Source organism: Euleptes europaea, chromosome 1, assembly GCF_029931775.1.
Source record: "Euleptes europaea isolate rEulEur1 chromosome 1, rEulEur1.hap1, whole genome shotgun sequence".
In the NCBI taxonomy this organism is placed as follows: Eukaryota; Metazoa; Chordata; class Lepidosauria; order Squamata; family Sphaerodactylidae; genus Euleptes; species Euleptes europaea.
Genome location: NC_079312.1, coordinates 27422951 through 27490213, shown reverse-complemented (window position 1 = coordinate 27490213; position 67263 = coordinate 27422951). Strand labels below are relative to the sequence as shown.

The following is a 67263-nucleotide window of genomic DNA, read 5'->3' as shown; positions in this document are numbered from 1 at the left end:
GGAAATTGCTCTGCGCTTTAGGCAATTTTCACCAGCATATTATACATTGGCCAATAAAACAATCTGCTTTGAATCTTCAGCTTCCAACTGTTTTATTGTGATTGAATATTAATACAATAAGACAGAGACATAACATTGGGATCCGTGATTTCTGTAGCCTGCGTTGTTGCACTGAAAAGCTCAGCGTGGGCGTGAACATGCCTCCTCGAACTGTAATGATGCAATCCTAAAGTGAGTCCAAGCCTTCTAAAGGCAAGGAACTAAACAGGCATATAACGGGCATAACTTGAGCTCCAAACGAGCCGAAGATAAATTTCCTTGCCCTTCAAATATGGGTTTAGTATGTAGTTGGAGCTTTTTATGGCATGGAGGTAAATAACTTCATCCTATTAAGTGTCTGTTTAAAATAACAGGACCCCTTTTCTCCATACCTGTTTGCAATCCTAGGTATATTCCTATTTTGGCTTACTCTATGACTGTGCCTGATAATCTCTATCCCTCTTATTTTACCTGCAGTTTCCTTCCTCCTCTGTTCAGAACTAGGGAAGAAGGGTGTTACATATAGGATTGCCAACCTCCAGGTCGAACCATAATCCTGACTCGTGCAGCTGATCTGGAATGCAGGAGTATACCTGGCAGCAATTCAGTCCACACCAGTACAGCTATGTACAATTTATTTACAGTATTTACACAGTCCAGGATGCAGTTTTCTCCAACAAAATGCTCCGCCATACATCAATACTTCCTCCACCACATATATGCAGGTATTTCATGGACATATATATTTACAGCCATACAGTTGACCAATCACATACATTTGCTGTCACTGTGAGTCATCCTGGAAATTCCCTTTTCAGGCCACTCAAGCCGGTTCAGGCTGGCTCAGTCACATGACACTAGCTGTCAACTAGATCAGTCTAATCTATGTCCAAACTGCTAACTAGCCACACATTTTACATGTTGTCACTCCCAGCATTACAACTGATCTCCAGACTACAGAGATAAATTCCCCTTAGGCTGGAAATATGCCGATATCGTTTCTCAAAATTCCAAGCTTGCCTGCAGGTTTAATAAGAACGAGGACCCCAATCGTAAGATGACAGACACTTAAAAACATAACACTTTTTTTTTCCTTAGAAGAAGCTGTGGAAAGATCTAGAAAATCTGAAGGAAGAAAGAAACCAGATTCAGTCAGCTAAATCAAATGGAGTAAAGCCAAGCCAGGAGTTATTGGTAAGCAAAGGCTTCCAAGATACCTTTTAGAGAAACCCATTCATCAAATAACCTAGGCCAGTGACAGTAAGAGCTGTATTGGAATTGGAGCAACCATGTGCTCAGGGGAAAGGGGTGGGGAAAAGGAAGTTTGTACCTGGTGCTAGACACAGTTAGTGCCAGGCAGATGGCGATGGGGTGGGGCTTCCAAATTCCCACTGCAATGGCAGAAATGCTTGCCTCTAGGGCAGGGGTGTCGAACCCATTTGTTCAGAGGGCCGGATATGACATAAATTTCACTTGGTTGGGCTGGGCCATGTATATCCAATAAAATAAACATATAAATAGGCATATAAATAAATAAATGCGACATTCATTTCAACACTGCGGGGGCACCTCTCATCATTCTGCTCCCAAGGTAGTGAACATTTGGGAAAGTTATGAAAGTTCCATAACTCTCTGCCATGCCCCTAAACAGCTCCCATCCAGCCAATCTATGCTGCTATTCTCCCCCCCCCCCCAACCCATTCAAGTCTCATTTGAAGGAAAGAAAGAAAGAGGGAAGGAAAGAAAGAGAGAAAGAAGAAAGGAAAGAAAGAAAGAAGAAAAGAAGGAAGATAGGAAGGAAGGAAAGAAAGAAGGAAGATAGGAAGAAGGAAGGAAAGAAAGAAAGGCAGGCGGGCGAACGCTGGGGTGGAAATCAGGCAGCCCCGTCCAATAGGTGCCGGGGCCGAGCTGGCCACTCACCCGCCGCCCTGGATGCCCCCAGCCAACCGCTCCCCTCCAGTACCCCTGTTGGGTCTTAGGTAGCAAGTTTCATTGTATTTCAGACAGTCAAGGGTTAAATTGTTTGTAACCAAGCTGACCAGATCACAAGGTGATGTGACCTACAGTATGTGTCAACTAGCTATTGGTTAAACAGGACAGTTGTAAAAGTATTTGCATATTAGGAGCTTCTTTGTTTAGCAAGAAGAAGCCAGGCCATTGTATTTTAGATCTTACTATGTGAAGATGTGGCTACATATAATAACATAGCTTCTGCCGCTCATACCATTAATATTCAACGATCCATTTCCTCTGACAAGGGTATTAATTCCCATCAACCCCACATCTCCCGGGTCCGCCTTGCAGCGCTTGTACATAGCAGTGGCGGCGCTCCTTCAATGAGAGGCGAGGCGAGGGCCACTTATGCATGGGAGGCTTTGCCTTGGGTTTGCTGCTCTCCAGATGCACATTTTCCCCATCCAGATTCTCCAAACTCCCAAAATCCGCCCCCGTGCAGAGTTTTGAGAATTCAGATGGGGGAAAATGTGCATCCGGAGAGCAGCAAGCCCAAGGCAAAGCCTCCCTTGAATAAGTGGGCGAGGCTGGGGGCGTGCTCTGGGCGGCCGCTGCTGGTGCGGCCAAGGCGGGTCTGCGCCAGGGCTGGAGGAGCGCGCGGGGCCAGTTGAGGCTGCTGTCGGGCTCCCTTCCCTCAGGGGCGGCTGCGCAAGACCTGGGGTTTGACACTCCTGCTCTAGGGTCTACCCTCCTCTTTTCTGATTGCAGCTAGGGTGGCCAACTCCAAGATGGGGGTATGACCAGGAAGATGATGAAATGTGAAGAGATCCTAATGGAACATATGAATAGCGCAAAAGGAATAATTTCCACAGTGTATTCTCATTTAATTGAAATAGATGCAAATATGTCAAATGGATTGAAAACAACATGGGAAGATGATATTGGAATACAAATAGAACAAAATATGTGGAATAAATGATGGATGACTCAAACAAGGAAAACTGTACCAACAGGGATAATTCTTTGAAACTACTACACCAATGGTGTATTGCTCCAGTGTGTCTTGCAAGAATAAGTAAAACAAATAATACCAAATGTTGGAGCAATTGCAACCAGCAAGGTGAATATATCCACATGTGGTGGTCATGCCCTGAGGTGTCACAGTTTTGGGAAAAATATTTATAGAAATTATAAATATTATGCATCAAATCATCCATGCGACAACAGCATTGGCTCTGTCTGGGGGGAACAAAATAGAAAAGCGGCATCCAAGGAATTAATAGTGTTTATGTTGATGGCAATAGCAAAATGTTGGAAAACTGCAGAACTTTTTAACATTACATTCTTGGTATTCCAAACAGTGGCAAATAGCTGTGGCAGAAAAATTGACACATCAACTTAGAGTAGTCAAACGGAAAAGCCAAAATATCAGATTTCTATGAAACATGGCATGATTTTATTTCATACATGAATCAGAAAGTTATTCAACATCTATTTAAACCCTTCCTCTGATTATGAAATTAAGTACAAAATATATAAAGATTAAAAAAAACACCAATGCCATTAATGAATTCCTCTCTTATCTGTAATTGTAAAATAAACTGAAAAACATGTTTAATACTAAGCCCTCTGTCAATAATCTGATTCAATTTTATGTGGGTTGTTTTTTTTTGGAGGGGGTTATATTGTTTCTAGGTTTGTATTTTTAAAGTTTTATGTTGTTGTTTGTTTGGGTGGTGGTTTTCTGTTTGAAAAATTAATAATATATATAGTTTTAAAACCTCCAGGTTGGGTAATTCCTGGAAATTTGGGGGTGGAACCTGGGGAAGGTGGGGTTTAGTAGGGGATGGACCTCAGGAGGCTACAACGCCATAGAGGCCCCCCTCTATAGCAGCCACAGCGCAAGTCCCAGGCGTTGGCGCATTCTCACCGGCAGCGTTTTCCAGACAGAGACTTGAGCCGGCGTCAAAGGGGGTGTTCTTGTGGGGGGGGGGGGAGGCGTAGCTGACTTTAGTCAGCTCCCTAACCCCTTTCAGGCCAGGTACGCCCCTTTTTTTGCAGGGGCTGGGTTACGCCTGCAAAAAGGCAGGCATAGCCCCGTGAAACTATGGACAGTTTCATGGGGTTTTCTCAAACAGTGCATTTTCGTCTCGCTGCGCCTGGCAGCAAGCTGCTCTGGAGGCGGTGTGGCTAAGCAATCCCCAGCAGGACTACCCCACCCCTCACCCTCCACCCCATTGGGATGGGGCTGTTAGAGTGTTAAAGGTGATAATTAGCTCTTCAAATTGTTCTGGGAAGCAGCTTGGCTGCCAGTGTAACTCTTTCAGAACTGGTGAGATGTGTTCATGCCTACCAGCATTCTTATTGCTACATTTTGGAAAAAGTGGCTTCCACGTATCCACTTGGACCGGATCATTGTTCTGTTGTTTGTCCTTATAGTACCAGAGAACAACGACCCGTGTGGTTGAACAAGGAACAGATGGGGGAAGGGCTATTCGAATCCTTTAATATAGTCTTCTTTGGGTTTTTGATGATGTGCTGATCTTCCAAATTCTTCACCATGTCCAAAAGATTCTTCTTCTTTTCCATTCTTTGCTTTCTCATCTTAACATTTATAGCAATCAGTTTACCCCTCATGAAGGCTTTTCACTTGATCGTAGCACTTGATACATCTGAGGTATTATTAATGTCAAAAAATTCTTTCAAGTCTTTTTTGCATTGTTGAAGTACGTCTTTATGAAGTAGAACACTTTTCCTCTTTTGATGTTTTGTTATTATTGCAGCCAGAAGGGAAAGGGAAGGCTGGTCTCATTTTTTTGGCATTATCAAGGAGGGGAGTGGAAGGTGGGGAATGAGACAAATTGTTTGGGCTTTGCAACATGCCACAAGAGACGCAAATTGTGATTTTGGGTTCTGTAGCTGCACATATTTTATCAAATTCTGGGCAGCACCCTTGAAGAATACTTTTTAAAAATTCCAGGTTTCAACAAGGATCAAATCTGAATGTATTGCTTTCTTTTCTTTATTCCTTGTCCTCATAGAATCATAGAGTTGGAAGGGACCATCAGGGTCATCTAGTCCAACCCCCTGCACAATGCAGGAAATTCACAACTACCTCCCCCCCACACCCCCAGTGACCCCTACTCCATGCCCAGAAGATTGTCCTGCCCTGTAGACTTTTTAAATTGCAATCATCAAGAGGGTTCAAAGTCTTTTTAGAGAAGGGTGTGGATGGCTTGAGGAAATCATTTGAGGGAAAACACAAATTAAAAGACAATTCCTTTCTACCCATCAACACTGTCTTTTCAACTTTCCCCTTTGTTCCATTTAACAACTCTCTGATAAATGTTCACTGTGATCAAGTTCTGATGACTCTTCAAATCCATGTTTTGGATCACATACACACACGTGAAAGGCATCCATTCTTTAAAGGTCATCTTTAGTAGTACTGTTGCAGCAGAAAATGTTGCTGCTGCCACATCTCCAACCCTGTTGTTTTCCAAGTCACTTAAAAAAAAGATCTTAAGGAAAGATACCTGCCTCAAAATTATTCTATTTATTTATGCATTTGTATGCTACTTTTCTTGCCAATGGGGACCCAAAGTGGCTTACAATACCAAAATACAGTATAAACAAATTGGTTAAGGGGGTGGAGGGGCAATGCTTTCAAGTGTAGGGCAGATCTTCCTCAAAGCTCCAGTACACAAGTCTCAGGTTCTTGCCCTTTGGGCCAGCTGGCTGGTGTTCCAAATCCCTCCCCTCCTTCTTGGAGAGCCACTGTACTATCTCACAGTAGACAGTATTCTACTAGATGGACAAATGGTCTCAGCTAAACCAGTTGATAACATTGGCATCTCACCCCCTTCAGCTGCAATGTCTATGGCTGTGACCCAGGTGACTGATTTTGTTATGACTCGTGCATGCATCTAATTTTTTTTCGACATTTTTCTCAAGTGACCTGGATATAAGCTAAATCAGTTCAAGTTGATTTTATTCCAGGTATTTGACAGAACAGGGCTGCAGTATGTTGGCTGTGCATGCCCCTAAACCAACTGTCTCTATTAATGTCTACCCCTTTCAGAAGGAGATACAAGCCAAGAGCCAAGAGATTGTGTCTGAATTCCAACAGAAGCAGAAGGTTTTGAAAGAAGAAGAGGAACTCCAGCTGTCCAAGCTGAGAGACCTGCAAAAGGAGATTGAGAGGAAAAGAGATGATTATGCCAGCAAGTTTGTGGATGAAATATCTTACATCACTGATCTGATTGGTGATGTGGAAAAGAAGGAAAAGCAACCTGCAAATGAATTCCTGCAGGTAAGAACCCAGTCTATAATGTGTGGGCAGATGCTGTACCTTCAGTTATGCTTGTCAGAAAGGCTCTCTTTTGCAGCCTGATTGCTTTAACACTGCTCTGTATTCAGGAAGTAAGTATTTGGCCATATGAAACTGCCTCAAAACCAGTCCATCATTCAAGATTGCTTCCTCTGACTGGCCGCAGCTGTCCAGGAGATAATGGTCCTTTGAACACATGAAGCTGCCTTCTACTGAATCAGACCCTTCAGTAGAAGGGTCCATCAAAGTCAGTCCATCAAAGTCAGTCCATCAAAGTCAGTATTGTCTACTCAGACTGGCAGTGGTTTTCCAGGGTCTTAGGTAGAGGTCTTTCACATCACCTACTCGCCTAGTCCCTTTAACTGGAGATTCCGGGGATTGAACCTGGGACCTTCTGCATGCCAAGCAGATGCTCTTCCACTGAGCCACAGCACTTCTGTTACCTTAATACCTTTAAATGGATATGCTGAAGATGGAATTGAGGACCTTCTACGTAGAAAAGGAGGAACAAGCAGGAGACAATCTCTAAACTCATGCACACTGTAACTCTGACAATACCTGTTGCAAAAATTATGGTTCTTACTTCAATATAAACAAGAATGCTGTATGCATAAAATTTAAGGTCAGAATCACTTTGAATAGTCCATGTGAAACCTGTCTAAATCTTTTTTCTTTCTCCATTCTAGAATATTAAAAGCACGATGGTCAGGTATGTGGGATTTTTTTTTTTTTTTTTTTTGTAATTGCTTCAAATCACTCAGACTGCTTCCCTGGTGTCATTTTCCCTGCTCACAATTGCTCCTTGCAGTGGCTTTCCTCCCTGAGTAATTCCAGATGAATGTCTATAAAGGATGTGATTATATATAAATAAAGAATACAGGGATACAGAAGGAAAAGAATAGGGACTGGGGAATTCAAAATAAGTACAAAAATAAAATGCAACGTTTCTGTGCCCATGCAAGCCGACTTTAGTTTCCCCTGTATCATAACGTCCAATAGTCCAACAACAATCCTTTTGTTTAATATAATTCAACAAAGACACTAAGTATAGTAAAAGGTACATAAACTGTTCAAATTCAGTACTAAATTCTATAGCTTCGAACACTATGTGATTTTTTTTTAATGTGGAGGATTTGGGTGTGTGTGTTTAGTTTGCACCGCTCCTGTGACTTCTGTGTTCTACCATGCCCCCTCCTCAAGCTGCTTTGCTCTTTTAAAAGCAGCACCGGGGTGTTTTCCACATGGGAACTGGCTTGCATGGTTTCCCCATTGCTGGTGTGGCTGCCAATATAGCACGGGGCAATGACACATGGCTGGTTTCCTTGTGGTTTCCCTGCCCCAGTCCCCCAGCAGTAGCCATCCCGGGTCCCTTGGACCACTGGAGCTTTTCCCATTTTTAAAAAAATAATGTTTGATTTTTAAAATGGAGCAAAGGGATAGGGAAAATATAGGAAGGGGGGACATTTGAAAAATAGAAAAACCCAGTTCACCAGATTAGAGTGTGCCGCTCCTAACCACTACACCATGCTGGCTCTCCAAAGATTATCAGGGTCTAATGTCAGAGTCCAAAGCAGCCATTTCTTCCTGGGAAACTGCTCTTTGTCATCCGAAGATCAGTTGTAATTTCAGGAGATCTCCAGGCCCCACATGGAGGTTTGCAACTAGGCCACTGTGGTGGCAGGATCAGGGGAAATGGCTGCTAGGTGGGTAAGAGAATCCAAACTTTCCAACCCACTAAGCAGGCATTCTGGCTTTACTGTGGTCTTTCCCAAAACTTTGGAGGAAAGCAGGTTTGAGAACGATCGGAGAATAGCCAGGGAAGCACTAGGAAGTGCACAAATGAACCACAGTACTTTGTGGATAAAGGGAAAAAACCCACTTCCCAATGTCATTGAACATGGGGCAGATAACCTGTGTGGAAATGGCCCAAGACAACATTAGTACATAATAGAAAAGAACAAGAGTCCGGTAGCTCCTTAAAGACTAACAAAATTTCTGGCAGGGTATAAGCTTTTGTGAGCTACAGCTCACTTCTTCAGATACAGATAGAATTTGATTCCATCTATCCTTAAGTAGAGAAGGGTGAATTAGACGCACAATGGCAATGTAAATGTCAAAAGCAAGTAAATGACATTAGCAGGCGTGATTGGATTAGGTGTGATATGCAGAGGGGTAGTAGGCATGGAAAAATTAGCATTGGTAATGAGACAGGAATCCCAGATCTCTATTAAGTCCAAGAGAATGCATTGTCTTGAGCTTCATTATTAGTTGTAATTCAGCAGTTGTAATTCAGTTGTAATTCAGCATTATGGACATTAGTACAAAATGTATATTTAAGCTGTTCATCAAATGAAAGCCTAACTTGTCCCTCAAGGTGGGGTGATCATGTTTGAAGAGTCCTGGTTTTCATCTAGTAAGGTAGGGTCGTGTCTTGATCTGTTCACTTTCTTTTCCAAACCGTTCTGCATCACACAAGTCAAGCCCCAGCTGAAAGCTCCCCTTCCTCCAGCTTCCAGTTGCCATCAACGGGGCCTTTAGAGGGAAGAACAGAAGGAGTCAGGTTCCCTTTCACAATTCATGAAATCAGCTCAGCTGAGAATCTCCTGAAGGAACATTTATATTGAATGCTGATGTTGTTAGTGTTGGTTTTTAAAATTTCTCTAAGCATCTTTGAGAGCCAGTTTGGCTGAAAAGCCTAAGTTAGGTCCTCATAGGAACAGACTCGGTTATGTGACAGCTTTCTCTCTTTGGTGTTCTCCCTGCAGATGCAACAAGAGCAAATTTCAGTGTCCAGCTGATCCTGATACTTCAGATATGAAGAAAAGGCTCAATCTATTCTGTCAAGAGAGGACCTCTCAGCATAGTTCTTCCAGGGAATGCAGAGGTAAAACACTATAGCTGATTGCTGGGACCAACGGTGAGAGCCAGCGTGGCATAGTGTTGGACTAGGATATGGAAGACTCAGATCTGAATTCCCATTCTACCATGGAAGTTTGTTGGGCGACTTTGGTGCCGTCACACACGTTCCGCTGGACCATGGTCCCATTTCTATTCTGCCTCTATAGATCGGCTTTAATTATAGTTAAACTGTTCTCTGTCCAGTGAAAGCGCGGCCTCCGTGTATGTGAAAGTGTTCCAAGTTTTCTTCAGCCAGCTGCTGGGAAAATGTTGTTTCTTTGTGTATCTCTTTTGACTCCTAAGATCCAACTGGCGCTCTTGGAAGGCTTTAAAAGGAGAGCGGACATGTTCATGGAGGAGAGGGCTATCCATGGCTACTAGTCAAAATGAATACTAGTCAGGATGCCTACCTATTCTCTCCGGAGCATGCCTATTATATTAGGTGCTTTGAAACATAGGCAGGAGAGTGCTGCTGCAGACGTCTTGTTTGGGGGCATCCTAGAGGCACCTGGTTGGCCACTGTGTGAACAGACTGTTGGACTTGATGGGCCTTGGGCTGATCCAGCAGGGCTTTTCTTACGTTGTGGAACAGTTGTTTAAATATTTACATTTTATAGTTGTGTGGGAGAGAAGGGGCTATTTATTTAATACATATTGTAGAGCTCTGATTCCCCCATGCAACAAAAAGGCTGTACAGGAACTAAAAAAATTAAGAGAAAATCTAGGTAATGTTCCCAGGTCTGACCTGAAAATGTTTTTTAGGGCTAGAGGCAGACACGAGCTTTCTGGGGCCTGTTCTGGCACTACGTGTGGTTTTTTTTTGGGCGGGGGAGGAACTTTTGTGGGTTTGGCGATGGAGAGCGAGGAGACGGGCAATGGTGCCAGCGGGCTTCGGCGTTGGATTCCCGTCTTGGTTGGAATGCACCGGAGGGGTACCACCGTTGCCATAAATTCTGCACTGGTCCTGTTTTATCTTATTCCTGACTCATTCTTGCATGCCGCTTTTTGTCTCCACTGCCCCCCTCCAGGTGATGTTGCAAAATTTGGCTGTGGTGATTCTGCCTCGCCAGTACCCGCTACTACCCTGGCCCCTGCCCAGCAGAAAAAGACGCAGACTCACCCCACGGCTCAGCAGCCCTTCCTCAACCCCACACTGTCCCCTGGGTACAGCAACACGGTGCAGCCCTATGATGCCAGCGTGCCGGGGGTCCCCAGCCCATTCCAGTACTTGTTCAACATGTTTGTAAGTTGTGGGAACCCAACAGCCATGCATGATCTTTCCTCGGATCCCTCTGAAACTCTTTTTAAAAACCTGTAACTTGCAGGGATTCCTCTGGGGAGGTTCTCCCAATGGGCAGGCATTCTGTTCTAAAAGCAGAGAGGAATTTCTGCTTGGTATTGAGGGGGGGATTTGGAAGCTTTATAATAGTGTAATGGAGAGGCAGCGCACTGGGGTGGGTTTACAATCATAGAATCGTAGAGTTGGAAGGGACCACCAGGGTCATCCAGACCAACTCCCTGCACAATGCAGGAAATTCACAACTACCTCCCCCCCCCCCACATACCCCTAGTGCCCAGAAGATGGCAAAGATGCCCTCCCTCTCATGAAATGCCTAATATCATAGAATCAGCATTGCTGACAGATGGTCATCTAGCCTCTGCTTAAAAACCTCCAGGGAAGGAACGCTTACCACCTCCTGAGGAAGCCTGTTCCACTGAGGAACCGCTCTGTTAGAAAATTCTTCCTAATGTCTAGATGGAAACTCTTTTGATTTAATTTTAACCCGTCTAGTTGCACTCCAGAAGGTTTGGGGGTGGCTGGTATCTGTTCAGGATTTAATTACCGTGTTTGGGGTGTAGAAGGATTCTCCCCCCACCCCAACTGCTGGGTCAGATGTGTTCTCAGGGGTTCCTTGGTGTCCTTGTGTGGTTATGTGCCTGGGCTACTTCTTGAGTCTGTGGGGGAGGTGTTATCTGTAATTATTTTTTAGATTGCGTAGCCTTATTGGAGGTGGGTGGCTGGGGGCTTCGTCCTGCGAGAGGCTGAGTCGTGAGAGCCGCAGCATGGTGTAGTGCTTAAGAGTGGTGGTTTGGAGCGGTGGACTCTGATCTGGAGAACCGGGTTTGATTCCCCCACTCCTCCACATGAGCGCCTGAAGCTAATCTGGAACTGGATTTGTTCCCCCACTCCTCCACATGAACCCAGCTGGGTGACCTTGGGCTAGTCACACTTTAACTCTTTTGAATCTTGGGTTTTTGCAACTTTCCCCCAATTTCTGAGGGTTCACTTTAGCCTGGGTTTTCATAAAGAAGCCCTTTTGCTGTGGAACTGAAGCGCCTTTCACCTTCCCGGCTTCCTCCGTATGACTAGGCGATAAGGACCAAGGGTCTGAGGTTTAAACAGTATTTTCTGTGGCATCCCAACAACCCTTGGCCAGAGCGAGAGTGGCCAGAAATAAATTCTGGGGGGTCTTTAGCCCGGAGGTGGGTAGACGTCCATAGAAGAACAACGCTGAATTTATTTCCTATGAATATTCAGTTGAAGTAATCCAGGTGGCGGAAAAAAAGATCAGAAGGTGAATTCCACCAGAGACCAGAAAGGGAAGATAGAGTAAACCCTGAAAAATGGGAGCTTTGACTTTCTCTGGATTGGTAGGGGGGTCTGTCCGGCATTCTCTGGATTGGTGGGGGTCAGCTGCCAGATTTGCCTGGGACCACGAAGCCAGCCCCGTCCTGGTTCACATCATACTTTCCTCCAGGTTTTTTCCTCTGCATACCTATAAGAGATATAACGGACAAAGCAGGTGGTACCCACAGATCTCAGCTGCGCTCAGATCCAAGTATTTCCGCACAGATTTTGGTGGACGTATCTCTGAATGAGGGCGATACTTCTTCTGATGTATTTTGTATTTTCGCGTAATCGAATTCCAGAACCTGAATAGCATTGAGATGTGAACTGGTCTGGAGCTTCCTGCATCCTCGGCCCGGAAGGGGTGTGGGCGCATTCAGACGTATGGCTGTGCTTCTGCCCCGCCAATTTGTGTCCTCCCCAGAGGCAAAGAAGGCCTCCTTGGAGGTCTCTTCTAGGGGGCAATAGAAGCTTCTGGTTTCAGCGGTTGACGGGGCCTGATCTTCTCTTTGTCCTCTTTCTCTCTCTCTCTCCCTCTCTGTGCAGAGACCTCCTGCGTCGGCCAGACAGCACGGTAGGGTTCCCAATTGCCCGGTTATGGCGGGCAATCTACTGCTCTTTGTTGTCTTTGCCTGCCCACACTCACCTGGTTGGTGGGAGGAAGTTAGTGGGAAAGAGAGGGGCATGTCCTCATCATCTACGTGATGACATCACTTACGTATAAGGGAAGTGCCGGGGTGAGGCTTTTCCTGCCCCCTCCTTCAGTCTGCAGCCAGTTTCGCATACACACCTCACCACCGCTCAGCTGTTTGGAGGAAGTGCAGGCTTTCCTTTTTGTTCTGCCGCATCTTTGCTTCTTCCCTGGCCACCCCAACTGTGTCAGCCTTCTCTGCCTTTTCTCCCGGGCAAAGCTGCTTGGGAAGCAGGGATGTCGGGCAGAACTGCAGAGAACGCTGGTACTGCTAAGGTGGCCAGGGAAGCTGCAGAGATGAGGCAGAGCTAAAGAGAAAGCCCCCGCCTGCCACCAAACAGCTGAATGGTGGGGAGGGGGAGCATCTCTGCAGCTCTGCTCAAAGTCCTTGGTTTCCCAAGCAATATTCTATCTGTAATTGGGCATTTCTAGAGTTCCAATACTGATGGTAGATGTCACATATGTGAATTTTTAAAGCTCTGCATTCCTTATCAAACCAGGTATTAGTGAAAATTTTTCTTAATACAGTCTGCCCCTTGTATTGCTGTTTTGCTGAATCAACTATACATGTAATTAAATTTTCGTAAGATTTAACAACTTCCCTGGGATCCTTTGAGCGAATTATGGTATTTTTGTACTCAAATAATTTTCCAGTTTTAAATAATTGAAGCATCTTATTAATTATCTCTGGGGACCAATGAATTCTTGGAGAATTATCTGTTTCTTTCTCCATCCCCAGAGTTAAAATGGAAGGAATCAATGGAAGTTTTACATTAAAAGTATTCATGAACATATTAAAATGGGACAAGTTGTATGCAGATGGAAATCAGTTCCGTTATTGTGCAATGGAAGCTTTACCTTTTTCTCTCTTCCTCTTTTTCTAGAGAACATGTTGAGACCAAAATGGATCAAAGGTAAGCCTTTGTCCCTGATGCCTATATCCCCAAGAGTCTTTCCTGTTCGTACATATCAAGTTGGTATTCATTTGAGTTTCTGAGAGCCAAATTCGCAGGGATACCCTATGTTATGTAAGAGACAGTGCACAATAATTGTTCTAGACTAGGATCTGAGCATCCAGATTCAGATCCCAGTTCTACCAACAAGCTAGCTGGGTGACCTTTGAGTCAGTCACTCTCTCATCTTAGCCCACCTCACAAGCTTGTGAAGACAACAAGGGGACCCCACTCTGATCTCCTTGGAGGAAGGGCAGGATGGAAATGAAGGTTTTGTGAAACATCTTCTGTAGTGAGGAGGCTGAGGAAAGCTAGGATGAACTCTGCTTTAGGGAAAGAGCTGCAGTTTGGTTTCTGTTTCTAAAGGGAGGATATGCTCCCAGTGTGCTTAAATGGAGATGTTTTCAAGACTGAAGAAAGGCTGTGCTTATGGTTAAACGGAAGGTGCTTGCATGCCTGTGATGGAGGAGCTCAGAGTTCAACCAGTCAGTCAGTTGGCAAGGAGTAACCTGAATCTGCCTCCCCTCCACCTTCTGAACCCATCAGAAGAGACCCAGCACCCACTACAATAATGATCTGAACCCAGTCCACATACTGGCACTCTGCCCAGGCAATATAAAATGGCACCAATAATAAAATTCACCATTTGATAGTGTGTGAGGAGGAATTGTGTGGACCTGTGCAGAACATGTTGAGGTCATAGTGTGATTGCCTCAGCTAATTCCCCGCTTGATACCTTCCTTTACGAAGCAGTTGGTTCAATTAAAAGAATGGGATAACCATTTTTAGTCTTGCTTACTCTGTTTCAGAAAATGTGTTGCTGGATCCAGAAACAGCCCATCCCCGATACGTTGTGTCTCCAGATTGGAAGTCTGTATCATGGGGAGATGTCCGTCAGCAATTTCCCTACAACCCAAAGCGATTTCAGCGTGTTCGCGGTGTTCTTGGGTGGGAGGGATTCACTTCAGGAAAACATTACTGGACAGTGGATGTAGGGGATGGAGATTATTGGGCTGTGGGAGTGGCCAGAGAATCTGTGGAGCGGGTGGAGGAAATTGATCTTGAACCTGATGAGGGAATCTGGGCAATTGGGCGTTACGGTGACCAGTACAAAGCCCTGACCTCACCTCCTACCCTGCTGGAAGTAGAGGAGGAGCCAACAGAGATTCAGGTTTCTTTGAACTATGATGCGGGGATAGTTCATTTTTATGATGCTGAAGATAGGACCCGTCTCTTCACTTTTCCATCAGTTGATTTTGAAGGAGAGAAAATTTTCCCTTTTTTCCGGATTGTTGATTCATCAACTGTCCTGAACTTGTATTCTTAAAAGACAGGCTAGTGCTCTGCCATTGTTCAGAGTGGCAGATGCTGAGATCCAAGGGATCAAGCTGAACACAAAAAATGATTTAAGTGTGCTTTTTTTAGATTACTTAGTTTTGAAGAAAAAAATGTGACATTTAGGATGACAGATTTAGAAGGTGAAATCCAGGATGTGATGATCTGATGCTGTCAGAAATAGGATCATGGGATCATGGAAAGCCCTCAGAAGGATATTTGGCTAAAAGTGCAGCCTGTCATGAAAATAGTGATCGAGTCCTTTCCTGCATGTGGAATCTGAGATCTTACACACTTGTGACTCCTCCCCAAACCCCCACACACATACACAGAAATGGGCTCTTGTGCAGGTCTGAGTTTATTGAACAGGAAGGTAACAAGCAATCAAGGCAAATCCTCAGGAAGAGTCAACCACAGCCCAAGCCCTAGATTTTATTCATGGTGAAAAACATAGAGGGACAAGATATTTTAACCCCCAACTGGGGGTTAAAGTGTAGATGTCTGGGGAAGGCATTGGTAAACCACTGTGTAAACATAGTCTGCCTAGTAAACATCAGGATGTGACATCACCCCATGGATCAATGGTGAGCTGGTGCTTGTACAGGGACTCTGTGTGTGTGTGTGTGTGTGTGTGTAAAGTGCCGTCAAGTCGCAGCCGACTTATGGCGACCCCTTATGGGGTTTTCAAGGCAAGAGACTAACAGAGGTGGTTTGCCAGTGCCTTCTTCTGTATAGCAACCATGGACTTACTTGGTGGTCTCCCATCCAAATACTAACCAGGGCTGACCCTGCTTAGTTTCTCAGATCTGATGAGATCAGGCTAGCCTGGCCAATCCAGGTCAGGTGTACAGGGACTACCTTTACCTTTTATCTGGACATAGTGGACCCTCAGAGAAGAGGAGCCATCCCTGAGCAATGGTGCTCACCCTTCTTATACCCTTCTTGCATCATGTACCCCATAGGATGCTTGTGCATCACTCTATCTAGGGGTCTCAGAAACTATATGTTCTGTTATGTACATGCTGTAACAGGGTTTTGTTCTTTCTAGCTGCTGACCTTAGCTTTCAGATAAGGTCTTGCTCCCTTCTGGCTGCAGCTGGCGTCTCTGATAGAATGTTTCTTGGGAGATCATGGATTTTTTGGATTCTTAGAGAAACATAGAAAGTCCTAATGGAACAAAGATGGCTATACTTAGGGCAATAGAAATGATTGCCTTCTAACAATGCCAGTCCACAAATGTTTATGCTAGAATAAAATGTGTTAGTCTTCAACTTAGTACAGAACTCCTGATGATTCTTACTGCAACAAACTCAGTAGCTGCTCAGGATCGATCAGCTGCCATCGACTTATGATTTTTTTTTCACCTTTTGGGTGCAAGGCCTGAATTACTTGATGAGTACCACATTCCTAGCTGGTGATGTGAAGTCTGTCAAGAGAACATGCTATGAGTATTGACTATTGCAAACAGTGATGGGCATTACAGTGGTGTAAAAGATTTTTTGAAAAACTTTTCCATCCCACAATATTTTCCCTCTCACCTTTCTCAGAGCTCTAGAGGCTCCACATCCCATGAATCATTGCTAACTATATCAAGGAAGTGGTAGAAGCCATTATTTTGAAGGAGGACCAAAGACACACAGATGGTTAGATGGTCTCCATTCTTTCAGCTGCTTTGGAGTTAGAACTGTGTAGCCAACAGATAGTAAAAGACTCTTTCCTGGGAGCATAATGAAATGTTCTAATTGCCATGGGGCAAAAACAATCATCAGGGAATTCCTGTTGTAGTGAGCCTTCTAAATGAATATGTCATGTGAAAAGACTCCAGTGGTAAGTATATCTTATAGGCTAAACTTAAGGCATCAGAGGGCTTCTGAGAGGGCTGTGAGGTAATAACACAAACCAGTTTTGGTTCATTAGGGGTGCTTATTGTAGTAAAGCTCTCAGAATGCTAACCTTGTGAACTTTGCTTATAATGAGTGATCAGGGCAAGAATCTAGCCATTATTTCTCAGACCCTCTCTAGGGGTGTGAAATCCAAAGCTAAACAGTAGAACAGATTATTGATCTTGCCAAAGCATGTCAAAATACATTCTGATCTTTTACGTTAAATGAGAAACCACTGTCTTTTAAATGAAACTTTTAAATTCTCTCTTGCTAAACGGGTGATATATAGTGATATTTCATTAAGATGTCTCATTACTTGAATGTATATATTATTTCATTATACTCCTTTCGTATAAATTGAGTTATAATAGCCTCAGTATATGATAAGCTTGTAAGGAATCATTCCATGGCCATTCTAATATGGGTATTGGCACCCTAATTTATTCAATTGTAAGATAATCTGGTCTGATTATTAAATGGTAGCATTTTGGGATACAGGGATGTGATATTTGCCTGGGATCATGCGGGTGGGGGGGGGGATGAAATATATTAGAGTGCTTGCTCAACATATTTTCTCAAACAACTGCATTTATTGTAGCCTGCTGTAGCAGAGTCTTCTCATAATATCATTGCATTACTTGCTGGCTTTGTAACCTTCTTTGTTTTTCTACTTATTCTTTATAAGAATAAAATATACCTATGATTTAATTTTGTATTTTCCCCATCATTTGATTTGTCCATCAGTTTAAGAAAAATCCTTTTAGACCTTGGGTTGTCTTGATCAGTTTTGTTTTGTTTAAAAAATATATATAAATGAATATATATATAGTGGTGGAAAAGGTCAAGTCGCAGCCAACTTATGGTGCCCTCATGGGGTTTTCAAGTCAAGAGATGTTCAGAAGTAGTTTGCCATTGCCTGCTTCCACATAGTGAGTCTACCCCTAAGACTCTAGGCAAGGTCTCAGAAACTATGTTCTGTTGTGCTAATTCACGAATTTACATTTAGAAAAAGGAAAACAGACAGGATAAAGAACAAAGAACCCAAAGTTCTTGAAATACCCCATAAATAGTCCCAAATAATAGCATCTACCTCATGAGTGACCCAGGACAGAACTATATGTTCTATCATAATTCACCCAGTGGTTTGCTTTGAATTTACAACAGACTGGAAAGCAATTTAAAGGGGAAGGATGACTGGGGAGCAGTACTATTTTAATCCATTGCCACTCATCTCATTTTCCTGCTGAAAAGTGCCACCTCTAATTTGTGTTTACCCCTTCTGGGAGACCAAAATATGAATACTGGTCAGTTTCCCCCAGTAGGGATAAAAGCAGCTTGGGGTATCAACTTTTGACATGAAAATGGGGTGAGTGAAAAGGTTAAAGATGCTGATCCCTTCCCACTGGTCTCCCCCTTCAAATTGTAGGTCCAGAGCCTGTATACTATACAATGAAAAATCCAGCAATATTGGGGAAAAAGGGAAACAATACTTCTTTAATCTACCGAGCTGGTACAATTTTTAAAATCCAGACTCTGTACCATGAGATGTGAACATTGTCTGCATCAATCTCAGATTCTGTATAAAGCAGGCAACATGAGGGGAAGGCCTTGGCTTCTATGCGCTGTATCTTGGTCCCCCGAAGTAGGTTGGCTGAGTGTGTGTGATTGGTCAGCGTGGTGTAGTGGTTAAGAGTGGTAAGGAAGAAGCCTCCACCCATTCCTGGGCTTCATCTAGCCATGGCTTGATCGACCCCTGATCACATGAACACATGATGAAGCTGCCTTATACTGAATCAGACCATTGGTCCATCAAAGTCAGTATTGTCTACTCAGGCCAGCAGCAGCTCTCCAAGGTCTCGGGTGGAGGTCTTGCACATCATCTACTTGCCTAGTCCCTTTAACTGGAGATGCCAAGGATTGACCCTGGGACCTACTGCATGCCAAGCAGATGCTCTGCCACTGAGCCACAGCCCCTCCTATGAAGCAGAATATGTTAAACTGTCCCTATGCTGCTATCTCTTGATGGGCCCTACTGGGAAGTCAGTGTCAGCAAATTTAGAGGCCTTATGACAAAATGACTCCTGCAGGCACCATTGTTCTGTCACAGGTGATGTGGACATAGAATCAGCAATGCTGATTCTATGACCTTTGGCAGTTCATGAGAGGGAGGGCATCTTGGCCATTTGGGAATGTAGGGGTCAGTCACTGTGTGTGTGTGGGGGAGGTAGTTGTGAAATTCCTGCATTGTGCAGGGGGTTGAACTAGATGACCCTGGTGGTCCCTTCCAACTCTATGATTCTATGACTTTACCTAACTGGCCCTGGTCCCACATTATTAGATCTCAACCAGGAGTTCACTTTTCCACTCTTCCTCCATCCACCTCCTCAATAGTTAAACTTTTTTTTCCAGCTTTGCCCTTCCGGAATGGGAACCACCCCCTTTGGTCTCTTTAAAGAGTCTTCTGTACGTTCAGAACTCCAGACTTTTCCTGGCCACTATCCTTGTACCTAAGCACGCTCAGGCCCACTTAGACTTTGATACGGGTGAAGAATGACCATACTAAGAATGCATTCATAAAAGTAAAATTCTATCTTTATCTAAAATTAAAGCCATTTATTATGAGAGGAAATTTGCTATGAACTATTGAATGCCGTTTTCTGGAATGCTACCTCCTTTAGCCATCACTGTGATGGCCCAGGTTAACCCAATCTAATCAGATCTCGGAACTTATGCAGGATATGTCCTGGTTAGCACTTGGATGGCAGGCCAGCAAAGAAGTCCAGGGTTGCTATGAGAAGCAGGAAATGGCAATCCCACCTCTCTTCACCTCTTGCCTTAAAAACCCCGTGCTGGGTCACTATGCGTCAGCTGTGACTGTTGACACATTGTGTGTAAAGTGCCATCAAGTCGCAGCCGACTTATGACGACCCCTTTTTGGGGTTTTCATGGCAAGAGACTAACAGAGGCGCTTTGACAGTGCCTTCCTCTGCACAGCAACCCTGGTATTCCTTGGTGGTCTCCCATCCAAATACTAACCAGGGCTGACCCTGCTTAGCTTCTGAAATCTGACGAGATCAGGCTAGCCTGGGCCATCCAGGTCAGGGCGTTGACACATTTCACATTGCTTTAACCAGATTATTGCTTTTGTTTTTACCACGCAATTCATTTTAGTTATTTATCCAGTAAAATTAGACTAATTGGCTTTCTTGAGGGTCGGAATGCAGAACAAAGAAACAGAGGGACGGGCAGTATTTCTAGACTGTTTTTTTTTCCCTATAGCCTTTAAACGTGATTCAACTACAAATGCTCTTATTCAGCTACAAATTCCCCTGGTAATAGTTTGTAATCAAGAGGGTTATGCGAGAGTGTGAAGGGATGTTGTTAGTTTTAATTTTAGAACAGTGACCGTGTCACCATTTGGTCCAGTGGTTTTCCAAAACGACAGGGGGGAAATGTGATCATATTTATGAAATCTCCCATTCACCTGAAGTTGCCCTTTCTTTAACAAGACACTTCCTTCTACTTTTGTTTTGGTGTAACTCCTGCTTCTTTCTTCTGTATTTATCCATCCCTTTTACGGTCTCTCAGACCTGCCTATTGGCTGGGAACAAAACTTCAGAAAAATATGTCATAAAGGGCTATTAAGCATTCCATCCCACGCAACAGCCTTTAGTGGTTGAAGCAGCAGTGTGGGAGGAGGAGCTGAGAGTGCCACCAGAGAGCGACTGGTCATTCCCAAGTGACATTCTGCCCAGAGAAGTCCAAAGGATCCGGCTACAACTAAACAATGTAGACAGGGTGATCCAGATTGATACGGGCTTTGTTAGAAAGCTGATCTTGCCTTTTCACTGTTGTCAGTTCTTCAGCCAGTTAAACGTTAACTCCTTGGACACTGGCACATTTCCTGACTGAGTCAGGTTTATATTCCTATACAGCACCTTGCACATGACGTCAGCAGCAATCCCCAGTGACAACAGCAGCTACTGTTGGCAACGGCCATTTTTTTCCTAGGGAGAAGGCGACTGGGCTGCATCAGAGGCTTCCTATAAAAGCCACGCAATTTCTTTGGGGGAAAATGCAGTTTTAAGGGACACCCAACAAGGTCAGCTTCTCTGGTTCCAGCTTAACATGATTCCACTGAAGACTCTTCTTAGTCTACATCTTGTATATCTAGACTGGTAGTGGTTCAACGCCCAAATACTATTTTACAGAGCCAGGAGAAGACTGGGAAGTGAGAGGAGCCCTGGAGCCAACCAAGTTGGGTAGCCCTTGTGGTGCTACAAGCCAGCGCTGCCCGGCAGTGCCAACAGTAAGCCTGCCAACTTTCAGTAACTAGCTGGAGTTCCCCTGCTGATCTCCAGCTGATAGAGAGCAGTTCCCCTAGAGAAAATGGCTGCAATTGAACTCTATGGCATTGAAGTCCCTCCCCTCCCCAAATCCTGCCCTCCTCAGGCTCAGCCCCAAAAACCTCCCCCCGGTAGCGATCAGGGACCTGGCAACCCTAGCCAACAGTGGGTATTATGAGTTCACCCATTGTTCCCTCCTGAAAACTAGTAGCAGAGTAGGGAAAGACATTTGCTGGAATGACATGGATTACTGTTGCCGATGAAGCGTTTTACCACTGGGGAATTTCCCTATACGTTATATGGCCAATCTGCCCCTGCACAGAACAAAAAGGACTCAAACTTCAAGGAATAAAATCTGCCAACAACCCTGATTTATTGGAAGAGAAAGATAACAAATGCTGTTGCTTTTTCCTTTTGGAAAACACCTCATGAGCAGTTCTTTCTTGCGTGATATTTTCTTCTCCCTCTGCTTAGCCTTGGCTGCTTCTGGTGTGGAGTGGAGGGAGGGAAGTTCCTCAGCCCATCCGCTCCATGTGGCCCAAGAGCTGTTTCCCTTCCACTAGCCAAGTAGTTCAGGCTCAGCAGTGTGGTTTTGGGCCTTCAGGGCATCCCAGAGGTATCCAGACTGTTGCAATAAGCGTTGTTGGGGGTGAGGTTGGGGGCTTACGAAGGGCAGATTCCAAGACTTCCTGCATAGACTAAAGAATATTCTAAAAAGATCTTTCTTGGTTCTTTCCCTTCTTGGGGAAAGGGGAGGGACATTCTTTTATGCAGCAGGAGTTTCACTGCTGGCAGGCTCAGCTGAATGCTCGGCCAGCTCCTTGGCCATGGACTCCTGGAAGTCTACTCCCACGTCACTGGGTTCGGCTGAATGCTTGGCCAGAAGCCCGGTCATGACTTCCTGGAACAGTGCTCGCACGGCCATGGGGTCGATGGTGGATGACTCATTATTTTGGCTCAGGCTCTCCACCTCCTTCGACATGTGGTCGTACACATCCATCAGCAAGGTTTTTATCAGCTTCCTGGCCTTGTTCTCCATGCGTACCTTTGGCACGTCCCGCAGGATCTTGGCGGCAAAAATCCTTGGGGAAGAGATGTTCAGCACCGTCCGGCTCCCCACCTTTGTGGCCTGGCGCTTCTTGTGCTTCTTAGGCTGGAGCCTCCTCTGTTTCTTTCTGGCCTGTTGACCCTTCTTCTGGGGCTTCTTTTTCTTCATCTTCTTGGTTTTATTTTTGCCTTGGTGCCTGGCAGCCATGTTGATCTCTTGTCTCTCCGGGGCCCTAACTTCGAATGTCTCCAGAGTTTTGCTGGGCACAGTCAATTATAGACAGTAGCATGCAAATGAAGGCACTACAGCGAGTGTCCCTATTGGCTGGCTTCAGCCTTAATGGTTGACAAGCAACCATTGTTACACTGGATGCCACTATGACCTATTCCTGCCTATGAGCCAGTTGGCTCTTGACAGAGGACAACCACATCTTTGCAATTCTAGCTTTAAAAAATCAGAGGCTATCATCATCATTGGCATATCTTGAGAAAAAGAACATTTCCATTAATGTGACCATTGTGCCCAGCATTTGATTTACTGCACACAAATATGTCTTAAGGCCAAAAGGATATTCTCTCACTCGATCGGAAAAATTCAGTTTAATGTGAAGTGTGTGCAACATGTTGTTTCGGCACAGCTTCAAAGTGGTCTCAAGCAACCTGACAATAATTTCCCCAAAATTAAATTATACATTTTAGGTCATCCTCTGTTCCAAAAGGAGATAAATTACTCCATTTTTGTTTGGTATAGTGTCACAGAATATAGTGTCCAGGTGGGGCCTGGGAATGTCCCAGAATTTCAATTGATCTCCAGCCAACAGAGGCCAGTTTCCATGGAGAAAAGAGATGCTTTGGAGGGTGGACTGTATGACTGAGGTCCTTCCCCTCCCCAAACCCAGTCCTTCCCAGGCTCCACCTAAGGTTGCCAACCTCCAGGGGGTGGCTGGAGATCTCCCACTATTACAACTGATCTCCAGGCGACAGAGATCAGTTCACCTGGAGAAAATGGCTGCTTTGAAAGGTAGATTTTATGGCATTATATTCTATTGAAGTCCGTCCCCTCCCCACACCTTGTGCTCCTCAGGCTCCACCCCCCAAATCTCCAGGTATTTCTCAACCCGGAGCTAGCAACCCTAGCTCCACCCCCCCACTTTTAGGTTGGTAACCATATCAGTGATGGCATGAGGTGGAAATAGTTTAGAGTCGTCAAAATCCAGGTGGCATATGGAGTTCTCCTGGAATTATAACTGATCTCTAGCGTACAGAGATCAATTTCCCTAGAGTAAATGGCAGCTTTACAGGGCAGACTCTATGGCGTCATATCTTCACTACACACCTCCCCCATCCAAACTCAGCTCCCCCAAGGCACCACCCATGAACCTTCAGGATATTCCCAAGATGGAGTTGATAAACCTAGTGATGTCACAATGAATAGTAGTATTAATAGCAGCATTTCCTCTCACCATTAACTAGTCACCACTTGTGACAGGCATACCCGATACCCATGATCCTCCCAATTTGCACAGTCGCCATGTTGTGTGAAGAAGGGCAGTGAGGCTTAGAAAGGTGTAACTTGTTTAGGATTGCACTCACAATTACCCCTTAGGGGACCTTCTCTGAACATGTGTTCAGAGCCTGTCGTATGAACAGGTTAGACTGGGGGTCTTGCAGTTATACAACCATATGTGTGATCATTTCCCTGCTATAATACGGTTACTAAGTTTTATGTGTGACAGGTTTAGTAACTCTGACAGAAAATAATCTGAGAAGTTCCATTCTAGGTCGCATAGTCTAAGTGGTAGCTTTCCCCCTAACAGAGTCCAGAAAAAGTTATGCCCTTTGGTTGAATTAATGTTTCTCAGGACTCCCCCCCTCCCTACAGAAGGAATTCCCAAATCTCTTCTGTCAGCATTGTGGGATCACTGTGAAATAAACTTCATGTTCTTAGATATGAGATTAAAGCTAAAAGAGGCTGACCGGTTCTGATCTAATAGCACAAACATACGCTTAATCCAGATAGAAGAGATCGATGGTGAGGTGGCAAAGCTTCAAAGATGCCATCTTTTAATTTGCTGAAATTGTAACTCTGTTGTGCTGGGGATGTTTTAATTTTCTTATGTGTGATGCTGTATTCTATTGGGTCAGACCACAGGTCTCTCAAGGTCATAGTCTCTACCAGAAACTCTCCAGAGGTTCAGGTGGAGGTCTTTCACATCATCAACAGCCTGGTTTTGGTAACTAGAGATGCCAGGGATTGAACCTGGGATTTTCTGCATGCAAGACAGATTACCATCCAACTACGGCATAACCCCCCTAAACACATTGTGAGGCTAGAGGACCAGGCAGGCTACAAACCTCAACAAATCCATCAGGACTATCAGCTCCTGGAAATGCTCTGGACTGTACATGAAACATGTCTTGTTCTCATATGGGATAAAGTAGGAATTACAAGTGGATCCTTCCAAGCACTGAGCTATGTCTCTGGCCCCTCTCAAGTGTGCTGTTATTAAACCACAAAAATGAGAAACCTCCAGTCCTCCATCTGCTTTCCTCTGCTTGTTCTCCCAAGATATTGAGACAAACAAGCTACAGGGAGGAGCCATAACTCAGCAGTAGGCTATGAGCTTTGCATATAGAAGGTCCCGGTAGAAAGTCAGAGTCTGCACCAGTGAAGGTGTAGTAGGTGTCTCGAAAGACCCTGCTTGAATTCTGGAGAGCAGCTTCTACTTAGACAATACTGAGCTAGTTTGACCAATGATACAACTCTGTATAAGTTAACTAAGTAAGAATGTTTCCTAAACTTCTTCTAGAGAAACCCTGAGATATTACTTTATTCAAAAGAAAGAAAGCCACAACAAAGCAAAAGAACACAGTAAGATCCCAATTTATTATATTCCTAAGAATTAGATGATGTTTTTCTCCCAAAGTTCTTCCAGTGATGCGAGATTTTTCTGCAGCTCCCATCCCCTCTTGGTTCACCAAGGACAGAAAGCTGTTGGCTCATGTTGCATGACAACGTTGTTCCTTGTAAAGTGAAGGATCTCTCAGCATCCATAGGGCAGCATCAGGACTGTACTTCAGGTAGAAACTGTGGTTTTTCTTTATTTATTTCTGTTTCCGTGCAGGCTGGCTCATTTCTCTCCCCCCCCCCACTTCATTCCCCCTCTTTAGATGGTACATGTGCCAACTGGAGGAGAATGGAGGGGATGTTCTTCTAACGGCGGTGGCGGCATGACACTTTGCGGATGTTGCGGACCATCTTCAGGGCTTGATCCTTGCGCATCACCCGCTTTAGGGTATTTTGCAGTTCTTTGGAGCCAATGGCGCAAGTGCGCTTGGATTTATTGTTGCGTTTGGCCTGCTCGGACACGTTGTTGTAGAACTTTCTGATGAAGGAGATCATCTTCCCCTTGGCCTTGGTGGATATGGGCACCTTGTCCCGGTTCAGCTGACGCAGGACTTTGGATATAAGCTGATCGTAGGTACGATTCGAAACTGTCTTTGGAGGAGCAGGATGGTTCCCTCTTTTTGGCTGTGGTTTCCCTTGTTTTGGCTGCGGCTTCCCTCGTTTTAGCTGCGGCTTCCCTCGTTTTAGCTGCCGCTTCCTAAGTTTCGGCAGGAGCTTCTTGCGCTGAGTTTTCTTGATCACTGTCTGCTTTCTTTTCTTGGGAAGCTGGGTCTTTTTCTTTGTTCCGTGAGCAGCAGCCATTCTCCTAAATGTCTCCAAGACAGTTCAGCCTTGTTTTCCACTTGAAAACCCCACAGTTGCCCTGAGCTCTGCTATGGCTGATGGTCAGATGAAGGCTGAGTGCTGATGGGCTGACTGCCTCAAGGGCCCCTGGCTGTGATGCAGCACTGGTAGCCAATCAGACTTTGACACCTCACAATGCCCATCTCTCATCTTCCCCTCCCTCCTGTTTGCTAACAAAGGAGACTGTGACACACCTGCCACTCATTGGCTTGTGGGTTGGTCCAAGACCACCTTCATACCAGGGCTGTCATTTTATGTTTGGAGCTCAATAATTGGTTATCATTACGCAGCAACTCTCTGGTCAAACTGTTGCGGTTCATGCCGTTCAAGTAACTAAACTCTTAGACTCGACCCCTTCCTGAAAAGGGATATGTTATCTTATTCAGCCGGTTACCCACTAAGCAGGAATCAATGTGAAAATATGAAAAGAATAGATAAGTAAAATACTATTTATGTAACATAAAATATATGCATGTAAATGGTTACAGAAATAAAAACTATATTGGTTAGTTCAATAGTATATAGGCATTCTTATAAATGCTATCTTATGTATGCAAGCAATATTAGCAATATCAACAATCTCTATGACTCTATATGAGAGTTTCCCAATGATACAGTTCAGGAAATGATACAGTTTACAGAAATCTTGTAAAATAATGGTTAGTGCATTGAATAAGTATCCTAATTCAAATTATTCAAATATAAAACATACTTTACCCAGTCATGTCATTGCAGAGCTTCTGTAAGGTTTCTCAAAGTTCACTTAGAATAGTTAGATTTCCTTCAGGTATTCTCTAAGTATTATTCTGTTATTTCAATGCCTTTAGTAGTTGTAAAAGTAGGAGAGATCTCTTTGGTTCCATGGTTTTCATGTTAGAGCTGATTCTGTAGCTTCCCAGCAGTCTGTTTATGACTGAAGGCATAAGACCATAGAGTCACTATATGTTTAAGGCTTATGGGTCTGAAGCCCATGTTCAGATTAGAAAAGGCTATGTAAAAGCCATCTTTGAGTATGAATTGCTGTAAGCATTGCTGTATAGCTAAGAGCCATCTATAAGGCTTTGGCTATACTGTAATTAATCAGTATTTGAAGCTTTGTGTAAAGCTTAACATTATGTGTAGAGTATAAACTCTATTCTACAGTCTCTCTGGCAGTGCCAATCTTTAGAGAGTACTGAGTATAGTTCAGTTTAAGAGCTTAAGGCTCCATGGATTTCTTCCATGTATTCCAATTATATGTATTCCAATTGGAGTAATTCTATGTGTTAGCCATTGTTGGCTGTGATGCATGTTTGTATGCATGTGTATATCAGACAGTTCTGTGTGAGACCTTAGTCTTAGAACTGACTGCAGACTATATTCAGTGCTTCCTCCTTGGGTAGAGAAACCCCTGGAATATGCTCTGGTAGTGGGCTTCTTAAAGAAGCTGCATTTACATCTTGTCTGTCAGAACTGGGAAGTCTGTAAAAAGCATAGATCTTATGAGAAGGCATTAGTTTTGTTAGAACGAATGAGTTCTCAATGTCACCATATTCAAATATGGTAAGATCCATACCCTTATAATCATTAGATTAAGGGCCTTCATCACATGTTTAGGATGAAGCATTGTACAGAAAGTTATTCCAGACAATCAGTCTCAGAAAGAAAGACTGTGTGGTATAATATCTCTCTCTATGAGAGTTCTCCAGACTTAGTGACAGGTATAAATGATTGTTCCTAATTCACGCAAGAATCAGGTTCCTAATTCACACAAGAATTAGGCTGCCTAAATCTTTGGTAGATGGAGGCAGTCCATAGGTCAATAGGTTTAGACCTTCAGGGACTTCTCTAACCTGTAGTCAGAGAAAGGTCTCTATTTATATCTTTTCAGAGCCTTTATTTTGGAGATGTGCTGGAATTAAGCTAGGAGCTTATGTATTTCCAGTCACCTATGGTTCCAGTATCCTTTGGATAAGGCATTTGTAAATAAACAGCAGTAACTTAGTCAGTAGTTCTTATTCATAAGCAGTACTATGAAATTGACTTCCATCTGCAGTAGTCAGAAGATATGACCTTGTCTATCATTCCAGTTGTTTATACTTTGAATGAACTGAATGAAGTAGCATGACAGATAAGAACTCTGTCTGTAGCAGCAGAATCTGGGTTTGGATTCTACAGCATAGCAAGTAAGCCTTGAGCTTATACAGTTAAAGGTACACTATACACTTTGCAATAAAATAACACAACATCTTTTTAACACATTTCTTTCCTTATGAAGCCTAATGGGACATGTTTTCATATCAAAATCCTGTTTATATGTAGTTGCCGGTGACAAAACATCCTGGGTTACAGCTAGATTTGAGTCCAGTAGCACCTTAGAGTCCAGTACCCCTTACCTGGATGGCCCAGGCTAGCCTGATCTCGTCAGATCTCAGAAGCTAAGCAGGGTTAGCCCTGGTTAGTATTTGGATGGGAGACCACCCAAGGAATACCAGGGTTGCTGTGCAGAGGGAGGCACTGGCAAACCACCTCTGTTAGTCTCTTGCCATGAAAACCCCAAAAAGGGGTCGCCATAAGTCAGCTGCGACTTGAAGGCACTTTACACACACATACACACACAGCACCTTAGAGGCCAAAAAGATTTTCAGGGCATAAGCTTTCATGAGTCAAAGCTCCCTTCGTCAGAGCATTAACTCTTAAAACCTTATACCCCTAAAATCTTGTCAGTCTCTAAGGTGCTATTGGACTCAAATCTAGCTTTTCTACTGCAGACCTCCGAAACTATCCTGGTTTATTTCATTGTCATCCTTTGTAAGTCTTTAGATAGGCTGCTCTGACTTCTTTTTCCAGGGCTTCTATAGTGGTTGGAGTATCAGACTAAGGTCTGGAAAGTCAAGGCTCAAATTTCCACGCTGCCTGGGAACCTTTCTGGGTGACCTCGCCCTCAGTAATTCTGTCTCAGCCTAGCCCACCTCCCAGGGTTATTGTTTTTTTTTTTAATTTAAAAAATTTATTGGAGAACAATAACAATAAACGATAGCAGCAACTGAAAAAAGCAGAAAAAATGACCATCTTCATGATTTAAAATACAATATATCTATATACAGTATAAGATAACAATGGGATTCCTATGTTACAGCTTATTTCTTCATATTCACCGTTCTGTCCGTCCTGAGCACAACACATTCCCCTTTCTCGCCCTTATTTATAAAATTCTCTATTTTATTTATAGTTTGTGACCATAACTCATCTAAACTTATTGTACCTCTATTTTCCTGATATGTTGTTAGCTTAATTAAAACATATATTTCTTTAACCAGCCATTCCTCTATCTTTGGAATCGATTTTTGTCCCAGGATTATGGTTGTGTGGACAAAATGGAAGAGGAGAGAACAAAGTTGTAAGTCACTTTTGGTGGGTGTCCAGGCCTTAAATGGAGCTGGGGGAGAGCTTAATGCAGCCTTTGTTAGCCAGCTAGCAGGCTCCTCCCGTATTCTCCTCTGTATCAGAGTCCTGAGAGGATCAGATGCACGAAGCCTCCACATTCATCTGGAGAGAATCAGAATAGTGTGTAGGCCAGGGCAGTTTTTGGAACCCAATTGGTATGGAAACCCAAGTGGATGTTATTCAGCCAATGAATGGTCTCTGTGCTTTTCTTGATTAGATTTGAATTCTCTACATTGCATTTAAAGAAGTGGGTTTATGCTGGATTTTTTAAAGTTAAGTCTTTAAGATGCCCCTGGTTATCAAGTAATTTCAGAGCCTCTGTCCATTATGTTTGAGAAGTCTTGGAGAACAGGAGAGGTGCAAGAAAATTGGAGGCAGGCAAATGTTGTCCCCATCTTCAAGAAGGAGAAAAAGGAGGATCTGGGTAACTACCGACCCATCAGCTTGACTTCTAAAACTTTTGAACAAATCATCAAACAATCCTTGAGCATTTAGAAAGGATGAATCTGATTACTAAGAGCCAGCACGGGTTTCTCAAGAACAAGTCATGTCAGACTAATCTTATCTCCTTTTTTGACAAAGTTACAACCTTGCTGGATCAGGGGAATGCTGTAGACATAGTTGATTTCAGTGTTGTTCAATATCTTTATAAATTATTTGGATGAAGGAATAGAGGGGATGTTTATTAAATTTTCAGATTATACTAAATTGGGAGGGGTAGCAAATACGGTAGGAGAGAGAGCCAGGAGACAGGATGATCTTATCAGGCTGGAGAATTGGGCTAAAACCAATAAAATGCACTTCAACAAAGATGAATGTAAAGTTCTGCATTTAGGTAGGAAAAATCAAATGCATAATTATAGAATGGGGGAGACTTGTCTCAGCAGTAGTGTGTGTGAAAAGAACCTTGGGGTCTTAGTAGACCAGGGGTCGGCAAAGTGCTGCTCCCAAGCCGCAAGTGGCTCTTTGGGCCCCTGAGTGTGGCTCTTCCCACGTGCGGGCACGCAGGACGCGAATGTCGGTCAAGACGGGGGGCGGGGAGGAACGAGACGAATACCAGCACGGCAGTACCAAAAGGGGGCGGGAGAGAGTCTGCGCAGGAGGCTCTCGCATGACAAAGGAGTGACCACGTGCCGCTGATGCTGGCGGGCCTGCTGTGGGGAGAGAGTCTGCGCAGGAGGCGCTCACGTGACGAAGCAGCAACTGTGTGCCGCTGATGCTGGTGGGCCCGCTGTGGGGATTGGGGTTTTTTTAAGCAGCAGAGGGAGCGGCCGCCGTGTCAATATTTGTACGGTAAGCCCAAGGTTTCTTTTAGGATTGGGAGGGGTTGTGACGGAGCATCCCAGCCTCTAATTCGCATTGCGCCAACCTTCCTCCCGGGCTGGCGGCGCTCCCTGCAGTGTAGAGGGGGGCTTGCCAATGGCTGAGTGGCCTAAGCCCCGAGGCGCCCTCCCTGGCCCCGCATTCAGCCCCGACAGGAGCGAGAGGCGGGAAGGGGCCCGCCCCGGCACTCAGTGACTTGGCCTTTAGGGAACTCTGAAGGAGAGCCGAGGCCAGCCATTGGGCACCCCAACCGGCCGCATAATAGGGGTCACATTTATGGTTCAGCTCTCCAACATTGCACACATGAAGCTGCTGAAACATCGCCAAGAAAATAATTCTGATATTGACATTTGCTATTTCAAAACAACCATTTTAAATATGAGGGAAGCTTTTCTCAACAGGTTTCAGGAATTCAGAAACAGCAAAGCGACGTTAGCCTTTGTTAAAAAAAACTCTTAATGCAGTAGTAACAGAATTAAAATTTTCTCTCTTTAATGTTAACATTGGCAACTTTGAAATGCAATTGCTGGATTTAAAAAAACAAAGAATTATGGAGCTTTAAATTTGAACGTCTTTGTGCTGATTTGGAAATATTGGAGAAAAACAAATGTGAACTTAGTTCACAGCACAAGTGGTCTGCTTTGAATGACCTGCAGAAGGAAGACATGATGCTTTTTAACACCTGGAATAGTATTCCTGACGCATCAGTGGCATGCGGTCGCTGCTTCGTCACGCAAGCACCTCCTGCGCAGACTCCCCACAGCAGGACCGCCAGCATCAGCGGCACGTGGTCGCTCCTTTGTCATGCGAGAGCCTCCTGCGCAGACTCTCTCCCGCCCCCTTTTGGTACTGCTGTGCTGGTATTCGTCTCGTTCCCCCCTGCCCCCCGTCTCGACCGACATTTGCGACCTGCGTGCCTGCACGTGGGAAGAGCCGCACTCAGGGGCCCAAAGAGCCACTTGCGGCTCAGGAGCCGCACTTTGCTGACCCCTGACCTAGTATTTTCCTTTTATTATGTATTTGTGGTCTTGACATGTTTGTAATGGCCTAAGGCTATATGCAAATAAAACCATTCATTTATATTTTCAGTCCTGTTCCTAATAATCCCTAGCATGGAGATAGCCTTTTTCACCCCGCCACCTGCCACACACCGGGTCAACCTTTTTGTCGAGCTGTTCCATCACAACCCCAAGGTCTCTTTCCCTCTCAGTTTCAGCAAAACTGGCCTTCTCTCTTTTCCGTGTCATGAGGAATTTCATATGTATTAGAGAGAAGAAGGAGCACACCTTTCCAAAAGAAGAATCCCAGACTCTGTTGCCCAGGCTGGAGGAAATGATCGTGCAGATGGCAGATGAAAACACAAGTGATGCCTTGGAGCGCAGCTCCCACCTCACCGAGCTGATTAGAGAGATGGAGGACAAGTGCTGGCAGCCGGCCTTTGAGTTCTTGCGGGTGAGCCAGTTCCTATAGCTCCTTCTTGCCAAAAAAGGGAGAAGAGTCAGCATGAGCAAGTTCACAGGTCCTACTCGGGAGGTGGTGGCCTCTCCTTCCCTGGAGGTTTTTAAGCAGAGGCTAGATGGCCATCTGTCAGCAATGCTGATTCCATTCCATTTATTTACTAGCTCCTTTGACCAAAGGTCTTGAGCTTAACCATAACAATAATACATAATACAACAACACATAATCAATTTACAACACCCAACGTATACTTAAGGTTAAAACACAGTAGAAACAATTACTAAACATAGCATCACTAATACCATAACAATATATTCCCCCTGAGCCAGTCTCATTGAAATCACAAAATCTGTTTCAACATTCAACTCGTAGTTTACGTGCTTGTTTTATTTTGACGTTTGAGCGACATCACCTCCGCCAAAAATCTTGCAACAGAACTAGTGATATCAGGATGAATATCTCCCATTATGTGGGATATCACCCAGGACTCCAAGGGAAGTTTGTATTTAGACAATATTGGGGTGATCCAACGCAACCGAGGAGCTGACCAGTGCTGACAAAACAATAAGAGATGGTGTAAAGTCCCAATATCTCCAGATTTACATTCACAAACTCGATCTGAGTATGGAGTTTTCGCAAAACGACCTGACATCTCTGCAGTTGGGTAAGCATTTAATCTGGCAAGCATAAAGGCACGTCTATGGCTTGGGATTGTCAGCAAACTCACATAAGAGGGCACGAACTCAGGAGGGGGAATCCCCAGTGCAAGGGTAGAACATACGCGCCTAGCGCGGAATGTAGTGCTAACACACTCAAGATTTCTCACCCTTGACCTTACTAATTTAAGTGCTTCAGAAAAGTTTAAGTTGTTAAGAACTAATGGTGGAAGGTCAAGCAGTACCAGTTTACTATCTATATGTCTTCCCCACGTCCCTCTGTAGTTATCTTCCTTTAATCTATGTAACAGGCCCCCTTGGATGTTAGGAGTTGAGTAGAGAACCTTCAGCCTTAATTTGAAGGCAGCAATCCAGGCCCTAGATTCAAAAGAACACTGTGCAAGTTCCATTCTAAGTGCCGTTCCCGCCACACACTTTGGAGAGCCTGTCAAACGCCGCAGAAAATGTATAAGTATATTGTCAACAGACTCCGTGATTTCATTAATCCAAATGGGAGCTCCAAATAGAAACTGAGGGATTATTTTGGCATTGAAAGCTGTAATAGCCATAGGAACATATTGGCCTCCCCTGGAATAAAAGAATCTTAACAAAGCATTCGAATTAACTTTGGCAGTTTTATTTGCCAAGCTAAGATGAGGTTTCCAAGACAAATTTTGACTAAAAGTAACTCCCAAATATTTAAATTGGGACACCATCTCTAATTCACCCCCCTCAACTTTCCATGGATTTCGTTTTACTTTGATCTTCTTTGAGAAAACCATTACTTTTGATTTACTATAGTTAACTGATAGACCCTCCTGGTTACAATAATCAATAAACCTATTAATAGTCTTACGAAGGCCCACCTCAGATCTAGACAAAAGGACTGTATCATCCGCATAGAGCAAAATGGGAACCTCATGACCAGCTAATATTGGTGCATGATAAGCTGTCTTTTGAATAAACGGAATCACATCATTAAAATAAAAATTAAACAGCATGGGGGCCAAAAGGCAACCTTGTTTCACCCCCTTTAAGAGGTGAATACTATTAGTAAGTTGGCCTTCAACTCCACAACGGACCTGAGCGGTAGGGTTCTCATAAAGCTTAAAAATCAGCCAAAGTAATCTCTTATCTATGGTTGTGGTTTTTAATTTAGCCCACAGTCGGCCTCTAGGCACTGAGTCAAAAGCTGCCCTTAAATCCATAAAGGCAACATACAAAGAGCCCCCTGAGTTTGAAGAATACTTATCTGCAAGATGATATAATATAAGACAATGTTCCAAGACAGAGGTGCCTTTCTTAAACCCAGCTTGTTCCGGATGTATTATTTCTTCAGTTTCTAGCCAATTCGATAATTTTGACTGCAAAAAGGCTGCATATACTTTACCTATTGATGAAAGCAAACTAATAGGACGATAGTTTTTGGGATCGTTTTTTGGTCCTTTTTTATAAAGTGGCACAATTATTGCATGTTTCCATGCTGCGGGAATATCTCCTGTGTTATTTATTTGCGTGAAAAGAGAGGCCAAAATATGGCTCCACCAAGACAGATTTACTTTCAAAAGGTCAACCGGAATTAAATCAGGACCTGGAGCTTTACCTGACCGAAATTGTTTAATTAAGGCACTCACACATTCAGGGGAGACCTGTGGCCAACTATCCATTTGGGGGGGTTCAACCAGTTCCTCATCCAAATCAAAACCAGGGACCGTTACAAAATTAGAAGTAAAGTATTTTTCCCAGATCCCAGGAGTAATGCATGAAGGGATACTAGCCACCGTAGAGAGTCCTCTATTCACTAGATTCCAAAAAGTCTGGGTTTCGTTATTATTTATTGCTGAGATGAGTAATTTCCAGCATTTATATATGTCCAGCTGTTTTTTAAACTTTATCAGGGACCTAAATGACTTCTTTAGCCGTATAAGATCTAACAGATGTATATTTGAGCTGGTATTTTTATATAAGCGGTGAAGAGATCTTATTTTTTTAATACTTTCTCGACACTCACCATCAAACCAGCTATTTTTACGTTGGAATCCTCGGGACGATGATGGTTTTGAATAGATTGGTTTAAAAAGGTTTAAAATATTAGTTAACGATTCTATCATCTGCACCGTATCCCTCTGTTTAAAAAATTCAGTAAGGGCGGACCGACATTGATTTGAATGCATAATATTCACTACAATAGGAGTTAACTCAGGTGACCATCTAACGGGCCTCAAGGCCTTTCGTCCTTGTAATAGGTTTGTTGATAAACCGGGGAATAAAAAACAATCAGGAGACAATGAAAGAGTTAATTGTAAGGGAAGATGGTCCCCTCCATAATACTCTCCTATCTTAAAATCGTGAATTCGCGGTAGCAAACCTTCTGATACTAACATGTAATCAATCACACTGGCCCCTTTGAACGTTACACAAGTAAAATCTCCTGTGGGATCAAACTGCCTGTGCCCATTTAAAATTACCAAACCTTGATTCACAGCGCACTCAAACAATTGTTTTCCTGCAAAATTAACCTTAGAATCTTTTGAGAATCTCTCACACAAATGTGGGGGGGGCAGCTCCGTCGTGGGCCAAACTAACCCAGCTTCATCATTGGTGCCAATACGGGCGTTAAAATCACCTGCTACCAATAATGGAATTCTGGGATATCGCACAGTGATCTTATCCAAAAGGGATCCCAATTTGTCCCAAAGAATCCTAATGTCATTTCTTGAGTTTAGTGGAGGGAAGTAGCTTGTAATAATTATAAAAGAGAACCCTGGGAACTTCAGCAATAAAACAATTACAGAATTAAAAGAAGGGATCAAAGTTATACTTGTGCAATTTAAAATTGAAGAAACCAAGCAAGCCAACCCCGATTTGGGACGACCCCGGGTTGGACCAGAAACGGCATCTACAGTATAAACAACATACCCAGGTACATCAATAGTATCCCTAACCCAAGTTTCTTGTACCAGAATAATATGAAAATCCAACAAATAGGTCCTGACACCAGGATCTCTCAACCTGTTACACCAACCTGTAATGTTCCATGATAAAATTTTAATATAGGGAGGTGGTGGCGAAAACAGTCAGTCTGATAGAGGGGCAGATCCCATAGTTCCCTGACAGGGAGCTGAATTGGACTTAGTATTTCTATTATTGATTAAAACTACTGGTTCTAAGGGGATGTGGTTTGTCGTTTGGATCAGAGGATCTGTTATTTGAGGGAGTTCATCACTAACTTTAGGAGGGAATACATGAACTTGGGGGTGTTCTATTTTTGGATCTGTTTGTACCAAACTGCCCTTCCTAATATCATCGAGCGAAATCACTAAGACTTTAAGTCGGTTTATCAACTCATCTTGTTCGCTAGGAGGGAGAGCACCAAAAGATGATAAAAGAGCAGACTCCATGTCCTCAACTGTTCCAGAAGTTTCCAAGTTTATCAATACCTCCTTTGATTCAGATATAGCAGGGAGTATAATTTCAGGAGTTATAGGAGTTTGCAAGTTCACTACCTTACTAGGAGAATGCAAATGGACAACTTGCATTAAATTTTCTGATCCCTCTGGACTGTCTTTTCTTTGAATTGTTTTATTATTTAATTTATTTCTACCCACATTTTGACATGGTGCTTGGGGATTCAATTTTACTAAAGGTTGGATTGTAGGATTTTTAAAATGTCTCTGAAACCTGACCCCATATTTAATAAATTCATATCCGTGAGCAAGCACCTGGGATGGAATGCTGCTGGATCGAAAGTACAAAAGAAAACGTTCATGTCGCAGGGGCAATGCTGATTCCATGAACTTAGGCAGATCATGAGAGATAGGGCAGGAAGGGTTGCGTCAGTGTTTGGCTCTCATGGCCCTTTCTTGCATGTCCAGGGTAGTGCCGATTGCCAGTTTGGGTTCAAGGACCAATTTTTCTCCAGGCCAGATTGGCCAGGGATATATCCTGGAGGTTTGTTTTTTTTTTTTTGTCATCTTCTGGGCGTGAAGTAGGGGTCCCTGGGGGTGTGTGTGGGGGAGGTAGTTGTGAATTTCCTGCATTGTGCAGGGGGTTGGACTAAATGGCCCTGGTAGTCCCTTCCAACTCTATGATTCTATTCTACTGCTTTAGCCAGTGTTAGCCAGTCATTCCTGTCTCTTCGCCCAAAGGGACCCTCCCTCCAATTGCCAGGGACTGGCTGGCAGCCCTAGGAAGGAGTCGGAGGGGTGTTGAGGTGGAGAACACTCCTAGCCGGGGATGCCCTTAGCAAGTGCTGGATCTCGCCTCCTGGCCATCTAGCCTTTTTATTCCCCACCTCAGAGATAAGGTGACGGTCGTTACCTTGAGACAATGGGGAGATATGATTCTGTGTTAGACACTAGGCTGGGAATGTAGGTGCTACACCTGCTGTGGCGTAAATCAAACGGAAGGTGTGGATAGAATTTCTGTGCAAAGAAATCCATCCGACTTTGGCTCAAATCATGTGGTGGATTCGCAGAGCGTTTGTGTCTCAGGGAGCCTTGTTGTGTCACCCTAAAGCACCCGTGCATCTTCTGTTTGCGTTTCTTGTTGTTTTTGAGCCAGTCTTGCCTTTTTAATATTTTAACTTGGGATTCTCCAGATGATGATATTTGTGCCCTGTATTAGATTCTGTGTTGTACCTCAGTCGCCGTAGTTTTGGTTGTGAGCCAGCGTGGTGTAGTGGTTAAGAGCGGCGGACTCTAAGCTGGTGATCCGGGTTGGTTTCCCCACTCCTCGACATGAAGCCAGCTGGGTGACCTTGGGCCCGTCACAGCTCTCTCTGAACTCTCTCAGCCTCACCTGCCTCACAAGGTGTCTGTTGTGGGGAAAGGAAGGGAAGGCGATTTTGAGGTTCCCATTGAATTTATGGCATAATCTAGTTTTTATTTGTGTTCGGTGTGGTATAATTTTGGTAGCGGCACAATTGGTACATGGGTGGGGTGGGTAAGCAAGCTGGTAGTTGAGGGTAGGCAGAAAAGGAATTGGGGGTTGTGCAATTGGGGGTATAAATGTGGCTTCTCTAGAGCAGTGCACTGCTTTAATAGTAATTTTTCTCTTTCCACATGTGAGAGAGAAATGGCCCGGAAACCCAAAGCTGAACTGGAGATGACAGCAGCTTCCATCCTTCAAAATTTGTGGCCAATTCAGCACAAAGAGGATCTCGTTTCAGGTAAAAGATTATTATTATTATTATTATTATTATTATTATTATTATTATTATTATTATTATTATTATTATTATTACATCCGTAATCGCCAAATGACCCTGACTTGGATGGCCTGATCTCATCAGATCTCGGAAACTGAGCAGGGTCTGCCCTGGTTAGCATAGATCGTAAACCCCCAAGGAAGTCCAAGATTGCTACACAGAAGCGGGCGATGGCAAACCACCTCTGGTCACCTCTTGCCTTGAAAGCCTTACAGGGTCGCCGTAAGGTGTCTGCAACTTGACAGCACTTTCTACCACAATCGCCACAGGAATCAGTCAGCTTCCTTTCGCTTTAAGAAAAGGAAGAGTGTCTACTTCAAAGTTAAACAACCAAATAAAAAGTTATGCATAACAGAGATATATTTATAGGAATGCTTTCTCACATTCACAAACCGCTTTGCAGGATTTGCTGCTTATGGAGTTAAATTCCCATGCTTTGTTTAGCCCCACAGTAATCGGGCCAGGTTTCTGCTCTTTTGAGGACCTAATTTTTTAGTTTGACCTTTATGCTGCACCTCATTTTGATATAATTCTTCCTCACGTGGAGTGGCTTTTACTTACTTGCATTTTGTGCAGGATATGCCTGATTGGAAACTGCTTTGCAGTAAATCGTTGACTATGGAGGAGGCTGTATTTGGTAGTGAAAGTTTAGCTGTTTCTTTCTGCCCTGGGGGAAGAAGTAGTTGTTTCTGGATCACAGGGCTATTTATACATCTCAGGGTGTACACAGGAGAGACTCTAGGTGTTGGCTCTATATCAACTTGTCCAATCCTTGAAACCCAAACAGCCTCCATCCATCCTGAATCCCTGGTGGCTTTCCTGTGATTACTTTATGCCTTGATTGCATATTTATATTTCTTGAGAATCATTCTGATCTAACAGTGTGAATGGTGAGATCAAGAGAGAAAGACCCCTCTGTCATTACTCCATCCTCCTGGGAGATACCCATTTTATTAGTAGCCAATCTTTCTATAGGTTGGATAGTCAGTTTCACAGCCCCTCCTTACTCGTGAGACAGTGCATGTCTCCCAGGCTTGCTTTCTGATTCAGAATAAGCAAGAAAAGGAGGACCATGCCAAGCATGGAGCAAAAAGCAAGAGATAATTGGTGCAGTTGGAGAATTCATTTTAATTCATTCAGAGAGCCATACGCATTGAGCATATATGCTTCATTAGGGAGATCTGTAAAATATCATACTGCACATTTCCCACAGCAACAGTTTTGCTCAGACACCTATTCTGGTGCTGATGGCATCCAACACCTTGTCTTAGTGGTTGTTCCCCCCCCCCTTTCCTTTCTCTGGTGCCAAAATAGCCAAATGTAACCAAGAAACTTTTGATGCTAGCTACACACAAGAATGCTGGGGCGCTCTAATAAGTGTGTGACCAAGAATCTGACATAAGATGTGCAGGCCTTGCATTGTTAAGTGACACAGATGGAAACCTGCCCTGGACCAGTAGGGCCAACGTGATTTTTTGGGAGATGCTGCAGCGCACAGTCCTAAAAGCAACCAACAAAGGGGGCATTGTGTGATGACTGTGAAACTTTTCAATTTAGGAGTCAACTCGCCACATGATTTCAGCAAGCCCGAGTCTGCAGACACCGCCTTGCTACCCACCCAACAGCCTGCCAGTCAACGAGGAGGATCCCCAACTTACCTGCCTGCCAATCAATGAGGTCGCTCCTGTATTCTCCTGCCTGCCCATCCTTGGCAACAACAAGGAGAAGCCAAGACAGGTGAGAGGATGACTGGGGGGGGGGGGTGTATGTTGCTAGAGCGCCCACATACAAAAAAACTAGCACTGGGTCTAGGGAAACAGCTTCCTAAGTATCTGTTTTTCAGCCTGAGAATCTAATAAAGGCAAGGTCCTAACCTAGTGGTGAGAAAGAAGACAGGGATGATAATGTGTCATAGTGGGCGGATGCCCAGTATCTATGTAGTTTCTTAGCATTTGGGTCCCTGCACAAGTTACGGCAGTGGTTCCCAACCTTTATTTGACCAGGGACCACTAGGACTTTTTTGTTCGGTGAAGGGACCCCAAGGTTCAAAATAAAAATTCTGAGGATTTGAAAATAAACTTTAATCATAACTGTTAATTAAACATTAAACTTAGAATAATATTTGAAAATATTTTTATAATAGAGAACTTTTAACTGAAAATATTAATTTATTATGGGTTTATAACTTTGTTTCGCGGACCTTAATTTAGTTCTCGCGGACCCCTGGGGTTCCACGGACCCCTGGTTGGGAACCAGTGAGTTACGGAGTGTGGTGTAAGAATCAAGAAATCCGGGGGAGGGGACAGTGACCACCTTCCCTGAGTCCATCTGTCATACATTTATTACATTTTTATCCCAGAGGGACTCTGGTCAATGTGCATGGGTTCCAGAGCCAGCGTGGTATAGTGGTTAGGAGTGGTGAACTCCGGGAGAACTGGGTTTGATTCCCTACTCCTCCACATGAGCGGCGGATGCTAATCTGGTGAATATACTCCTCCACATGAAGCCAGCTGGGTGACCTTGGGCTGGTCACAGCTCTCTTAGAGCTCTCTCAGCCCCACCTACAAGATGTCTGTTGTGAGGAGGGGAAGGGGAGATGTTTTTAAGTTGGTTTGATTCTTCTTTCATTGGTAGAGAAGGTCAGCATATAAAAAACAACTCTTCTTCTTCTTCTTCTTCTTCTTCTTCTTCTTTGTACAAGGGCAGTATGATAGCAGCAGTTTTATTCTCTATTCCTCATCTAATTATGGCCAGCATGGAATTTGCCTTTTTTACAGCAGCCACACACTGGGTTGACATCTTCATTGAGCTATCCACTACCACTCCAAGATCCCTTTCTAGGTCTGTCGCTGCCAGCACAGGTCCCATCAGTGTATATGTGAAGTTGGGATTTTTTGCCCCAATATGCATCACTTTACACTTACTCACATTGAATCTCATTTGCCATTTTAATGCCCATTCCTCCAGTTTGAAGAGATCCTTTGGGAGCTCTTCACAGTCCGATTTTGTTTTAACCACCCTAAATAATTTGGTGCCATCTGCAAACTTGGCCAACTCACTGTTCATCCCCAACTCCAGGTCACTGATGAACAGGCTGAAAAGCACCGGTCCCAACACAGATCCCTGAGGGACCCCACTGCTCACATCCCTCCATTGTAGAACTGACCATTGATGCCTGCTCTCTGCTTCCTATTTTTCAGCCAGTTCTTAGTCCATAAGAGGACTTCTCTTATTCCATGACTATGACGTTGCATAACAGTCTTTGGCGGGGGACTTTGTCAAAAGCCTTTTGGAAATCCAAATACATGATGTCCACAGGCTCATTCCTGTCCACATACTTATTTACACTTCCATAAAACTCTTAAAAGGTTAGTGAGACAGGGCTTACCTTTGCAGAAGCCATGTTGGTTTTTGCTCAGCAGGGCTTGCCCTTCTATATTCTTGACAATACTATCTTTAATAATGCTTTCCATAATAATGCCTAGCAACCTAAATTTGGCTTCCAGGATCTCAGGACTACACTTCCCCACATTGTTGGTGCCAACAAGCACCACGACCACTGGCTCCTCCAAGCGACTTTATTTTAATCTGCACAGCCAATCAGATCTCCAGTGGCCATTCAGAAACTGTGCTGGACCAGGGCTCCACCTGCCCCCACCCATTTTCTAAAAACTCTGCAGGCACCATGTTGGGGAACCCTGGCCTTGAAAACCCTATGTGGTCGCCATAAATTGACTGTGACTTGACGGCACTTTACACACACCTACACATTCGATCTTGAGGTTGCTGTCATGTTTTCTTTGCCACTTTGGTTGCTGTTACTCTTTCAACACTCTGCTTCTCAACACCTCCAGCTGTTGTTGTTTAAATCCTGACGCAACTTCTCTAAAGAATTGCTCATGCTCCAAACTTCCCCACGCTTTTCACAACAGCATCTCTTTTTTGCTTTTCTTTTCACAGCATGTAATAAATTAATCCCCAAATGTCTTTCAGGTTTCACAACAAATAAGGACAATCTAAAAATTAAACTTCATCATCCCTCTGTGCTGTGGTTAAGGTTGCCAGCAGGCCAGGGGTAAAATGTCCCATCCTTGGTTTAATATGCAGAAATGGGCAGTTGTTGCTTTTCACGGCACGTAAGTAAATAACATCCTATTAAGCCTCTATTAAAGGGACAGGACATTTTTTTTGCTCCAGGCAGCTGGTAGCCCTTAATTGTGCATAGGGCATAGATTCCTCAATGTGGTAATTTTGTATTCCAAAAGATTTAATTCCTGTCTCATTTTCTCCCTCCAGAACCTCTGATCCCTGCACCAACCATTGAACCATGTAAGTTTGATCTAATCAGAGATGGAGAAGGAATGCAGTAATGTTTACTCAAAGTAATGGGAAAATGTACAAGTTCTCAGGGGGTTCCTTGCTGAGGAGGGAAGGCAGCTTGTCCGCCGATAGACAGTGTTGATTGACGTGATCATATATTTATCCCCTCTTTCTTCTGATGAGTTCAGAGTGGTGCACATGGTCTTCCCTTCCTCTACTTTATCCTCACAACAACCCTGTGAGATAGGTTAGTCTGAGAGAGCAAGTGGTTGGTCCAAGATCATCCAATGTCCTGCCAAGCCTAGTAGGGATCTGAATACAGATCTCCCCCCTGTGCTAATCCCACACTATAACCACAACACACACACTCTACAGGAGTGTTTCCAGAGACATAAGGATTTCTCCATATAGTGTTACTTCGTCATCTTTGTCACTGGGAGCAACATTTTGGGCTGGTGAAGGAGTAGGGAGATGAGAAAGTTGCATTCTGCGGGCGGAAAGCTTATCCACAGAAATTTTCTGATGAATTGAAGCCAGGGACTCCCCAAATAGCAGGATTCCCCAGAACAGGTTAGAAATGTGGCCAGGGTCTTAACAATAATGATTATCGTGTAGAATTTAGATTCTTGGTTGTCCTTAACTGTGCTCGAAGTATTGTAGTCTCTGTATTGCAGGTGGGGGTTGGAAGGCAATGATTCACCTAAGGCAGCTATAGTGAGTCCATGGCTCAGATGAGACGTAATGCAGGATCTTAATCTCTCTCTTGTGTGTGTGTGTTAAGTGCCGTCAAGTCGTTTCCGACTCATGGCGACCCTATGAATGAAAGTCCTCCAAAATGTCCTATCTTTGACAGCCTTGCTCAGATCCTGCAAATTGAAGGCTGCGGCTTCCTTTATTGAGTCAGTCCATCTCTTGTTGGGTCTTCCTCTTAATTTCTCTCTTAACCACTTAGAATATAAGAAAAGCCACGCTGAATCAGACCAAGGTCCATCAAGTCCAGCAGTCTTTTCACACACTGCTGGACTTGAAGGACCTTTATTGCACCAATTATGACTATGACATTTATGTTACACTACTGGTATGTATTCATTTATGTTACACTACTGGTATGTATTCATGTTACTTTCCAGAGTGACATGATACTTTCCAGACAAGCAAAAAAAGACCCATTCTCTGTCCAGACAGCAGCTTACTACCCAAACTTTTAGGGGGGCAGCCATGATAGTCTGTTGCAACAAAAATAAACAGGAGTCTTGGGTGCCACCTTTGAACACATGAAACTGCCTTATATTGAATCAGACCATCAAGGCCCGTATAGTCTACAGTGGCAGCAGCTCTCCAGGGTCTCAGGTAAAGAACTTTTATATCATGTACTACCTGATCCTTTTAACTGGAGATGGCTGGGACTGAACCTGGGACCTTCTGCATGCCAAGCAGCTGCTCTATTGCTGAGCCACGACCCCTCTCTTTTAAGACAGACATTTTATTTCATTTGTGGACTAGAACATTTATGTTGGAATATAATCTCGTTATGTAGTCTGCTTTATTGCTCAGAATATTTTTGTGTGTGAATTTTAGACATTCTTCAGCCATTAAGCTGTTTGATTTATTTGTGTGTCTGTCTGTCTGTCCCTTCAGTGACTTTTGATGCAGAGACAGCTCATCCTCGCCTGGTTGTCTCCGTAAGTGGCAAAAGCGTGAGGTGGGGAAGGGATCTCCAACAAGACCTCCTCCCTGGTGCCAAGAGATTCAACTGCAGTCGCTGCTTGCTGAGCAGCCAAGGATTCACCTCTGGGCAACATGTCTGGGTTTAGAAGTGGTCCAGGAGAGGCCCTGGGCTATTGGGGTCGCTCTAGAGTCTGTGCCGAAGAAGGGGTCAGTCAATCTGATCCCCAGGGAAGGAATCTGGGCTATGGCATTTAACAGCAATTACTGGGTTCACACATCTCCTGTGATCCCTCTGATTCTGAGCTCTTTACCCAGGCTAATACAAGTGTATCTGCACTATGAAAATGGGCAGGTTGTATTCATGGACTTTCATAGTAAGACTGTACTTTATACATTCGTTTCCGCCTCTTTCTTGGGACAGACGGTCCGTGCTTTCTTCCGTGTCGGAGGACCATCAGCCTATCTCCGGTTGTGCTTGATGGGCTACCTTGCTAGACATCATTTTCTGTAGCATCTTACCTTGGATTGGAAAGGAGGAAGATATTGCACATGAGAAAGAAACCAGGCTGTCCAGCAGAGAGATTTTTTCTTTTCTTTTGTGAGCCAATACAATGCAAGCTTATTGAATAAATAATTAAATAACTGGGCTGGGGCCTATTACTGTCAGATTAAAACCAGCAGAATCTTTGCTCATGTTTTCTGTATTGACTGGCTGTGTGGTGCCCAAGGTGGTGGAGTGGTTAGAGTGGGGCACTCAGCCACGAATTCACTGTGCCACTTTGGGCCAATCACTCTCGTGCTCCATCTATCCCACCTCACAGGGTTGTTGTGAGGATAAAACTGAGTGGGGTAAACCATGAAAACTGCTCTGTGTTCCTTGGAATAAGGGTGGACTTTAAGTGTTGGGGCTGTGGCTCAGTGGCAGGGCATCTGTTTGGCATGCAGAAGGTCCCAGATTTAATCCCTGGCATTTCCAGTTAAAAGGACCAGGCAGTAGGTGATGGGTAGACCTCTTCCTTCAGAGCCTCTGCCGATCTGAGTAGATGGTACTGACCTTGATGGACCAAGGGTCTGAGCCAGTATAAGGCAGCTTGATGTGTCATGGGACAGGCGGCTGTTCTCACTGTGTTCCTATTTCCTGGATGATCCCACACCCCACAACGTAAGGGCTGTTTTCTGGGATGAAGAGCAGGAGAGAGTCACTAGAAGATCCACATCTCATCCCTCTGCAACTACTTTTGTGTACCTGGCATCCCAGCACTAAAAGAGAAAATGCATTGGTGCTCTCCTCTTGGCTGTAAAGTGCAGTTATTCTTGGGCCTTCTACCACCTCTACCATGCTTGAACACGTGAAGCTGCTCAGACTGGCAGGGGCTTTCCAGGGTCTCAGGCAGAGGTCTTTCACATCACCTACTTGCCTAGTCCCTGTAACTGGAGTGGGGGGGTGGATTGAACCCGGGACCTTCTGCATACCAAGCAGATGCTCCACCACTGAGCCCCTCACAAAAAGTAACCAGTTGTTTCTGCCTGGTTTCAAACAGGGAACCTTTTTTGTGTGAGGCAAATGTGATAACCACACTATAGAAACCAGATCCCTAGTGTGCATCAGCTCTGGACTTAAAAGCTATTCTGGCTTCCCTGATAAACCCTCCCTCTGCCAGAATTGCTTTCTGAAATCTAACAAATACTTATGGTGACATCTGCTGGGCCAAAGAGAAATGACTTAGAGTTCCTTCTAGCTACAGAATGAACTCATGCCAAGGAACACCGTCAAGGGATTCCCCCACTTTTAAATGTTTAAACTGTAACTGAAGAGGCAAGACTGGGGCAAGGGAAGGTCAACTTTGTTTTGTAAAGCAGCTCTTTTCGCAGAGTGGGTGGGTGGCTCTGAAAAGAGCCTTTGGGTCTTGGTCGCTGCGGCCCCCGGCGAGGGGGCGCAATCCTCTCCTCCTTTACTGGACGGCCACCAGGGCGGCGGAGGGCTTCATGGCCACTTTGGAGGACTTGGCCGCTTTGCCGGCGCCGCCGCTGCCGCCCGCTTTGCCGGCCGCGCCGCCGTGCAGCGCCTCGGTCTTCTTGGGCAGCAGCACGGCGTGGATGTTGGGCAGCACGCCGCCCTGCGCGATGGTCACGCCGCCCAGCAGCTTGTTCAGCTCCTCGTCGTTGCGCACGGCCAGCTGCAGGTGGCGCGGGATGATGCGGCTCTTCTTGTTGTCCCGCGCCGCGTTGCCCGCCAGCTCCAGGATCTCGGCCGTCAGGTACTCCAGCACGGCCGCCAGGTACACCGGCGCCCCGCCGCCGATGCGCTCCGCGTAGTGCCCCTTGCGCAGCAGGCGGTGCACCCGCCCCACCGGGAACTGCAGCCCCGCCCGAGAAGACCGAGACTTCGCCTTCGCACGCGCCTTCCCGCCCGTCTTCCCCCGGCCAGACATCGCGCTCCTCCTCCTCCGCCTCACGCTCTTCTCGCTAAACAAGCAAGACTCCAGAACGCGACGCCGACGCCGCCTCTTTTATACGCTTCTCGACAGACCTGGCCTCATCGCCATTGGTCGCACGCTAACGACCAATAGAAAGAAGGCGCCTGCCTTGAACCAATAGCACGACGCCGTTCGTCGCGCTCGCACTCACACACACGACCTCGTGTTTTCCTGCCTTCCTTCCAAAGGCGTTGGAAGTGCTGGCCGGAAAAAAGGGGTCTCTCTGGCGCCTTTCCCTCCTCCCCCCCCCCGCTTGACCACCCCGTAGATTTGGCATCGTTCGCTGGGCGGCCGGGTCAGAAACCGGATTGCCCTGCCCTCATTGGGCGCGCGAGCTTGGCTGACACACCCCTCTTTTCAAGACTCGGCCTTTCTGTGGCTGAAGGAACGCGAGGCGCGAAAAGGGCCTGAGGGGCGGGGCTGGAGGGCGCCCGTCTCGTCCCTGCGGAGGGAGGGTGGGCGGTGTGCCCATTGCCCTTCGCCGCGGCCCCCTTTCCCTCACGCCCCTTCGCCGCGCCCCCGCCACTTGGCCGCTACAGCGGGGAGGACGGTATTTAAGAGGGCAGCCGCGGAACGTTAAATGAAAGCGCCGACATGAACAAGGCGCGGAAATGTATATAAAGAGGGTTGCATTTTTCCTATAGCGTACTTAAAAATCTCGGCTAACACTTTCCAAATGAAAAAAACACTTTTCTGGCTGTGCGGCAGTTTCGCTTCTTGCTCCCCAGCCTACTGACTTCGGATCCTACGGCCATTTATGCACGGGAGGTTTTGCCATGGATTTGCCACTCTCAAGACGCACATTTTCCCCATCCAAATTCTCAAAACTCAACAATAAAGCCCCCATGCAGTTTTCCGAATTCGGATGGGGGAAATGTACATCTAGAGAGCGGCAAATCCATGGCAAAACCTCCCGTGCATAAATGGCCCACATTTCTGCTATGCTGACATTTTCATTCGCTGAAGGCAATTCGTGTTCAATGGCTCTCTGATTCGATTCTTGACTCAGTCATTTCCCTGAGCTGGGGTCACGGATAGCCACACCATATATGAAGCCATTTCAAAGAACCAGCATTATCATCAAATTTTATTATTTATTTAATGCATTTGTGCCCCTCCTTTCTCCCCATTGGGGACCCAAAGCGACTTACTCTTCTACATTTCATCCTCAACAATCTTGTGAGATAGGTTTGGCTGAGTGGGACTGCCCAAGCGAGCTTCCATGAGTGGGGATTCGAATCTGGGACTCCCAAATACTAGTCCGACACTCAACCATGACACCACACTGGACAATAATTTACTTTAGAATTCCCTCAAGCATTAAGTATTATTTCATTCCCTTTAAAAAAACAATCTCCGAGAGATCTGTACTCTCTGAACTGTGCGCCTCACCCAACAGGGATGGGAACGTGCATCTCCCATTCTTGGTTCTAACCACTGCACTGTATTGCGATCAGCAGCCATGGCAAAGTTTTGGCCTTTAGTGTTTGGTGTTACCATCATTTTGCCACTGTGTAAACCAGCAAGGTATGTATGTAAAAAAAGGGGGGCAGTTATCCTAGTTTAAGACCTACCCAGCGGTCCAAAAATTTATCTAGCTAAACAGAGCGTGGTTAATAAAGCATTCATTGCATAGGACCAACCAATACAATCTGCTGTGAGCCTCTTGAAAACATAAGCCAAAGGAAGTCTCGTCCAAGAAAGCCGGCGAGCTACGTCCGGGTGAAGCAACTCGCAGAATTATTCCATATACACAGACGGCATACATCTCCATCTTGTTTCGCCGCATTGTTTGTAGTCATGTTTTTATCGTGGAGTCTGGAGGAAACGTTGGGTGGGGGGGGGGGGAGAAAAAACTTAAGGTTCTGACCTGATTGAAAACTGAAAGAATTTCTGAACGGGCCAGGGCTCCTTGAGTCCTTTTTAGCCAATCGCCTAACATTTCACTGAGTGATAGTCAAATTAGGCATACCGAAAAGTGGGATTGTGCAGAGAGGGCTGACGAGAAATTTCACAGGTCTTTTTTTCAGATCCTTGCTCAGGAGCAACAGGCAGCTTCAGACTAATCTTGCTCAGCTTAGTGGGGCACAGGTAGAAAATCAGCAGTTTTTCCTAACACGGGAATGCCTCCTGGAAAGCAGTACCTGTTGCACTGCTGCCTGTTGTGCCACTGTTGAAAGACATTGAAGTCCCACCAGGTACAGAAAAGGAAAAAAAAAAGGCTCTGGAGATTTAATAGCTGCCTAGCAGTCTGAACAACTCTCCAGCTAACCAGACTATATAGTATAGCATTTATTGCTGTGAGTCTTGTGTGTGTGTGTAAAGTGCCGTCAAGTCACAGCCTACTTATGGCGACCCCTTTTGGGGGTTTCACATGGCAAAAGACTAACAGGTGGTTTGCCAGTGCCTTCCTCTGCACAGCAACTGCTGTTTCAATGCATTGTTTATAGTAATCCCCTTCCTTAATTGTGTTGCTAATGAAAATGGGAGAGGGGAGAGAGACAGGGATGCATATTCTGATCTGATTGAAAGTTCAAAGTTTGTTGGGGCTTTCTTTTAAATAATCCTGTTCATAGCATTTTACTGGAGGGCATATCTGATGCTGTAGTGAAGTGGGCTAATGAGACAGTTGGTTGAAGAGAAGGAATGGTGTTTGAGGTGTGATAGGTAGGTGGTTAGGGGGAAATTGTTAATGATACAAGGCAGGTGAGCAGGTTTTGCATTACTGCTAAGCCACCCAAGGGTACTAGAAAGCTAAAACTAGCCCTGGTAGGATAAATGTGGGTGTATTACATTTGCTAGACCAATATGTTCAGGTTTCTTGTAGTACCATACACCACTTCAACTGTTACTTGCTTAGCTTGGGCGTTTCCTTTGTAGTGTTGCTAACTAGCTTGGGGGGGGGGAAGAGAATGCCTTCCCCCTTTACTAGAAACTTAATAGGATGTTCTTTATCTCCATGCCATGAAAATCCTCAGCAGGCCATTTTCATCTCTAAGCCTCTATTAAGGGGCAGAACATTTTTCTCCTAGGAAACCTTGGTTATCAGGGAAGGAACAAAGGAAGAAACAAGTTGTAAAGTTAGTCAGCTCCTGCCAAGTCTCAGATTCCATGTACAGGTTGAGTGTCCCTTATCTGGACTGCTTGGAACCAGAAGTGGTCCGTATTTCAGATCTTTCCGCTTTTGGGGGGAATTTTTGCATATACGTAATGAGATATCTTGGGGATGGGACCCAAGTCTAAACACAAAATTCATTTATGCTGTATATATGTTTTATATACACTGAACCATTAGGAAGCAAATTGGCTTGCTGCTATGGACCTGTGATTAATGCCGGCATGCTTGCTCAAATAAGTCCAGTTTTGGGTCAATCTGCATATCGGAAATCTGGATAAGGGATACTCAACCTGTATTTCAAAAGCTTGCCTGTTCCTACCATGACTAATAATGGGCCAATGACATTTGATGACACAGTTCAATTTTATTTCGCTCCAATTGTAGAGAATAACCAATGAAATATAAAACTGCTTCATTAGAACAAACTCAAAGAGGAAACCCTGGTTGTTACCATACAGCAGACACAGTATAGTCCATGTTAAAATATTCATCCACACAACTCAAAACCATTGCCAATTGCCTTTAGTCATTCCCCAGAATTAGGCCTTCTTATCCAAGTTTATATTTTAACATATGTCAGGCCATTGGGACCATGTTATATATCTGAGCATTAACCAAAGTTCTTTGGTTTGCCTTTGTCAAAACCAAAGTTTCAAGCACTCATTCAACAATAAGCACAAAGCTGCCCAGGAGAGGAAGGCGTAACCATGCTCTAGGAAGAAGAGATGCCGTAAGTCTAAGCGCAAACTCACAGGATTGCTAAGTGGTCTCTCTGAGAAGCGACTGATAGCCACTGAGAAGAAATTATTATTTATTGCATTTCTATCCCGCCCTCTAAACAATCCAACAAGCTGAACAGTAAACTGAATGCTTTTTGTGGTCATCAAATGCAGAGGATACAGTCCACGGATGCAGGGCCAGATGGAGCAGCAGTAAATGTAAAGAAGGCAGTCCCAAATATTCAGTATGGAAAAATAGACCTTGAGGAAGAGAGAGACAAGCTTTTCGTTCCTTCTGACTGATTAAAATTGGTTGAAATAAACCTAAAGACCCCCTAAGGCAAATGTTTGGATAATGTTTAAAGTTTACTAATTTACCCTTAATCCATATGCAATTCACTGTACTACTCAGTGGTAGTAAAACGGCTCAACTGTTTAAAAAAAACACACAATAAGCACAAAGCTTTGGAAAAATAAGTTCTGGGCTTCGACACTTTTCTCCCCCAGGCTCCATTTGTTTCAAGGCAAGATGCTGCCAGGCGGGAACAGCCCTTGACATTTGGATCATCCTACCCTGCAAGCACCTGGTGAGGCGAATATCACTGGATGTGACTGTCAAGGAGCGCCAGTAGCCGCAGCCCCTGGAACTCCTTGTTATTACAGGAGGGCAAGCGTGTGAGTTAATAAAAAAACCCAAACAGGGAATCCACCCTACTCTTCGGTAGCCTGCAACCACTCTTGTACAGAGTTCAAGCCAGGCTGAGGCCAAGAGACACCCCAGTCTGCCCTTTGCAGTTACAAAACCAAACACCAACCCTGCAGGGTAGTACACCTGCAAGGTGGGATTACAATCACAGAAGTCTTATTTGGTAAGTGTGCTTAACCAGGCCAACTAGATTTAGCTTGAAGTCAGCAAAGTTCAAGAAGCAAGTTGCAAAATATAGTTTGAGAATTTATTAAGGCTTGTACTTAGTTCCAGTTAAAGACATACATGAGAACAGTAGAAAATAACAAAGCTTAAGCAAATATCTAACTACACAGTAGAGGTTTGGTACACAAAAACAGTTACCAGTTCACAAAGGTTTCTCATGGGCTTCCCCCCATAACAGCATTCAGAATATTATCCAAAGTTGTGAGAGACAACATCCCATCCTAAAAGGCAAACAAACATGGTGATGGCCTTCATGCAGCTAAGCATGCTGAAAACCACACACTGACCAGGCTCAAATCAGGTGTTCTTATCCCTGCAGACCCAGAATGGGATGAGCTCATGACCCAATCAGGCTTTGCAAAGGACTATAGCCAGGTGTTGTAAATTATGCTGAGTCACTGCTATTCTTCTATAGCCTAGAGACCTGGGAGAGATATCACTTCTACAAGGTTAATTCAAGCCCAGTAGCACCTTAGAGACCAACAAGAGTTTCAGGGTATAAGCTTTTGGGAGTCAAAGCCAACTTCAGCAGACATGAGTAGAAATGCAGACCTCCAAGTCTTTTTATTCTAGTCAGAAGGTTGGAGGGAAGTTGTAAAGAATGCAAAGGTACCTACCATGTACATTGTAATCAGCATGATTAGAACAGAGGGGAAATGCCTGGGGGGAAGGAAATTAGTGTCTAGTAAGATAAGATGCCTATGTCCTTATTCAGCCATGGGTGTGTGTGTGTCAATTGTTCTGAACTTGTGAATGAAATCAAATTCAGCAATCTCACATTGTAATTTCCCCTTAAAATTTCTTTGAGAACTGCCACTATTAGGTCAGCAATGGAATGACCTGAAAGATTAAAATATTCTCCCACTGGTTTTTGAGCGAAGGGATTATTCAGAATTTTATTTATAGTTTGCCTTTCTCACTGAGATGGAAGGTCCATTTACATCAACTGAGGTGGCTTATTGAAGTACCTCCCCCTCTCTAGTTTATAGGCAGCAATATTTTTAGGCTTAAACAAAGCATTTAAGTGGTACCTCCAAAGGATTCCCACAAAACAGGTAAAATGGATTGATATCACATGTGAGAATTCTGAAATTCTCTCCTGCCAAAGCCTTACCATGGCTACTCACACACCCATAGATAATTATTTCATAGTGGGGATAGGGCTAAAAGGTTCCATAAGACACTGCACTACCCTGGTAAACAGTCATATGAACAACACGTTCTGGGTAATGGTGGCCAATATGACATAAGGGAAAGAGTGTTTGACTTGGCCTTGGAAGACTTGCATCCAAGTCCTGCGTACTTCCCAGGGCTGTTTCTTAGAGGAAGGATGGGATAAAAAGAGTTATGTACTTCTCAATGTGCTGCCCTTAACTAGTAATGACTTCCACAATCAGCAGGGGATGCTACCAGCTAGAGTTAGGTCACTTGGAAAGCACTAACGAACTCTACAGCAATGTTCATTGTACTCTACTTGTTTTAGAACACTGCCTTTGTGTTCTTGCTGGCCCGGAGCCACAAAGATAGCATCCATTCAAAAACATCACTGTGCATTCCCACATTCAGCTGAGAGTCATCAAGAATCAGACAACCAAGTACAGATCAAAAAGATCCATACACACACACTTGCAGCTTGATCCTCTCCATGTTCTTTGAAATCCTATTGAGTTCCTTCTCTTTTACCCCAAGTATAGTACTACAATTCATACACATCCACCCATGTGGGGATCAGTTGTGGAGCTACAAGAGGCTTAAGGAATCAGTTTTGCTCAGCCTTCTTCCTGGCATCTCACCTGGGTTGCCAGTAACCTGAAGCAAAAGCATCCTGTCCCTTTAATAGAGGCTTACTGTGTGGAAATGGGTAGCTGATCCTGGAGGTACATCCTATCCGGGGTAAATAGCATCCCATTAAGCCCCTATTTAAAAAGTCAGGATACTTTTCCTCCAGGAATGTTGGCAACCTTAGATCATCTCACCTAGGTTATTCAGGTTATTTGAGCTTGTGCCAAGATGATCACATACAGTTTCCCATTTCAGAAAGCTGGACAGTATGGAACGGGCTTGCATTTTTTAAAAAAGTGTACTGGTCCTTACCTTTAACAGTAACTTTCAAAAAATGTATCAGGTGAAACTTTTCACAATATGTCACTATATTAAGAAGAGAAAAATTTCTCTGCTCAGTTTCTCTGCATTTCCTCGTTGAGCCAAAAAAATGTTGTTGTTTTTTTTTTGGGGGGTGATACTGAGAAACTAGCACACAGAATAAAGGAACCCTACCCCCCTCCCAGATCTCAGTAGCTCTAACAGCTGCTTCCCATACTTACAAAGTCAGGTGAAACCCACTCACATTATGTCCTAACAACACATCCAGTTCACCTTTAGCTCTCAAAGTCCCCTTTAATATTGTTGATTTATACTTTTGATTGTACCTTGTTATCTATTACAACCTCTACAGACTATGCACAATCTCAGCCCCCCCCCCACTTTCTAACACAGCCACACTAGTCAGGAAATGGGGGTTATAGGTGGGAAGGCAGTGAACCATTTTCCATCCATGTACATGCTCCTTACCCTAGTCAATATTTTGCACCCCTGCTTATATCACACTTAACTCCCCCAATTACTCTCTTCAGTTTTAGACAGCATTCTAATAGGAGTCTATACATACTGTCACATACAAGTAACATCAAGTTCCATGTGGGTTACTCCCAAATGCCACATTGACACCGAGAACACCTGAACGAACAGTAAGCAAAAAGACTAACCAGTCTGTCACTATGCCACAAGAAGCCAAGATAACGGCGATTAATAACATTTGCACAATCAGAACCTCCCCCGCTAGCCGGGACAAGTGAAGGGAAGGAGCCGAATTTAAAGTGAGCAATAGGATGTCCTAATTTGAATATCACGCGGTTACACGGAAGGCGATTGGCTACAAAGGACTGAAGGAGGCGTGGCGCGTTGAGAAACTCTTTCGGTTTTCTTTCAGGTCAGACCATGCCGCGCGTGCTCTCTGATTCCTGTGGTCGGTGCTTTCATTAAGACTCAGCGATAAATTAAGGCAAGACGTTACTATAAACGATGCAGGGGAACAGCAGTGCAAGAGAGAGACGTATGGCGTCTATGTAGATACAACAATTCATATAATCATAGAGTTGGAAGGGGCTACCAGGGTCATCAATTCCAACCCCCTGCACAATGCAGGAAACTCACAACTACCTCCCCCCCCCACACCCCCAGTGACCAGAAGATGGCCAAGATCATCTGCCTAAGGTCATCATCTGCCTAAGGTCACAGAATCAGCATTGCTGACAGGTGGCCATCCAACCAACCTCTTCTTAAAAACCTCCATGGAAGGAGAGCTTACCACCTCCCGAGGAAGCCTCTTTCACTGAGGAACCGCTCTAACTGTTAAAAAATTCTTCCTAATGTCTAGACGGAAACTCTTTTGATTTAATTTAAACCGGTTGGTTCTGGTCCGAACTTCTGGAGAAACAGAAAACAACTCGGCACCCTCCTCTATATGACAGCCCTTCAAGTATTTGAAGATGGTTATCATATCCCCTCTCAGTCTTCTCCTCTTCAGGCTAAACATATCCAGCTCCTTCCACCTTTCCTTGTAGGACTTGGTCTCCAGACCCCTCACCATCTTTGTTGCCCTCCTCTGGGCACGCTCCAGCTTGTCTACATCTTTCTTAAATTGTGGTGCCCAAAACTGAACACAGCACTCTAGGTGAGGTCTAACCAGATTCTACCAGTTGCCTCATCCAGACGTGGCTTTAGTCTAGAGCTTTCCTGAGTCCTTTGAGTTATGGTTTCACAGTAGGACTGTAGTGCTTCATTAACCATGCTATGGATAGCTGGAGGCGCAGGGGGCGGGGACCTACCTTGATAGAGACAGGGCATTTTAATCAGTGTTCCATCACTTCTTACGGCTGCAACCTATCTTTAATATATATAATTATATATATATATATATATATATATATATATATATATATATATATATATATATATATATATATATATATATATATATATATATATATATATATATATATATATATATATTCTATTTTCTCACAAACCGAAACGATTTACGTAATTTGAACGATCATTCAAGTTAAGTTACTGAATTTTATATTGGCAGGGGGTAAGGTGAAGCAGTGTAGAGGGTTGCAGAGAGTATTAGGGTCGGGACCCCTATTCAAATCCTTATTCAGGCACGAAACTCCATGGGCAGTTTCGGGCAAGTATTTCTCAGCTTAACGCAACGCAGGCAGAAAATCGGACACTTTTCGTAGCACGCAATGCAGCGCTGGGAAAGCTGTACCAGTTGGATTGTTGCCTGCCGTGCTGCTGTTAAAGAATACCGAAGTTCTAGCTAGAAAAAGGCAACTAGGGATGCTACTAGTATTGTGCCTAAGTAATCATCACTAGTTATGGCGACTAAAGGGAACCTTCACATGCAGAAGCGGCAAACCTCAGAATGCCAGTGCTGGGCGGCAGCAGAGGAGGGCCTCAGCATGTTAAAAACTGCGCTGTTGTATAGGGAAAAAACGCAACCCTCTTAAAATATGTATATTATTTCCGCACTTTGTTCATGCTTGCACTTTTATTTGACGTTTAGAGACTTCCGTCCTCCCCGCTGTAGCGGCCAAGTGGCGGGGGCGCGGCGAAGGGGCGTGAGGGAAAGGGGGCCGCGTTGAAGGGCAATGGGCACACCGCCCACCCTCCCTCCGCAGGGACGAGACGGGCGCCCTCAAGCCCCGCCCCTCAGGCCCTTTTCGCGCCTCGCGTTCCTTCAGCCACAGAAAGGCCGAGTCTTGAAAAGAGGGGTGTGTCAGCCAAGCTCGCGCGCCCAATGAGGGCAGGACAATCCGGTTTCTGACCCGGCCGCCCGGGGGGAGGAGGGAAAGGCGCCCGAGAGACCCCTTTTTCTCGGCCAGCGCTTCCAACGCCTTTGGAAGGAAGGCAGGAAAACACGAGGTCGTGTGTGTGAGTGCGAGCGCGACGAACGGCGTCGTGCTATTGGTTCAAGGCAGGCGCCTTCTTTCTATTGGTCGTTGGCGTGCGACCAATGGCGATGAGGCCAGGTCTGTCGAGAAGCGTATAAAAGAGGCGGCGTCGGCGTCGCGTTCTGGAGTCGTGTTTGTTTGGCGAGAAGAGCGTGAGGCGGAGGAGGAGGAGCGCGATGTCTGGCCGTGGGAAAACGGGCGGGAAGGCGCGTGCGAAGGCGAAGTCCCGGTCTTCTCGGGCGGGGCTGCAGTTCCCGGTGGGGCGGGTGCACCGCCTGCTGCGCAAGGGGCACTACGCGGAGCGCATCGGCGGCGGGGCGCCGGTGTACCTGGCGGCCGTGCTGGAGTACCTGACGGCCGAGATCCTGGAGCTGGCGGGCAACGCGGCGCGGGACAACAAGAAGAGCCGCATCATCCCGCGCCACCTGCAGCTGGCCGTGCGCAACGACGAGGAGCTGAACAAGCTGCTGGGCGGCGTGACCATCGCGCAGGGCGGCGTGCTGCCCAACATCCACGCCGTGCTGCTGCCCAAGAAGACCGAGGCGCTGCACGGCGGCGCGGCCGGCAAAGCGGGCGGCAGCGGCGGCGCCGGCAAAGCGGCCAAGTCCTCCAAAGTGGCCATGAAGCCCTCCGCCGCCCTGGTGGCCGTCCAGTAAAGGAGGAGAGGATTGCGACCCCTCGCCGGGGGCCGCAGCGACCAAGACCCAAAGGCTCTTTTCAGAGCCACCCGCCCCACTCTGGGAAAAGAGCTGCTTTACAAAATAACGGGCTCAGTTTTAGTGATAGAAAAGTGTGTATGTGTGTATATACACACATACACACACAATTTCAGACCAGACCTCCCTCGATTGAGCAGAAATAGGTATAACTTCCTCCAGTATTTCCCCACAAACATGATAGGGTTTCACTGATCCTCTGGTTCAGAACATCATATAGTCCTCACCCCCATCTGTTAAATGTCTCTTCGTTTTAAGAACAGCTGCCTAATCACCTCATTCCCTGAACATAGTTTCAGAGGATAGCCATGTTGGTCTGCCATAGAGCAGCTAGATTTGAGTCTAGCAGTACCTTAGAGACCAACAAGAATTTCAGGGTATGAGCTTTTGAGAGTCAAAAGTTCCTTTCATCAGACTGGAAAGCTCATACCCTGAAAATCTTGTTGGTCTCTAAGGTACTGCTGGACTCAAATCTAGCTGACTTGCTGACATTTGGTGGTTGGCTTAACCTCCTGCAGCAGCCATTTTGTTGTGCCTGTCAACCTTTGTCAAAGGTGCCTGCAGGCTCAAAAAGTCTGGGGACCCTGGGCCCATGCTATCACAGACCAGACCTTTCTGGTTGGAAGGCCTCATCCAGACCTAAGGTGGATTCCAATTTTTCCACCTGGGTCTGAACTTGCAACCGAATCCTACCCAGTCAATGTTCAAATGTATTGGGGGGAGGACAGAAAAGGACACTGCACTCGTACACTTCCAGTTCTGGTGTTCTTGTAACAACTTGAAACAAGTTAAGACTACAAGTTTACCGGTTTGTTTATTCAGCATGCTGTGTGGAGTTGCCCAAGATAATCTCAAAGAGTAAGTGTGAGCCTACAGGCGCCCCCTCTTAAACTTTTATCATCTACTGGTAAAAGCACTGAATATTTTGGTTGTTCATTAACAAACAACAAGTTGAGCTCAGCCAGGAATACCCATATAAATGTACTACATTAATGGTGAGTAAAATAACAGAGTTCAATTACACCACTATTGTTAGGGAAGGAATACTGGATCTTCTGTATACATTGTCCATGGTTTTATCTGGAACAATTCCACTTTCTCTTCCCAATTTGGGCAATTTACAGCCTGCGTGTTTAGCCAGCTATCTTTTATGCTAAAAGGCATGCCCTGGTTCCAGAAAACCAGAGTTCGGTGAAACATGAATTAGACATCCAGCTCTACAAAACAGCACAAACAATCTTACGCCTGCATCTTTTGATATTTTCTTATACATTTATTTTTCTTTTGTCAGTGAATCTTTTATGCAGTCAAAAGACCAAACAGTATAATTCAGTAATCAATTCATCACAGAATTCGCACCTTGAACAAACTTGAACTTTCTATCTAGTTTCCTGATTCAGCTCATAATCCTAGTAATGACTGCAGTGAGACATTATTGACCAAGCAAACGGAACAAGGGAAAAATAGATATTTAGCTCACCATATCAAGATACTTTATTAAATAAAACTCATCTCAATTTGGGATATTCTGTAGGTTCACTTGAGCAAAAAAATCCTTGCCACATCTCACATCTCACCAGCTTATACCCTGGGAATCTTGTCGGTCTCTAAAGTGCTTCTGAACTTAAATCTTGCTCTTCTACTGCAGACTAACATGCCTACCAACCTGAAACTGTCTCCTCTTCCTGTTGTCCTCAATCTGTGGAGAAACCTGGTGCTTGCCAGCTTGTTTACATAAGATACATTGTGGTAGAGTAGTTAGAACAGGACTGGACCTGTGTTCAAATCCTGGCACAGCCACAAAGCTCTCTTACTCACCTTCAACCAGTCACAGAAAGCCCCACTTGGGTTGCTGGTCTCACTATGGGGAGTTATAGCTGAGGGATGAGGATTGCCAGATTATTTAGCCAGCCTCTGTAGTTGATAGAGCAGAGACTATTAAGTGAATACTGGTAATATCTCTCCTTTAAAAAGATCTACCCAGTCAGCTGGATCAAGACGTTTTCTGCTAACGGAAAGGGAAATGTAATTTCCACCCATTCCCCTTTCCTGCTATAGACCCTCCATTTGCCCCTTGTGCCATTCCTGAGCATCCCTTGTCCTCCAAGGGCAGCATTTGAAGGACATCAATAGTCTGCCTCTGGGGGGGGGGGCGGTGTTTGAGGGAGGAAGTTCTGTTCTGTTAGTCTGGATCCAACCTGTTGATTTCTGCAGACCAAGAGGCACAGGAACAGACCACACTCTCTATTTCCCCACCTGGCCAGTTGTCCACTTGATACCAGGGACATTATAGGGTAGGTTTGACACCGGTCTCCTCCCCAAAATAACGTAGGACCTTTTTGTAAATCCTTCAGCTCAACTTTACCTTTCCTCTTATTTCTACCACCCCCAGAGGGATTCTTCCTGTGAAAGGAACACAAATAATGGTGAAATACTGAAGAAGAGGAGTTGGTTTTTATATGCCGACTTTCTCTACCAGTTAAGGAAGAATCAAACCGGCTTACAATCACCTTCCCCTCCCCACAACAGACACCCTGTGAGGTAGGTGGGGCTGAGAGAGTTCTAAGACAACTGTGACTAGCCCAAGCTGGCTTCCTGTGTAGGAGCAGGGAAACCAACCTGGTTCACCAGATTAGAGTCCGCCGCTCATGTGGAGGAGTGGGGAATCAAACCCGGTTCTCCAGATCAGAGTCCACCGCTCCTAACCACTACAAAACGCTGGCTCTCTGGAGGGTGGAAGAAAAAAACATACAAGGACTTTTCTCCGTGCTACGGTTTAACAAAACATAGAAGTCTCTTGGCATCTGAAGGAATATCGCTTCCCAGTTATTTTGAACATTACACTCACCATCTTTTAGGGAATTTTAGCCCATATACCTGCTACGGTCCTTTCTGCCTGTTTTCCTCTCACCCCTCACTTCTTTCTAGGCATTCTCTGCTTCACCTTCTACTATATTATTTTGCTGCAAATGTTCACCTTCACTATTGCCCTGCGCTGTAATTATTCACAATGAATGGATCTAATGACTTTACCTACCCTCACAATGCTTCCTCCAGAGCTGAGGGAACTGAGTCTTTAATCAGAGATCACACTGATGATACTTGTCCTTGGCTGAGATATCCCTCCCCTTACAGATCATATTAACTCTGGGGGCAAAGGTTCCTATAAGCACGTGGTAGGCCTTAATACTTTTGTGTCCACATTCTCAGGTTGAACCCAATGAAATACATCCACAGAACCCAGACCAACGGAAACCCTGAGAGCATTCAGAGTGCCTGTAAACAATGCAGCGTCCAAGTTGGATTGAGTGGGAGTGATTTTTATCTCTGAAATGTTTGGTGCGCTAAACGCATTGAGTTTTTAAACACCCGCTGTCTGGGGCGAAGAGGCAACAAGCCCCATACAATTAGGGATGCCCTAGCTGGTCAGCAACACACAATGAGGCATTTTTATTTGCTGCTATTGTGGCTGCAGAGATGCTCTTCCTTGTGACTGGTCAGATTCAAATCAATTCTTCCTGCCCGATAGCTCCAACTATTGTCCCACTGTTTCCCAGCGTTAAGTTGTGCTGAGAACCAGGGCACTGGAAGACTTCATTCACGTCTGAGAGGGCGGTAGGAGCAATCGTATCCATCTCTTATGAATCTCCCAATTCTAAAGACCCACTAGATCTGCAGCACGCTTGCTGGTTGTCAGGCCTTTGCTTCCTTAGAGTTGAAGTTGGTAATTGCAGGCCAGGGGCTGGCTTGCTGTCAAGGCCAAGTGCTGGCTGCTGGTCAAGGTTATGTTCTCATGCTGCAAATCCTGTTTACCCAGTGTCCGTGTTATGGCTTTGATTCTCTGAGAATCGTTATCTAGTTGTTACTATGGTTTCACTTTGTTTAACTTTCTTGCCCAGAATGCTTTAATACTGTACCCTACCTGCTTAGCCCCATTAGAAACCTATCCTGCGTGAGAGGCAGTCACTTCTGTAAATCTGTCTTTTTGCTCCTACTAAATTAGCATTGCTTAGGTTCACCTGACTGAGAGTGTCTGTTTATGGGACGCTAGGGATAGACACCTGAGCTGACACTGGTCATATATTCATTCAAACACTAACATTTTTCTCCCATCCTCAATTTTATCCTCACAATAACCTTGTGAGGAAGGATAGGCTGACAGTGTGTGACTAGGTCAAGGTCACCTACCAACTTTCCATGGAAGAGTGAGGGCTTTGAACCCGGATCTCCCAGGTGCAGCAGGCTAACTACTACCTCACACTAGCTATCAGATGGAAAACATATCCAAGCAGTTAGGACCCCTTGGGATCCACCTTTCCACAAGGGCAGATCATTCATTCTGTCATGTCCCTTTCTTACATGCCCAGGGTAATATCAATCGCCACTTTGGGATCAAGGAAGCAATATGGCCAGGGAGCCTGGAGGGGTTCTTTTGCCATCTTTTGGGCATGTACTAGGGGCCACTGTGTGTGTGTGTGTGTGTGAGGTAGTTGTGAATTTCCTGCATTGTGCAAGGGATTGGACTAGATGATTCTGGAGGTCCCTTCCAACTCTATGATTCTAATTGATTCTCTCCCCCTTGCATGAGCTCTGTGCTTTCTTAAACCTAAATCGAACCAAACAGTGATCTGTCTGTGACAATGGAGTAAAAAAAGGAAAGGACACCTCCCCCCTCTCCACCCTCAGATCACTGCTATCCTCACTTGTCCACACCATCAAAGCCAGGATGTGTCCTGCTATACACATTGAGCTTGACATCACTTGAGACTGGCCCACGATGGTCATTAAGTCCTGAGGTACTCGACAGCACAACCCCAAGATGAACAGCCTGAGGAGTTCTGGCACCAATGCCAAGACCAGATTAATGAAATCAGGCAGGGCCACCATTATGCAGCGGATGGTTCTCCAATAGAATCCCATTTCCATCTCGAAGGGATAACACACTCAAAATTCAGGGAGCTTGATGGAGGCCAACTGGCCAGGGTTATGGAATCACAACAGCACAGAGCAGGAAAGCTACAAATCAATAGCTTGGTTTCTGTAGTGTAGTGGTTATCACGTTCACCTCAGACGTGAAAGGTCCCCGGTTTGAAATCAGGCAGAAAGAGCTGTGGTTACTTTGGGGAGGGGCCGTGGCTCAGTGGTAGAGCATCTGCCTGGCATGCAGAAGGTCCCAGGTTCCATCCCTGGCATCTCCAGTTAAAGGGACTAGGTAAGTAGGTGATGTGAAAGACCTCAGCCTGAGACCCTGGAGAGCCACTTCCGGTCTGAGTAGACAATACTAACTTTGATGGACAAAGGGTCTGATTCAGTATAAGGCAGCTTCATGTGTTCATCAAAAAATGTCAACAGATTTATTTGAAAAACAACTGTACCAAAGAGATGGCATTTTGCTCCTTACACCTGCAGTGAAGTTTCCTTTGGGAGGAAAAACAGATCCAAATTTTAGTTTCCTTGCTCCCTCCTTTGCAAGTATGCACTGAAAAGGTCCCTGATCTCCCGAGCATGGGGATTTGACACGTACACCGGCTGTCGCTCTGGCTGCTGGTAAGACCTTGAGACAGATCTCACCACCTCTTCCCACCCATCCTGAAGGGGCTCCCCTTTGGCCTCACAGATGTTATGCAATATGCAGCAGGCCACGATGACCCTGGGTGCATAGCGCTCCCTCACGTCGAGGCGGGACAGCAAGCACCGCCAACGGCCCCGGAGGCGCTCAAAAGCGTATTCAACCACTGTTCGACAGCGGTTCAGGGTGTCGTTGAACCGTTGCTTGCTGGTGTCCAAGTGGCCGCAGTAAGGAGTCATTAGCCATGATAGGAGAGGATAAGCAGAGTCCCCAAGGATCACCGGTTTCACTTGCTCACCCTCCATATCCATAACGGCATTGGGACAAAACGTGCCTTGATTCATGGCGCGGAAAATGGGAGAGCCGCGAAAGATCCTCGCATCGTGCACCTTCCCAGACCGCCCAGCGTACACATCAGTGAATCGGCCATCGTGGTCCACCAGGGCCTGCAGGACCATAGAGTAATAGCCTTTGCTGTTGATGTACTCCGTTGCTCGATGCGCAGGAGCAATGATAGGAATGTGGGTTGCGTCGATGGCCCCAATGCAGTGAGGAAAGCCTTTGGCCGCAAAGCCCTTCATCACCTCGTGGGGACGGGTCAGGTGGACCGCGTGGTGATAAACGTCGTAAAGCGCCTGGCAAACCTCCATGACTATCCTTGAGACGGTGGAGCGGCCCACACCGAAACACTCGGCTACTGACCTATAGCTGTCTGGAGTTGCCAGCTTCCAGATAGCAATGGCCAACTGCTTCTCGACAGTAATGGGAGCACGCATGTTGGTGGTCTGCCGCTCAAGGACCGGCCTCAGCATCTCGCACAGCTCCATGAACGTTTGCCGGCTCATCCGGAAATTCTCTTGCCAAAGTGGGTCATCCCAGTGGGGCAAGACGACCTTCTCCCACCACTCAGAGCGGCCCGGCTGCACCCAGAAAGCACGTTCCATGATGTACAGCTCGTCTATCAAGCCGGCGAGGACGGCTGGTGACTGGAAGAGGCAGGAGCACATCATGGCTTTCAAAGAGTCGATGCTCAATTCAACAACGGCCCGGAGGCGTGTGGTGGCCGCGTTTTCTACCAGCTGCTCAAGCTCGTCCAAGTGGTCGCGTTCCCGCCTCAGAAACTTCTGGCGCATGGCCAGTCTTGTGAAGATACGGGACTGGATCCCAATGAGGGTTTTCATGGCAGCCACTGCTGCTGTGGCAACAGTAATGGCAGCAGAAGCCATTTTGTCATCGGCAAGACTCCATTCTGAGGGAAAGGAACGAGACACTTTATAAGCATTTTTGTGAGTTTCAGGTTAGGTTTGTTTATTTTGTTTTCAGGAAAGGCAGTGAATCTACAACCTGAATCAAGAGTATGAATTTATAAATATTTGTGTGAGGGAGTTTTCAATTGCCTCTGCCGGTCATTACAAAGAACCATGTGTGGCACTGAATACTACCATGGCCTGACAATTTTCACTACTGGTTGTATGGCTCTGTAGATGCTCTTGGTAGCCCGGTTATAAGCGGTCTTGAACTAATTTGGAGAAAGGTAAAGGTAGTCCCCTGCGCAAGTGCCGGGTCATTACTGACCCAGGGGGTGATGTCACATCCTGACGTTTCCTAGGCAGACTATGTTTACGGGGTGGGTTGCCAGCGCCTTCCCCAGTCATCTACTCTTTACCCCCAGCAAGCTGAGTACTCAATTTACTGACCTCGGAAGGATGGAAGGCTGAGTCAACCTTGAGCTGGCTACCTGAAACTGACTTCTGTTGGGATCGAACTCAGGTCGTGAACAGAGCTTGGACTGCAGTACTGCAGCTTACCACTCTGCACCTTGGAGCTCCTTAATTTGGAGAAAGGCAGGATATAAATATTTGAAATGAATAATAAAGCTGGATGTCATTCTCAGCCCACTTCTGGCTTGGATGATTTCACATAGCGCACACACTGTCAAACCTGTCATAGCCACAAGGATTAGAAATGTGCTTTGGGGAGGGGGGGTAGCTGAATTCTGATCCGGCTACCAAATTCCATACGTGCACAGCATGGATAAATTCACAAAGCACTGATTTCAGGAGGCAATAAACACAAATCAGCACAATTCATGTGATTGCCAGACTGGTGGGGAAAGATCAAGCATTTGAGTACTCCCTTGTGCTAAAAACACAATCCTAAATCCGAGGGCCATGGGACTGGCGTGGATTAACAGCTTTGGAGGTCAGGGGCCTGTGGTGTGGAAGGAGCAAAACCACCCTTCCTCCTTTTGATTGAGCTCCCCAATTTTGCCCCCTTTCTACTCCCTAATGCAGATCCAGATCCTCTTAGCTATTAATGCATGTGGTCCTGTGATTCCCCCCCGGCAAGTAGCTCCTGAGAGTTGGAAAGGACTGCTGTGGGGAGGGAAACATGGCAAAGAACTGTGCCCTCCACTCACGGTAGTTAGAATCCAACCACACAACTCTTTGCATATTTAAAATGGACAAGGTATGGAGAAGGCTGGGCTACTTTTGTAAATACAGAGAGACTCTTTCTTTAAAAGTTGAGATTTTGGAGTATGTCAGCATTTGATCTACTACCTGCAATCTGAAATGCAGCTCAACAAAAATTGAACCACACGACTTCTCCGATAGGGTGCTTCGCCAATCATGGAAAGCCATGGAAGAAAAGATCAAGAAAATCTCCCTCGAAGCTGAAGGCAAAAGCGTCCCAGAATGCACTGCGCAATGAAGCATAAAGGTGCCATCCAAAGGCAGATTGGGATGCCTTTGGAATCTCAAGGAAAAGAGACGGCGGAGTTGGGGATCGCTCTCAAGCTCACACGTTACGAGCCCTTCCTGTTCATCCACAAACCTGACACTCATTTCAATTCTAACAACCACAGCACAAATGCTTAATTATCAAAACTGGAGGCAGCATAAAAAAATATTTAAAATAACTTTACATTTTTATGGTCTACTGTCATGCATTTAGCACATTTTTTATGCTAACATTCCTCTAAAAGGCTCGGGGCAGCATACATGGGTTTCTCCTCTATTTTACTCTCACAACAACCCTGTGAGGTAAGTTAGGCAGAGTTGGGGGTGGGGGGACTGGCTCAAGGTCACCCAACAAATTTCCATGGCGGAATGGGGGTTTGAACTAGTGTCTCCCAGATCCTAATCAGGCTTTGTCAACACTACACCACGCTGCTTCTCTGTTGTATACTATTCAGTTTTGCTTTTGGCTTAATATGAGCCACAGCAATTGAGACAGAACTCCAGAGGTAGCCACTTACAGCGGACAGAAAGAACCCTGTACTGGGTAGGGGGTCATGGCTCAGGGAAGATCCCATGTTCTGCATGCAGAAGACCCCATGTTCTATCCTGCAGATCCTTTTGACAGGAGATGTCAGGCAACCAGTGCTGGGAAAGACACTTCTCATCACAGAGTTACTATAGGTCACAGTAGGTGATACTAAGCCCTGACCTGTATGGCCCAGGCTACCCTGATCTCGTCAGATCTCAGAAGCTAAGCAGGGTCAGCCCTGGTTAGTATTTGGATGGGAGACCACCAAGGAAGACCAGGGTTGCTGTGCAGAGGAAGGCACCGGCAAACCACCACTGTTAGTCTCTTGCCATGAAAACCCAAAAAAGGGGTTGCCATAAGTCGGCTGCGACTTGACGGCACTTTACACACTCACACAGATGATACTAAACAAGATGGACCAATGGCCAGACTACCAAGTCACAAGGCAGCTTCATGTGTTTAACAACTTTGTTCTGTCGGACAGATGAAAATTATTCACCATAATGAAACATTTTTACTTGATCTTTCTGCCCACAAAAAAAGTCAAAACCATACAATTAAAATATTTCAGTGTTAACTTATGGGGATACTTAAAAAAAATAAACCAGTTCCTTACCCAAACCAATGCCTTCTGAGATCTCCTCTTCCAGAGGGTTCTTTGCATCCAGATTCTGTTTTTCTTCCCCCTTCTCCATGCTGGAGATCAGCTTAGGTTTTGAGTTTGGAAATCCTGATCAGGGAAATGAAGAAATGCAGTCAAAGGGTGCTACATATGTCAATGAAGCCCACTCTTCAGAATGTGCCAACGCTTTAAACCTCACCCCATTCTTTGCAAGAAGTCATGCACATGTTTGTGCAAACTGGAGGCAGGGAAGCACATGCTGTACAAAGTGTGTTCTGGGGCAGATTTTGGTTTCTGGACAGTCTCAACCTTTCATTTTTCTTTACATTACCAAAAGTGAGCAAGCATTAGCTTCTAATTGCTTTGAATTAAAAGTGGGTCTTCCTGGTCTCTCCTTTCCCAGTTTCTTTCAGAGATAAGGATACTGGCTGTTTTATTTCACATAACTTTAATAATAATTCCCAAATTCATCTTTCTCATTATTGCCACCACCTGAGTTGCCCTTTTCCTAGAGAGACCACAACATTTCTTTCTGGGATAGCCGCAGCCAAAACCAAGATTTTTAAAAAACCCTAAAATGTATTATTTTATACTCCATTTACCATGCTTTTCCCCATTCATGCAATTTGGATGGACCATTTCAGAACACTTCATAATCAGTGCAGATTTTCACCATCCTGAATAATTTGGTGTCATTTACAAATCTGGTGAAACATTTGATGAATTGATCAAATTGCACAGGTCCCAAAACAAATGGGTTGAGAATCTTCACGACTACTTCCCTCTAACGTGAAAAGTGAACATCGATTACCCCGCCTGCTGTTCCCTAATTAGTCACCTGTCCATGAAAGGCCCTGTTGCTTTTTATCTGTGATTGAAAAATTTACTATCTGATATCCGGACTGATC

General features: G+C 45.0%; 4 protein-coding genes across 4 annotated transcripts in view; 2 read left to right on the top strand and 2 right to left on the bottom strand.

Moving 5' to 3' along the window:
- Positions 1 to 14820, top strand: part of LOC130488415 (E3 ubiquitin-protein ligase TRIM39-like) — a 15755-nt gene extending 935 nt beyond the window's left edge. The window contains exons 2-7 of the mRNA XM_056862085.1: positions 1138 to 1233; positions 6074 to 6304; positions 7009 to 7031; positions 9088 to 9206; positions 13425 to 13454; positions 14303 to 14820. Of these exons, the coding sequence (XP_056718063.1) occupies positions 1138 to 1233; positions 6074 to 6304; positions 7009 to 7031; positions 9088 to 9206; positions 13425 to 13454; positions 14303 to 14820 (1017 nt within the window). The remainder of the gene's footprint in view (positions 1 to 1137; positions 1234 to 6073; positions 6305 to 7008; positions 7032 to 9087; positions 9207 to 13424; positions 13455 to 14302) is intronic.
- Positions 14821 to 45867: 31047 nt separating this feature from the next.
- Positions 45868 to 46347, bottom strand: LOC130474116 (histone H2A-like). The gene has a single exon (XM_056845707.1). It carries the CDS (start codon positions 46345 to 46347, stop codon positions 45868 to 45870), a length of 480 nt encoding a protein of 159 aa, XP_056701685.1.
- A 10007-nt stretch (positions 46348 to 56354) lies between these two features.
- Positions 56355 to 56834, top strand: LOC130474100 (histone H2A-like). Its single transcript, XM_056845706.1, has one exon. The coding sequence runs from the start codon at positions 56355 to 56357 to the stop codon at positions 56832 to 56834; it is 480 nt and encodes a 159-aa protein (XP_056701684.1).
- A 5505-nt stretch (positions 56835 to 62339) lies between these two features.
- Positions 62340 to 66405, bottom strand: LOC130474084 (uncharacterized). Its single transcript, XM_056845704.1, has 2 exons — positions 66350 to 66405; positions 62340 to 63712 (listed from the first exon to the last, which is right to left on the bottom strand). The coding sequence occupies exon 2, from the start codon at positions 63687 to 63689 to the stop codon at positions 62340 to 62342; it is 1350 nt and encodes a 449-aa protein (XP_056701682.1). The 5' UTR covers positions 63690 to 63712; positions 66350 to 66405.
- Between the last annotated feature and the right edge of the window lie 858 nt (positions 66406 to 67263).

Excerpts from the sequence above, each read along its gene's own strand:
- LOC130474116 (XM_056845707.1), bottom strand. The coding sequence starts at position 46,347 with ATGTCTGGCCGGGGGAAGACGGGCGGGAAGGCGCGTGCGAAGGCGAAG.
- LOC130474084 (XM_056845704.1), bottom strand. The coding sequence starts at position 63,689 with ATGGCTTCTGCTGCCATTACTGTTGCCACAGCAGCAGTGGCTGCCATG.
- LOC130474100 (XM_056845706.1), top strand. The coding sequence starts at position 56,355 with ATGTCTGGCCGTGGGAAAACGGGCGGGAAGGCGCGTGCGAAGGCGAAG.